The sequence below is a fragment of the Saccopteryx leptura genome, chromosome 2 (genome assembly GCF_036850995.1).
Source record: "Saccopteryx leptura isolate mSacLep1 chromosome 2, mSacLep1_pri_phased_curated, whole genome shotgun sequence".
NCBI lineage: Eukaryota > Metazoa > Chordata > Mammalia > Chiroptera > Emballonuridae > Saccopteryx > Saccopteryx leptura.
The window spans coordinates 210209841-210270788 of record NC_089504.1 but is presented as its reverse complement, the minus strand read 5'-3'; the positions used below and the strand labels follow the sequence as shown (position 1 = coordinate 210270788).

The window sequence follows — 60948 nt, the reverse complement described above, 5'->3', positions numbered from 1 at the left end:
AGAGAATGGAATAGGTAGGTGGGGCATTAACACAAAGGTGGGGAGGGAGAATGAGGGGGCGCTGGAGTGCCATTGCTGAAAACCTTCAGTGGCTTCCAGCAGCTTTTAGAATCAAAGCAGAATATATAGTAGTTCCCCCTTTGTCATAATTTTGCTTTTCATTGTTTCCATTACCCTCAGTCCACTGTGGTCTGAAAGTATTAAATGGACAGTTCCAAGAATAAGCAATTTATAAGTTTTATATTGTGTGCCGCTCTGAGTAGAATGATGAACCTCTCACCATCCTCTGCATACCACCCAGGATGTGAATCATCCCCTGTCCAGAGTATCCAAACTGTATATGCAACTGACTGGTTAGTCACTTAACAGCCGTTGGGGTTATCAGATCGTCTGTCTCAGTAATGCATTGCTTGAGCTCAAGTCATCCTTATTTTACTTAATGATGGCCCCAAAGTGCAAGAATGGTGATGCTGGCAATTCTATATGCCCTAAAGAAGCCATAAGGTGCTTCCTTTACATGAAAAGATATATAAGTATAGGAAAAAAACTCAACAAAAAATATATGGCTTGGTACTATCCAAGGTATCAGCATCCCCTATGGATAAGAGGGGACTACTCTGTATTATGGTTTCTTTCCTTTTTTTCCATTATGCTCCCACAGGGCTTTTGCATATGATGTTTTCTCTTTGCACTTGGATCTTCATTGTCTCTTTTTCCTTTAGTATTATCTAGCATTTATTGAGTATTTACTGTGCTAGGTATATGCTAAATACTTTTCATATTACCTAATTTTGTCCTCATAACAATCATATTAAATAAGGAAATCTATTATTTTCATTTGACAGGTGAAGTCACTGGGGCAGAGGGATTGAGCGAAAGGCCCAGAATCACAAGAGCTTGCGAGTGGCAGAATGAGCCTTTAAATGGTGCCTGCCTGACTTCCAGCCTCAATGTGCTTAGCTGATGTGCACTGCTTCTCTTTTCCTGCCACCTCACCTGGTTAAGGCCGACTCATCTTTCTGTCTCTGCTCAACAGACATTTCTTTAGGAAATGTCAGAAATGTCCCCACTCTTCCCAACAGAACCAAATCCTACTATTACCAGCTTTTGTTAACCCCCTTCCTCTCTGGCATAACTGGCAAGTTACACTCAACTGACCAGTAACCAGCCATAGACTGTGGACTCCAAGCAGGCAGGATCCATCTAATTTTGGGCTCATTCTATTTTCTTTGCCTAACAAAGTGCTTATCATTAGTCAATGTTCAATAAATATTTGGCTACTGGATGAATGTATATAGATCTGTTATCTTTGACAAGGGTATGATTGTTCTTTATGTTTTCTAACTTTATGTCTTAGTTCAAGTTGCCATAACAAAGGTTGGGTGACGTATAAATAATAGCAATTTATTTCTCATAGAGAGGAGGCTAGACGTGTAAGATCAGGTTGCTGGCATGATTGAGTTCCCATGAGTGCCCTCTTCTGGTTGCAGAGAACCAGCTCCTCACTGTATCCTCACAGGGCAGGAAGAGAGTAGCTAGGGCACTAATCTCATTCATGAGGGCTCAACCTTCATGATCTAATAATTCCCCAAATATAATCACACTGAGATTAAGATTTCAACATATGAATTTTGAGGGGACACAAACATTCTGTCTATAACACTCAATGATGTCTTTTTAAAATTAATGATTTTTTAAGCTTAAATATCTCTTTAGGGATATCTCATCACCAAGGCTCTATTTTCATTATCTCCTTTGATTTTTTTTTTTTTTTTTACAGAGACAGAGCAAGAGTCAGAGAGAGGGATAGATAGGGACAGACAGACAGGAACAGAGAGAGATGAGAAGTATCAATCATTAGTTTTTCATTGCGACACCTTAGTTATTCATTGATTGCTTTCTCATATGTGCCTTGACCGTGGGCCTTCAGCAGACTGAGTGACCCCTTGCTCGAGCTGGCGACCTTGGGTCCAAGCTGATGAGCTTTGCTCAAACCAGATGAGTCCACGCTCAAGCTGGCAACCTCGGGGTCTCGAACCTGGGTCCTCCGCATCCCAGTCCGACACTCTATCCACTGTGCCACCACCTGGTCAGGCTCCTTTGATTCTTCATATGAAGGAAATGAGTTACAACGAGGTCCAGTCAATTCCCAGAACAAGACATGATTTCAGCTCTGTGTATATCTAAAGCCTTTACTCTGCAACACGACCATGTAACCACCACTCTTCTAACCATCTTTCTAAGTCAGTCAATCCACTGAACTCATACAACTCAACAACTAAAAAACAAACAATACAATTAAAAAATGGGGAGAGGACCTTTTCCAAGGAAGACATACAGATGACCAATGAATATATGAAAAGACACTTAACATCATTAGTTGTAAGAGAGTGAAAATCAAAACAACAATGAGATACCACCTCACACCTGTTGGAATGACTCTTATCAATAAGACAAGAAACAACAAATGTTGGAGAAAATGTCCTCACAGTGCTGGTAAGAATGTAAATTGGTCTAGCCACTATAGAAAATAGTATAGAGGCCCTGGCTGGTTGGCTTAGCAGTAGAGCGTAGGCGTGGCATGTGGAAGTTCTGGGTTTGATTCCCAGCCAGGGCACACAGGAGAAGCACCCATCTGCTTCTCCACCCCTCCCCCTCTCATTCCTCTCTGTCTCTCTCTTCCCCTCCCGCAGCCAAGGCTCCATTGGAGCAAAGTTGGCCTGGGCACTGAGGATGTATCCATGGCCTCCGCCTCAGGTGCTAGAATGGTTCCAGTTGCAACAGAGCAATGCCCCAGAGGGGCTAAGCATCGCCCCCTGGTGGGCATTCTGGGTGGATCCCAGTTGGGCGTATGTGGGAATCTGTCCCCCCTCAGTCCCTGACTTCTCACTTCGGAAAAATACAAAAATAATAGTATGGAATTTCCTCAAAACATAAGAATAGAGTTACCATATGACCCAACAATCTGTCTTCTGGCTATCTATCCCCCAAATTTGAAAACATTTATTCGTAAAGATATGTGTACCATTATGTTTATTGAAGAATTATTGACAATATCCAAGACATGGAAACAAGTGTACTTTGATGAATGATTGGATAAAGAAGTGGTACATATATACAGTGGAATACCACTCAGCCATTAAAAAGATGAAATATTGTCATTTGCAACAACATGGATGGATCTTGAGAGTATTATAGTGGAATCAGTCAAGTGGAAAAGGAGAAGAATCATATGATTTTACTCATATGTAGGGTATAAAACAGAAAGCAAGAAACAAAACAAACAAACAAAAAACAAACTCATAGATACAACAATATGGTGGTTACTAGAAGGGAAGGGAGGTGAGGGGAAAGTTGAAGAGGGTAGAGGGGTCAAATACATGGTGATGGAAGGAGACTAGACTTCGAGTGGTGAGTGAATAACAATATTGTATTATTACAATCTTGTATACCTAAAATGTAAATAATGTTATTAGATGATGTTATTCCAGCAAATTGAATTTTAAAATAAGACATCTGTGGTGCACATTTTAATATATTTGTATTCTTGTCTGATTATTTCCTCAGGGTAGTTGATGAGTGAAAATGTTGGGCCATTTTTGAAGTTTTCAATTCAAATGGCCAAATCGGCAACAGGAATACTTGAGTCTGGAGCGGTGAATCCTATTCCCCACCTGTTTGCCAAGAGAATATTTCTGCCATTGTGCCAACAAAGAAATACATAATTAAAAACAGTTTCTGCACTTTGGTTAATGTGTCTTGGGATACAGAAAACAAGATGGACTCCATGGTAGCCCTTTTTATTTGGGCCTAGTCCTCAGACATTCTTTTGAAGTACAGAATTCAGTATGTGCTCCCACTGAAAGCAGATAAATAGGAAAACATAGCAAAAACAGGCTTCTTATCATTCATTTGTTGTTTACCATGAATCCTGAACACACTTTTCTCTGATATATCTGCACAAACCTTTAATTTTCTTACAGAATTGAATTTTTCACTTGATCTCAGTCAAAAGGCCAAGAAGCGATTGCATCATCAAATTATTTTTTTATTTTATTTTACTTTATTTATTCATTTTAGTAGAGGAGAGAGAGAGAGAGAGAGAGAGAGAGAGAGAGAGAGAAAGAAAGAGAGAAGGGGGAGGAGCAGGAAGTATCAATTCTTATATGAGCCTTGACCAGACAAACCCAAGGTTTTGAACCAGCAACCTCAGTGTTCCAGGTTGACGCTTTATCCACTATGCCACCACAGGCCAAGCTGTATAATCAAATTCTTAACACTGATGAAATTCTATACCTAGAACAACTTAAAACATTTTTAATGTATTGACATGGTTTCAAATGTATACCTATAATAACTTTTTTAGCATCATCTCAACTGCATTCTTTCATCCTGACCATCTTTGGGAAGGGGTTGGATACCATGAATAAATTTGCTTTACCTTGCTACAGCAAAAATTAGATGGGAGGAACAAGGAGCAGAATAATACCTTTTCACTTCCAAAGACTTAGGAATTCCACTGTGTTCCTGGATCTGTCTCCTTTAAGCCAAGTGATAGTTTTAGAGTTTCTAGAATGTTCCTTTTTAGCCTTGAGGACAAATAGCCAACCGGAAGAGCAAGAGAAGATTCACAACTAGTTTCACAACTGAAAAGAAAATGACAACATTCTGTGCGCCACACAGGCCAAAACTGATGTTTTGTTCTGGAGAAGTCTTTTTTTTCCTTTTTCATATGTTAGCCTTTAAAATCCTCTCAATGTTTCACTAAATTTTAAGGCTTGCTTAGTGATGTATAATATAATATAATATAATATAATATAATATAATATAATATAATATAATATAATATAATATAATATAATATAATATAATATAATATAATATATATATTTCTTTTCTTTCTTTTTTTTTTTTTTTGTGGAAGTGTAATATTATAAAGCCGGCCAAGCTGTGGTTCCCTGAAATGCTAGGAATCCTCCTGGGGACAGAAGTTCAAATGCTCATCTGTTGGCTTGCAGCCAGTGAACACAATCGTGGGGAACGGGGAGACTTTGGAAATGCCTCATAGGGGGATGTTGTTAGCGGCCCTGGTGGAAATGATCATCCTTGTCAGTCCTTCCTGGAATAGGGACTAAACATTCTGGAGTACTAAAAATCAGAAGTGGAGATACATGGGTCATTCTCAAAACAACACTTTTCCCCCTTGGGAACACTCTCAGAGAAGTCACCTCCGGAACATTGGTTTCTAAAATACAAAATGAGCTCAAGTATGTCATTTAAAGGCATTTTCAATGACACAACGAGACTACTCTTCTGGTTAAATCTTCAAGTTCAGAAATGAAAAATAAGCAAATCGTCTAATGACAATACCGTATTGTATCGCTGTCGGAAAGTTGTCAATATAATAAGCAGCGTGTACTCAGGTCAGGTACTGTAGATTTTCTTTTTTCTCCACTGAAAACGCACACACACATTGACTCTCTCTTACAACTCATTTAGGACATACTTAATTTTATCCTAGTCAGTCAAGCATCTTAGAATAGAAAGGGAACTAGGAAGCTAGAAGAAAGAGATGCTTTGCTTATATGGCATTTGAATTGAAGTGTGTGTGTGTGTGTGTGTGTGTGTGTGTGTGTGTGTGTGACAGAGATAGAGAGAGACAGAGAGAGGGACAGATAGGAACAGACAGACAGGAAGGGAGAGAGATGAGACACATCTATTCTTCATTGTGGCACCTTAGTTCATTGATTGCTTTCTCATATGTGTCTTGACCAGGCGGGGGTGGGGGGCTACAGCAGACTGAGTGCCCCTTGCTCAAGCCAGTGACCTTGGGCTCAAGCTGGTGAGCCTTGCTCAAACCAGATGAGCCCGTGCTAAAGCCAGCGACCTCAGGGTTTCAAACCTGGGTCCTCTCGTCCCAGTCCAATGCTCTATCCACTGTGCTACCGTCTGGCCAGGCTGAATTAAAGTTTTAAGGCCACCTGTGTTCTCTTTTTCTTTTTCTTTCTTGTGACCTTCCTCTTAACATCACTTTTCTCTTTTCTACTCCCCTTTCCTTTCTGCATGCAAAATCTTTAATATGTGGACTGCAATTCTTGATTAAGAAAAAGCTACTGGTATATAGCCAAATCTTTCTGCAGCATTTTTCCATGAGGAGAGGTTTGGCTTTTGGACTAACTTGACCAGAGTCTTTGCTAATAGCTTAGAATTAGAGAGAATTTTACTTTCCGTTGTCAAAACCCTTTTGGAAACATCAAAAAACAACATCTCAGCTGGTATCAGGACCAATTCAACAGGGCCAAGTTCTTTCCCCTTGTACCTTGCTGGTAGGGAAAAAGTGATGAGAATAATAATGGAAGCTTTGTGGTATTGAAAATCTCTCCAGTTTTAACCTGAAAAGTTTTAGTTAAGTATAATTCATATTTTTATGTCAGAAAATTTCATTTAAAAAAAAAAGATTCACAGACAAAATAGAGGTTATAAAAATGTCATAATATCTGTAACTTCTATTAAAATACTTTGGGAAATACAGGAGCAAAATGTGGCAAAGGGTTAACCTAGGAGGTGGGTAAATGACATTTGGTATGTTATTTTTTTCTTCTTTTCTGTATGGCTGAAATGTTTCATGTACATTTCAAAATTTCAAATATGTAACAAAGTTAATAAAAAATGAACCTCATTTTCATAAATAAAGAACTAAAATGTATCAAATTAATTTGGTATTCTCTCCCCCATACTAACTTGCTGGCTTTGAAAAACAGTAGAATAGATTAAAAAAAAAACCAACAAAAAACTCTTTACTATGTTACTGGCTCCAAGGGAAATGATCACTATCCAAATATGTTTAATTTTACAGAGGCTTGACTGAGAGTGGGGAGGCCAATTTATTGGGGGAAGAAAAGCAGAACTTTCTCTTTATTGTTTTTATCTTGCTCTTTCTGACTTATTGTAACACTTTTCTGCTTTGGGAGAGAAAAAGAGCAAAGCAAAGAAAAAGATGAGAGGCGAGACAGCCAGACACAACTTCATGGGGATTTCACCTGCTGAGGGGAAGTAAATAAAATAAACCTTTCTCAAAATACAAATAGATAAATGATACCCAGTTCTAAGTTCAAAAAATAATATTGATGACTTTTAAGAAAGAAACCTGTGGACTTGAGAGTAATGGGGTGGGGGACTTAACTGTTTTTAGGGTCTACATATATTTTTCCCATGCACACATTATCTTAGTGTTTCCCAACAGAGGGTGGGATTGGGCATTCTACTGTGCACCTGTGCTTCTCAGACTCTACCAGGCACCTGGATAAACAGAGGAACTTGTTAAAATGCACATTCTGACCCAGTGGGTCTGTGGGGAGGCAGAGTGCCTGCATTTCTAACAGGCTCCCCGATGATTGGTGGTGCTGCCGATCAGAGGACCACAACAAAGAACAAGGCGATAGTCCAAAGTAATTGAATAGTTGCCTCCTTTCCTGCTACTGACAAGAACAAGCTGCAGAAAGAGCAAGCAGCATTTGAGGGAGATTGCTCACCCACATTTTATCATATACATTGGTCACCTCCACATGAAATAGTGAGAAATCACCCAGTCCAAGGAGGTTCAAGGCATGTAGATGCCGCTCCCAATGACAATAACTGACCTTACTGAGTGTGCTTTAGGCTCAAGACAGTGACCATGGGGTCATGTCTATGATCCCACACTCAAGCTGTTGATCTCATGTCCCAGGCAACCACCTAGTTGGGCCTTACCAACACTTGTTAAGTCTGTCTTTTAACTTACAGCCAACCTAATGGGTGTGGGGTAATACCTTATTTGGGTTGGATGTGCATTTCCCTGATGTTTAACAATGTTGAGTATCTTTTCATTGCTTTTCATGCTTGTTGGATATATTTTTCTTTTTTTTGACAGAGACATAGAGAGACAGAGAGGGACAGATAGGGACAGACAGACAGGATGGGAAAGAGATGAGAAGCATCAATTTTTTGCTGTGGCACCTTAGTTGTTCATTGATTGCTTTCTCATATGTGCCTTGACCAGGGGGCTACAGCAGACCTAGTGATGCCTACCTCAAACCAGTGAGCTGGTGAGCCTTGTTTAAACCAGATGAGCCCCCGCTCAAGCAGGTGACCTCAGGGTTTTGAACCTGGGTCATCTGCGTCCCAGTCCAATGCTCTATCCACTATGCCACTGCCTGATCTGGAACTTGTTGGGTATTTGTATGTCTTCTTTCTTCTTTAGAGAAAAGGCTATTCAAATTATTTGGCTGTTTTAAAATTGAACTTTGTCATTTTTGTTATTGTGTTTTTAATGTATTCTGCATACAAGTCTGTGTTAGGTATATGACTTAAAAATTTTTTTCTATTCTATGGGTGCCTTTTGACTTTCTTGATGACTTGCAGCACCAAGATTTATTTGATGTAGTCCAATTTATTTTTTCTTTTGTTACTTGTGCTTATGGAGTCTTATTTAATGAACTACTGCCTAACTCAGGATCAAAAAGATTTGCTCCTGGCCCTGGCCGGTTGGCTCGGCGGTGGAGCGTCGGCCTGGCGTGCAGGAGTCCCGGGTTCGATTCCCGGCCAGGGCGCCAGGAGAAGCGCCCATTTGCTTCTCCACCCCTCCCCCTCTCCTTCCTCTCTGTCTCTCTCTTCCCCTCCCGCAGCCGAGGCTCCATTGGAGTGGAGAGGCTCCATTGGAGCGGAGATGGCCCGGGCGCTGGGGATGGCTCTGTGGCCTCTACCTCAGGCGTTAGAATGGCTCTGAATGCAGCAGAGCGACGCCCCAGAGGGGCAAAACATCACCCCCTGGTGGGCATGCCGGTGGATCCCAGTCGGGTGCATGAGGGAGTCTGTCTGACTGCCTCCCCTTTTCCAGCTTCCGAAAAGTGAAAGAAAGAAAAAAAGATTTGCTCCTATATTTTCTCCTAAGAATTTTTATAGTTTTAGCTCTTACATTTAGTTTTATAATTCATTTGGAGTTAAATTTTGCATATGTTGTGAAGTAGAAGTATAATTTTTGTGTTGATGTCTGGTATGGGAATTATCTCAATAAATAACTCCATTTTTAAAAAAGATTTTATTTATTGATTTTAGAGAGAGAGGAAGAGAGAGAGGAGTGAGATTGTAGTTGCTTCACTTTAGTTGTTCACTGATTGTTTATTGTATGTCTCTCAACCAGGCCAGCCCAGGGCCTCGAACTAGGAACCTCAGAGTTACAGGTTGAAGCTCTAACCATTGCACAACCACAGGTCAGGCAATAACTCCATTCTTTACATGTAGGTATCCAGTTATCCCAACACCATTTATTGAAAAAATTATTCTTTCTTCACTGTGTCATGGCACATTTGTAAAAATCAATTGGCCATAAATGTAAGAGTTTATTTCTGGACTCTTAATTTTTTTTTCTTTTTTTTACAGAGACAGAGAGAGTGTCAGTGAGGGACAGACAGGAAAGGAGAGAGATGAGAAGCATCAGTTCTTTGTTGTGGCATCTTAATTGTTCATTGATTGCTTTCTCATATGTGCCTTGACTGCAGAGCAAGTGACCCCTTGCTAAAGCCAGTGACCTTGGGCTTAAGCTAGCAACCATGGGATCATGTCTATGATCCCATGCTCAAGCCAGGGACCGGCACTCAGGCTGGTGAGCCCATGCCCAAGCTGGATGAGCCTGCGTTCAAGCCTGTGACCTCAGGGTTTTGAACCTCGGTTCTCCATGTCCCAGTCCAATGCTCTATCCACTGTGCCAACACCTGGTCAGGCTGGACTCTTAATTTATTCCATTATTCTATATGTCTCTTCTCATGCCATTACCTCATTGTCTTGATTACTGTAGCTTTGTAGAAAATTTTGAGATCACAACATATGAGTGTTCCAACTTCATTCTTTATTTTTAGGATGGTTTTGCTACTCTGGGTTCCTTGCAAGAATTTTAGGATCAGCTTGTCAATTTCTTTAAAAGTCAGTTGGACTTTCATAGAGAAGATATTACATCTTTGAATCAATTTGCATAATAGTGCCAGCTTAACAGTATTAAGTCATCTGCTCTGTGAAGATAGGATGTCTTTCCATTTATTTAGTTCTTTATTTCAACAAGGCTTTGTAGTTTTCAGTGTATAAGTCTTACACTTCTTTTGCTAAACTTGTAGCTCAATTATTTATTCTTTTTGATGGATTACAAATGAAATATTTTATTTAATCTTATTTTCAGGATTTTCATTGCTAGTATAAGAAACACAGTTGATTTTTGTATACTGACTTTGATTCTTGCAACCTTTGTGTCCTCTTCTATTAGTTCTAATACTTTGGATTTTCTATATACAAGACCACGTTATCTGCAAACAGAAATAGTTTTATTTATTTCTTTCCAATCTACATGATTTTATTTCTTTTTATTGACTGATTGCCCTGGATGTAACCTCCAGTACAATGTTAAATATTAGTGGAGTGAACATTCTTTCTTGTTCTTGATTTAAGTGAAAGTATTCAGTCTTTCACCATCATGTGTATTAGTTGTGCATTTTTATTCATGCCCTTTATCACGTTGAGGAAGTCCCCTTCAATTCTAGTTCATGTTTTTTTATTTTTTGAATTAAAAAAGGGTGTTGGAATTTTTCAGCTGGTTTTTCTGCATCTGTTGAGATTACCATGTCGTTATTTTGTTCTTTATTCTAATACAGTGCAGCAGTTTTTAACCCTTTTCATTTCATGGCACACATAAGTTAATCACTTAAATTCTGTGGCACACCACCTGACCAGGTGGTGGCGCAGTGGATAGAGCGTCAGACTGGGATGCCGAGGACCAAGGCTCGAGACCCTGAGGTCGCCAGCTTGAGCATGGGCTCATCTGGTTTGAGCAAAGCTCACCAGCTTGGACCCAAGGTCGCTGGCTAGAGCAAGGGGTTACTCGGTCTGCTGAAGGCCCGCGGTCAAGGCACATATGAGAAAGCAATCAATAAACAACTAAGGGGTCATAATGCGCAAAGAAAAACTAATGATTGATGCTTCTCATCTCTTCGTTCCTATCTTTGTCTGTCCCTGTCTATCCTTCTCTCTGACTCTTTCTCTGTCTCTGTAAAAAAAAAAAAAAAAAAAAAAAATTCTGTGGCACACCAAACAATGTTACATTTTTGCCAATCTGACAAAAAATAAGTAAATGATTTAATTTATTTACACTGAATGGCTATTGTTGTGTTGGCTGATAATATTATTATTATTTAATTTGACAAGTTAAGGGAAGAGAGGTCATTACCCCTGACTAGTCAGGTATACAGGTTTTAAGAATTTTTGTATCACACCAGTGTGCCTCTTGTGGCACACCATTAATAAATATTTTGTTAATTTTTCCACCTATCTTCTTGTCTTTGTCTGTTTTTTGACATCAAGGTAATTTTGGCCTTATTTAGAGTTGGAAAGTGTTCCTGCTTCTCCTATCTTTTGTAAGAGTTTGTAAAGCATTACTATTCATTCTCCTTCAAATGTTTGGCAGACTTCAACAATAAGGTCATCTGAACCTGGTTTTTTATTTGTGGAAAGTTTTAAAATGACTAATTTTACCTGTTCAATTTTTATGGGCTCATTCAGATTTTTTTGTTTCTTCTTGAGTAGTTTGTCTCTTTCTAGGAATTGGCCCATTTCATCTAAGTTATCTAATTTCTTAGTATATAGTTGCTCATAGTTTTCCTTATAATCCTTTTTATTTCTATAAGGTTGGTAGTAAAGTAGTTTATTTCCTTTCTGATTTTAGTAAGTTATGTATTCTCTTTTTTAGGCCAGTCTACCTAAAAGTTTGTCAGTTTCATTTATCTTTTCAAATCAATAACTTTTGGTTTCATTGATTTTTCTCTTTTATTTTTCTATTCTCTATTTAATTGATCTAATCTTTATTATTTGCTTATGCTAACTTTGGTTTTAGTTTGTTTTTCTTATTCTAGTTCTTTAATGTGTAAAGGTAGCTATTGATTTAAAATATTTTTTAACGTGGGAATTTACAGCTATAAATTTAAGAAGAAATGGGGATTATCTTTGGCCTAAAGAAGATTTAATAATCTAATAGAAACCCAACAGTAGGACTGTATTATAATTTTACTTAGATGCCTTTACTTCGCCTCTAGTTCTGTGACCAGGCAGCATTCAGTATGCACAAGTTAAATTCATAAACTCCAGGAGAACTTCTGCTTTAATAGTGACAAATATTCAGAGTTCATACACTTTTTAATTTTGAAGGCAGATTTATTTGATGACAATTGTGACACATTCTCAAACCTGTCATGTCTAGTAATTCTGCAGTCTGAGAAATTGTTACTGGCATTTGCAAGTATGGCAGAAATTTAATAAACTGTTGCCAAACCATTTGCTTGTTTGAATGCCAAGGTTTCTTTCCCCACATCATGTGCAGTGTCCTGCTGCCAACAGTTATCAAAATACTCCCACAGTTGTCACAGAGGGAACTGTTCAGGGAGTTACCATTTCTTTATACCTGTTGTTCCTATATTTCACAGCCTGGGCACTTATATGTGCAGATTTATCCTAATAACCCAACTAATGTTAGATTGGAGAAGTTAGGTAGTAAATAATGTGTTGAAAAATAAGAATATTTGAGATAGAGCTATAGAGCTATAGATACAGAATGCAGCAAGCATAGAAAAGATGACTTTCATACTTTACTCTCTACATGTTTGCGATGTCTGAACTTTTCCAGAGAGACTGTGGTCTGTGCGACACAAAACGACCAAGAATGTAAAATCAGTTAAGAGAGAAGAAATCTAAAGAAAAGCACTGAGTCTGACTTGTGGTGGCACAGTGAATAAAGCGTCAATCGAGATACTGAGGTTGCAAGATTCAAAACCCTGGTCACGCCTGGTCAAGGCACATATGGAAGTTGATGCTTCCTGCTCCTCCCCCCTTCTCTCTCTCTCTCTTCTCTCTAAAATAAATAAATAAAGTCTTTAAAAAAAAAAAAAACTAAAGAAAAGCATTGGGAATAAGGCTCTTCCCAACTCATTTAGATCAACTCATTCCAACTGAAGATACACAACTGGATTTAGAGATGAAATCTGGCCCTTTGAACCAAAGATTGATAAGAAGTTGAAATGACTGGCCTTGAATTTGAATTTTTTCTGATGACTCCAACAGGTAAATGCCAGCCCACAGTAAAAAATCCTTTGCATATAAGACAAGAAAGGTATTTCTGGGAAAGAAGAAAGAGAGGTGAAATAGAGATTGTGACCTTGGACCACAGTCACACATTCAAAGATGTGTGAAAAGTGTAGTCCTTCACCATTATGGTAATATTTGCCACCATCATCCAGCATGAATATAGAGCTGCTTTTGTCTTGTATGTTAATGGCTTTGATGGGCAGTCAGGCAGCACCTATCAATGTTTCAAATGCATATAACCTTCATAGAACAGTTCCACTGCTGGGAACCCCTTCTGAAGAAATAATTATCAGTGCACAGATTTTAGATAGACAGATGTTTACCACAGGAAAATATTTCAAATATCTTAAGCATATATCAACGAAAGTATGGTTACGTAAACATGGTTGAACCTGTATGAGGTCATGGGGTTACGAAGTAGATTTGGGAACTAACCTAGGCTTGATTCCCTCACCATACTGCATTCCATGAGTTAGTGGATGTGGGTGGCTTTTGGGTGATCAGGACTCAGCCTGTATATTCTCCAGGGAGGTCAAGGTTGGAAGGTGGGGAGAGGAGTGAGGACAGGCAAATCTCATAGCCAAGGGGTAAAGAATAAGACAGGAGAACTCAGGTGTTTAAAGTGGGAAAAAAACCTACCTGACCTCTGGTGGCACAGTGGGTCAAGTGTTGACCTGGCATGCTGAGGTTGCTGGTTCAAAACCCTGGGCTTGCCTGGTCAAGTCACATATGAGAAGCAACTACTATGAACTGATGCTTCCTACTCCTCCCTCTGTCTCTAAAATCAATAAATAAAGTGGGAAAAATGTTACGTATAAAGTGGAGGAAAGTATTTTGTTTCACAAAAAGAGCATTACTTTTCTCATCCCATTCCCAGGAACCATGAAACCCCACTCTATAAGAACTTCAGGGAGCTTGTAAGTGGTCTAAAAGGCTTTCTCGCTGTGAAATAGTGGGGCGGGAGGCTGAAGGAGAAGCTGAAGAATATCTGTCTCTTTTCATCAAAGAACATCCAATATTAACATGTGTTTGAGGGATTAGCATCTTTGAAACCCTGAGCAAATGGGAGGGGAATTCTTGCACTGTTCACAAAACTATGAAATGACGGATTTGGTGTGGCTGCTGCCACATGGGATGATTCAGAGATTTTTTGAGAGCATATGCCAATTTCAGGAGTCCTGGCATTTTCTGCATACCCTGGTGTTTCCAATTATCTCAGATGCTAGCCTAGCATTCTGTATGATCTTGAGCCAAATTCTAGCCTTTATGAAACTCATCTTCTCTACATAGTAAACAGGGCATGGAACACATAATCCCTACTATATATAATCCTTTCAGTTTATGATTTAATTTACAATTTTTCAGACTTACTGAATTATTCACATTTTATTTATTTATTTATTTTGTATTTTTCTGAAGTTGGAAACGGGAGGCAGTCAGACAGACTCCTGCATGCGCCTGACCGGGATCCACCCGGCATGCCCACCAGGGGGCGATGCTCTGCCCATCTGGGGCGTTGTTCTGTTGCATCCAGAGCCATTCTAGCACCTGAGGCAGAGGCCATAGAGCCATCCTCAGCGCCTGGGCAACTTTGCTCCAATGGAGCCTTGGCTGCGGAAGGGGAAGAGAGAGGCAGAGAGGAAGGAAAGGGGGAGGGGTGGAGAAGCAGATGGGCACTTCTCCCGTGTGCCCTGGCTGGGAATAGAATCTGGGACTCCTGCACGCCAGGCCGACGCTCTACCACTGAGCCAACCGGCCAGGGCTGAATTATTCATATTTTAATAAACACTATTTGGCATTTATGAGGGTAAGAAACATAAAAATTGACTTTCTTAACATAATTTACACATACTTTTTTTTGTAAAATGAGACAAACAAACACTATTTGGCATTTATTTATGAAGGTAAGAAACATAAAAATTGACTTTCTTAACATAATTTACACACCTTTTTTTTGTAAAATGAAACAAAATATGCACAAGAAACTATAACTTGCTGATCTGAATCCTTTAGTTCTATCTTTACTGTTGGGAAGGAACTGGTAAGATTTACTTGAGATGTAAGGAGGAAAGGGATGGTTTAAGGAGGTGTGGTAGGAGAAGTGAATTATGTGTACATCTTTATATTTGACTGTGTTTCATTTCACTAGAAACCCAACACACACACACACACACACACACACACTCACACACTCTCACACTCACACTCCACTGCCACTTCAGACCATTAAAGAGCTGGTAAAGAATTATGCTGAAATAAAGGTACCATTTAGCCCCAGGTATCACATACTGATAGAAAGAAAAGCCACGTGCTGCACCTGCTTTTTCCTCTCATTTCTCAAGAGTAGCATGTCCATCCGCACCTGCCAGGCCAGGTAGAAGTGGTGGATGTTGAGCCTGATAAAATTAACACCAGTGTGGTTGTTAGTTTATTTATGCAGGGAATGTAAAATGCATAGCAAGTGTTTCTTTTGTTATTTGATTTCCAAGTTACAGTTCATTTCATGTGCTTTGTAGACCTCCAATTACAGGGAGCATGACTGATCAAGAGCCCCAGTTGCTGAGCTCTGAAATCCATCACCATGTTTGCTCAGGGGCTCCCCTCACCCCCTACTGCTCCCGGCTGAATACTGAGCATGGTGGGACACTAAGGCATGCCTGCTCCTGGGACACTGGGACCCGCTGATGGTGGACTGGGGTTCAAAGACACCCCCCTCCCAGTACATCTTTAGGCTGCATAGGTTGTCAACAATGCCTCCACTCTATCTTCTTTCCTTTTTCCATTTCACGTGGGGTCAACCTTACCCACTCCTTCCCCTTTTCTCTCACAGGTATTTCCCCTGGTAAAACCTTCCATATCTAACTCTGTGTATATATCTGATTTAGCAAAGAGAGGCATCAAGAACTCTCAAGGATACACAAGAAATTAATAAGTATTATCCTGTGGAAGGTTTTGGTAAGGACTTGCGAATGGGGAAGCCTGGGGGAGAAACTTTTCACTGAGTTTCCAAACAAGTATATGTGTAATAATTTGAAAATGCCTAATCAAATATTTGGGTAAAAACACATGAATTTCAGAAAGAAGAAAGCATAGGCTTTGGAGACTGATCTGAGTTGGAGAGTCCCAGCTCATCTTTGTGATCTTGGGAAAATTACTGAGTGGTATTGGATTTTTCCCCTCCCTCCCTCCCTCCCCGCCTCCCTCCTTCCTTCCCTCCCTTCCTCCCTCCCTCCCTCCCTTCCTTCCTCCCTTTCTTCCTTGTTTCTTTCTTCCCCTCCCCTCCTTTCCCCTTCTTTCTCCTTTCTTTTCCTTTCCATTAATTTCAGAAAGAAAAAAGCATAGGCTTTGGAGATTGATCTGAGTTTGAGAGTCCCAGCTCATCTTTGTGATCTTGGGAAAATTACTGAGTGCTATCGGACTTCCCTCCCTTCCCCTCCCCTCCCCTCCCCTCTCCTCCCCCTTCCCTTCCCTTTCCTACCTCCTCCCCTTTTTCTTTCTTTCTTTCTTTCTTTCTTTCTTTCTTTCTTTCTTTCTTTCTTCCTTTCTTTTTTATCAAAACAGATATTTTGGCTTGTGGTGGCACAGTGAATAAAGCATCAACTTGGAATGCTGAGGCTGCTGGTTCAAAGCCCTGGGCTTGCCCAGTCAAGGCATATATTACAAGCAATCAATGAACAACTAAAGTGAAACAACTATGAGTTGATACCTTTTGCTTCCCCCACCCCTGTGAAGTAAATAAATAAAATCTTAAAAAAATAGATATATTAATTTTTACTTTTAAAAATATTTTTTTTTAAAATTAGTTGAAATTCAATATTATATTAGTTACAGGTATACAGCATAGTGGTTAGACATTTGTATAACTTACCAAGTGAGTGACTCCAACACCATATGTCTATACCTATATGACACCATACATAGCCATTACAAAATGTATTATTGAGTATATTCCCTATGCTGTACTTTATATCCCTGTGACTATTTCAAAACTACCACTTTGTATTCCTAAATCCCTTTACCGTTTTTTACCCAGTCCTATACTCCCACTCAACCTGGCAACCAGCAGTTTGTTGTCTGTATGAGTTTGTTTGGTTTATTCACTTAACTTTTTATATTCCACATATTAAGTGAAAGCATATGGTATTTGTCTTTCTCTGTCTGACTTATTTCACTGAGCATTATATCCCTTAGACAGGCATGGCCAACATACGGCCTGCAGGCCAGATCGGGCCTGCATAATGAGTTTATGCAGCCTGCAATTAAATTTTTAATATTCTCCGCTACTTTAAAATCTCAGCTACTTAGAAGTGGAAGTGTCTTTGATTATTGGAAATTGAGATATTTAAGAAGATAGTGATACAAAGAAAAGAATTCCACGTGTGACTAAGCTAGGGTTAACTTCCAATAATTGGTTGAATGGATTCGCGATACTTCTTTATTTTTTTAAAAAATTCCATTATAAAGATTTACAACTTTTGTACTTGTCTGTACTCGATATGAACTGTTTGACGTTTAGCGGGGATGTGAAACCCACATTCGTTTAGGTGGAGTTTGCCAATGCGCTCCCAAGGTTAATGTGAAGCCAGTAGCCATGGCCACCATCACAGCCGCCTGGCCCATGCAGGTTCGCATTAGATCCGGACAGACAGTAATGAAACAATGGAGCCAAGAACTGGTAGGCCATTAGCTTTAATCCTAGCTCGCACCCAGCGGGCAAGAAATACACACAGTTGGAAAACACGTCCCTTTTCATTCAGGGCTCCCAAAGCCACTGACTTATCCAAGTTTCCTAGAATCAAAGGTTCTACCTCACCAGCCTTATTCACCTCTGTTCCCAATCTCCTCTCTGCACAAACTGGCTTCTCCTTCAGCATTCTGCCATCTTGGCTGCTTCTTCTGGCCTCCTCCACGTGGCCTTTCTCTGCTCTGCTCTCTAATGCTAATCTCAGGAACCGAGGGAGCAAGCTCCCAGTCTGCCCCACTTTATAGTGCAGAAATCAAAAGCTTTAATTCAGTATACAAAATAGGGAAGTCTCTAATACAAAGTCACTTATCTGAGGCATGATGGGATTCCTCATGAGAGTGCACCACCCCACATCAAAAAGGGTGGGAAAGGCTTAGTCCTAAATCTAAGCCTTAGGCTATAAGAATCCTGCCTGCTTACAGCCTGTCCCCCACACCCAATACAAACTATAAGCGAGCAAACATATATATTATATTTAAAAACTTATTTGGCCAACAGAAGCTTTAAAGACCTAATGCAGAGCAGTCCTTGCTTTCCCTTCTCTCCGCCACTGAAGCACAAGCCCTGAAGAAGGGCTGCTTCTACAGCTCGGGTTCTGGAGTCACACTGCCGAGCCACAGCTGGCCTGTTGCTGCTGCCCTGACATGCAATGCGAGCACACAAACTTCTGCAGCTGAAAACTACTGTTGTTATTCCCTCAACTTTTTATTTTGAAAAATCTCAGAATAAAGTTGAAAGAGTAGTACAAACACCACCTAGCTTAGCTTCAACAATTGTATGGGTTTTAAGTATTTTTTAAAATTAAATTTTATTTTATTTAAAATTTTTTTAAAATTTATTCATTTTAGAGAAGAGAGAGAGAGAGAGAGAGAGAGAGAGAGAGAGAGAGAAAAGGGGGGGGGGAGGAGCAGGAAGCATCAACTCCCATATGTGCCTTGACTGAGTAAGCCCAGGGTTCTGAACTGGCGACCTCAGCGTTCCAGGTTGACGCTTGATCCACTGTGCCACCACAGGTCAGGCCTTAAGTATTTTTTTAAAGATTTTATTTATTGATTTGAGAGAGAGAGAGAGAGAGAGAGAGAGAGAGAGAGAGAAAGAAGGGAGGGAGGAGGAGCCGGAAGCATCAATTTATAGTAGTTGCTTTTTGTATGTGCCTTGAAGGGCAAGCCCCTGTCTTTGAATGGGCGACCTCAGCGTTCCAAGCTGATGCTTCATCCACTGTGTAACATTCACTTAATTTCTCTTGCTCCTTCTTTCCATACAAAACCCCTAGTTTTGCCAAACCATTTGAGTGTTAACTAATACTCAAGTATGATACTGGACCCCTAAACTGTTAAACATTCTATCCTAAGAATAAGGATTTTCTTCTACCTGACCACACTACCACTATTTTACCCATTAAACATAACATTGAGACGATGATATTCAGCATCCGGTTCATATTCAAATTTCATATATACAATACAGAGTTTTAAATTAAAGCCATCATGTTAGACATTACAAACCGAATATTTTTATCTTGTAAGTGGAAGTTTGTGCCTAATGACCATCTTCGCCCAGTTCCCCTAAAGCAGTTGTCCCCAACCGTTTTTGGGCCACAGACCGGTTTAATGTCAGAAAATACTTTCAGGGACCGGCCTTTAGGGTGGGACAGACAAATGTATCACGTAACCGAGACAAGCGTCAAGAGTATGTCTTACCCTGGCCGGTTGGCTTAGCGGTAGAGCGTCGGCCTGGCGTGCAGGGGACCCGGGTTGATTCCCGGCCAGGGCACATAGGAGAAGCGCCCATTTGCTTCTCCACCCCGCTCCCCTCCTTCCTCTCTGTCTCTCTCTTCCCCTCCCGCAGTCGAGGCTCCATTGGAGAGCAAAGATGACCCGGGCGCTGGGGATGGCTCCTTGGCCTCTGCCCCAGGCACTAGCGTGGCTCTGGTCGCAGCAGAGCGACGCCCGGGAGGGGCAGAGCATCGCCCCCTGGTGGGCAGAGCATCGCCCCTGGTGGGCGTGCCGGGGTGGATCCCCGTCGGGCGCTTGCGGGAGTCTGTCTGACTGTCTCTCCCCGTTTCCAGCTTCAGAAATAAATAAATAAATAAATAAATAAATAAATAAATAAATAAATAAATAGTGTGTCTTAGATGGATGTAACAGAGGGAATCTGGTCATTTAAAAAAAAATAAAACATCGTTCAGACTTAAATATAAATAAAACGGAAAAAATGTAAATTATTTATTCTTTCCCAGCGGACCCATATCGGTCTGCGGCTGGGGGTTGGGGACCACTGCCCTACAGCACTTGTTCCTTAGTTGGTGCTTCCCCCTGGTGGTAGTATATTCCCATTGCAAGTCAAAGAGCAGAGTGGGGAAAAGGCCCTGGGCTGAACACTAATTTACAGGCCTCGAGAAAAGTCATAGCATTAAACAACTTTGAATTTAAAAGCATTTCCACACTTCACCGGTAGGATGCTTACTTCAGTAGCAATAACATCCTGGTATGACAAAGGAATTAGACAGTTGCTCTGCAAATTTTGCAAGGGCATTCATTCATTCATTCATTCCACAAATGTCTATTAAGAGAACAAGAGACAATGCCCCGGAAACTGACATGCTGCAGCGGAACTAAAATCTCACCCTTTCAAAACTCAGAATTAAACCACGAGTTGGAAGATGTCATCGGTGTGGCCAGCTGGGCTGACCACGAAATCAAAAGTAAACGCAAGCTATCTTTCCCCGATTTTTCATCCCAGAAATATCCTTTGCGAGAAGCAAGGGCTTCGCCCAGTCGTCAGGGCTTGAACCCGCTGACCGCGGCGGGCGACGACGTGTGTGACGCCCGGGCTCCAAAAGAAACGCGCGTTTGCTGCAGAGCCCGCGCGTTGGAGGACTGCCCTCCCGAGGGCTCCGCACCTCTTCGTCCTCCGCCGCGCTCCTGCAAGGTGCCCCAGCCTCACATGCCAGACCTCCGGCGACTGCGGGTCAGCTAACCGAGACCCCGCTGCTGATGGCGGCGCGGAGCCCGAGCGCCCGGTCCGGAACGGAACTGTCCCACAGAACCCGGAGCGCGCGCTCAGAGTTTCCGGGGGGAGGAGGACGGAAGCGGACCTGCGCGCGGCGGTACCTGCGGCCCGGGCGGAGGCGATGGCCGCCGGGGTCTGGGCGCTGCGGCTCTGGTGGGCTGCCCCCGTTGGCAAGGCTGGCTGGAGTGAGTATCAGCGGCGGTGGGGACGGGCAGAGAGGCATAGAGGGTGGTGTCTACGCCGACTGGGCCGGAGGCGGGGGCCTGGGTGGAGGAGACTCTTGAAGTCCCGGTGGCGGGGCCCGCCCCTCTGGCTGGGGGGGGGGGGTGGTGGTGGTGGTGCAGACCCCGGGAGGTCGGGGCCGTGCCGCTGCAGGGGCGTGGGGCGCCTCTGGAAAGGAGCCCGTGCCGGCGCAGCACAGCCTTATTTCTCCACTGGAACACTCGTCCTTTCCGCGTTAAGTCCTGTTCTGTGGGGTCTGTGAAGTGAGCTCAGCGCTCCTGGCTCTGGCAGTCGGTGCTTTGCGCGTGGGAGCCCCGCTTTCCCGGAGCTTTGTGGTCGCCCCCACGACCCGAGCACAGCGACGACGTCGCTCACCGTCCTGATGACGGCTCTGTTTTAACTCCACGTTCTGGTTCCTTTCCGCTCCCTATTGTAAGTCAGACTGGATCCGGACAGAGGAAGTTAGTGGGAAACAGAGAATCGGTGCCGAAAGCGCGGAGTTCAAGTCAAGGCGTGGATCGGACCGGTTGGCGTTTTAATGGTTAATGTTAGAAAGTGGTTTAATTTTACCCCCGAGCGCATTTGAACGAATGGCGTTTACCGTTCACGTTGCTTCCCGTACTTTCCGTCTTGTGGGAGTACGGCGATGCGGGAGGAGGGCTGGGTGGGTCGGCGCTGTGTTACTTATTTCTTCGCCATTCACAGTTACTCTGATTTCTACACAGGATGGACAGCAACATCGCCCGCTTCTCGGCTGTCCCCGATCGAACTGATAGACATGCAGAACGATCTCTTTAATAAAGAGAAACACAGACAGCTGTCTCGAACACCCCGAACAGAGAAGATCGAAGTGAAACTCGTTGGGAAAACTGACCCTGGCACTGTGTTTGTGATGAATAAAAACGTTTCAACTCCTTTTAGTTGTGCCATGCGTAAGTAACATCAGGGTGCAGTTTTGACTTTTTACCTAAGCTATGTGGGAGGACTGGTGCAGAGGAGAGAAGATGCTGTAATTGCTCTCTGAGTGTCTCAGAAGTTTTCCTTTATTTGACATCTTGTAGTTCACTGTCGCTTTAGCTCTGAAATTGTTGGCCTTGCAGGGTTGGTACTGTAATGCACAGATTGTGCTGATCTTTGTTTGAATCTGGCCAAATGTAGGGTGCTGTAATTGTTTCTAGTAGAAGGCAGGCCTTAAAACATTGTCACTAGTTTGTCCCTTTTAGACAGCCCTCTGATGTGATGGGAACAGTCACCATGAGGATCTCATTAAAGGGACTATCCTGGCTTCCCATGACCAGCTACTTTGGCTTCTTTCCCTTTCTAGTCCTTATAGCCTAACTTAGATGGTTTATCTGCTTACCACTTGCCTATGTGTGTGTTGTATTTTTGTTTACATTAACATGTATGTGTGGTAAATGTGTGAGTGGAAGTGTGCATAGGATGAATATTATTTGGGGTAAAAACGTTTGCCATGTTCGTATCTTAATGGACAAACTGCACCATGTGTGATTTGGTGTGGAAATGAAAGGAACAGGGCCTATTTATTTTTTCAAATTTATTTATTTGTTTTAAAAAAGATTTTATTTATTGAGTTGAGAGAGAGAGGAGAGAGACAGAGAAAGAGAGGTGGAAGGGGGGAGGAGCAAGAAGTGTCAACTTGAAGTCACTTCTGGCATCTGGCATGTGCCTTGACCAGGCAAGCCTGGGGTTCAAACTGGCAACCTCAGCATTCCAGGTCGACACTTTATCTGCTGCACCATCACAGCTGAAGCTACATTTTTAGTTTTGATCAAATGTTTGTATGGTAGCATTGATAGGACTGGTAATATTTAAATTAAGAAAACCTTCACCCCAAATAGATATACACACACGTTCTCACTCATGTCTATGACTAGCTGCGCTGTTTAAACTTTTGGAAAAACTCAGTATTGATTCCATTTAAGTGACTTTAGTTATTAGCATAAGTTGGCCTACTCTGACATTTGAATTAGTATTAAGATAACTGTTTACTCAGTATTATTACTTTTTGAGCATTTATTGACCCTCTGCTATATGATAGTTGTTAGGATTACAGAGAAGGATGAAAGATGCTCAGGCCCTTCAGGAGCTTCATTCACATCACACAGAGGACGAATGAAGCGCCTGAACCGTACTCAGCATGGTTCTGCCCTGGTCCTTGCTTGTCATTCATACTTTCAGTCATTCAGGAAACTTATGTTGAGTACCTAGTATGTTTCAGGCCTGGTGCTAGACTTCCCCCGTATGCTCATAAGTGAGCAAGAATAGATGTGATTCCAGCCTTTATGGAACTGATGTAGTGGCTGATAATTTAGACCCTGAAGTTTGACCACATTTTTGGGTACCCATGTACTCAAAAACCATCTCATTAGGGGAGTGAGGGCTATGCTTGGGAGCAAGACCCAAAACCTACCTACGACAGGTATTTTATTTATTTATTTATTTATATATATTTTTAGTGCTTGTATATGCGCATGAGAGAGACAGAGAGATGGATAGAGACAGACAGGGACAGACAGGAAGGGAGGGAGATGAGAAGCATCAACTTATAGTTGTGGCACCTTAGTTGTTCATTGTTTGCTTTCTTGTATGTGCCTTGACTGGGGGACTCTAGCCAAGCCAGTGACCGCTTGCTCAAGCCAATGACCTTGGGCTCAAGCCAGCAACCGTGTTCAAACTGGTGAGTTCTCACTCAGCAAGCGACGTCTGCAGCATCCCAGACTGACAACTCTATATCCATTGCACGACCTCTTGGTCAGGCTATATATTTTTCCTTTTTTTTTTGGTTTTTTTTTTTTTTTTTTTTTTTTGCATTTTTCTGAAGCTGGAAACGGGGAGGCAGTCAGACAGACTCCTACATGTGCCTGACCGGGATCCACCGGGCATGCCCACCAGGGGGCGATGCTATGCCCATCTGGGGCGTTGCTCTGTTGGGACCAGAGCCACTCTAGCGCCTGGGGCAGAGGCCAAGGAGCCATCCCCAGCGCCCGGGCCATCTTTGCTCCAATGGAGCCCTGGCTGTGGGAGGGGAAGAGAGAGACAGAGAGGAAGGAGAGGGGGAGGGGTGGAGAAGCAGATGGGCGCCTCTCCTGTGTCCCCTGGCCGGGAATCGAACCCGGGACTTCTGCACGCCAGGCCGACGCTCTACCACTGAGCCAACCGGCCAGGGCCTATATTTTTCCTTTTAAATTGTGTGTGTATATATCCAAGTATATCCATGCTGCTGCTTTCCCAATATTTTAAGTGTAGCTCTTGGAAAATTACTTTTTAATGATTGACAAATTAATTTCAAACTAGACTTAGTCTTTTTTTTTTTTCTTCCATTTTTTTTCTTTTTTTCAGAGACAGAGAGAGGGATAGATAGGGACAGACAGACAGGAACAGAGAGAGATGAGAAGCATCAATCATCAGTTTTTTGTTGCGACATCTTAGTTCATTAATTGCTTTCTTATGTGTCTTGACCGCGGGCCTTCAGCAGACCGAGTAACCCCTTACTTGAGCCAGCGACCTTGGGTCCAAGCTGGTGAGCTTTTTGCTCAAGCCAGATGAGCCCGCGCTCAAGCTGGTGACCTCGGGATCTTGAACCTTGGTCCTCCGCATCCTGGTCCTCCACTCTATCCATTGCACCACTGCCTGGTCAGGCTAGACTTAGTCTTAATGAATGTTGTAAATGGTTTGGATACTTTTATTAATAATCAACAATACATTGGATGTGTTGGGTAGGTATTATTTAATTTATTGGTTATAGAGGTAAAATGTAGTATTTTTATCTCAAAAAAAAAAAAAGCTTGCAGAATCTTGCTTAATGTACTTAAACAGATAGCTTTTCACTTTGAGTTTTGTGAGATTTTGACCTTAAATCTATTTCAAATTCCTAGATTTAAGTGAGTGGTACTGCAGGAAGTCTATTCTGGCTCTTGTGGATGGACAGCCGTGGGACATGTATAAGCCTTTGACCAAGTCCTGTGATATTAAATTTCTTACTTTTAAAGATCCTGATCCAGGCGAAGTTAATAAGGTATTTCTATATTTCATCTATCTCTTCATATTCTCCTTTTTCCTCCTTCACCCCCAGTTTTTTCTTCTCCTTTTTATTAAAATCTATTTTTCTATGGTGTATGAAATGTGCCAATATAGCCAAGGTCAAATGTACCATACAGATTGTGTTTTGCTAGTTAGATTAGGCATTTTCATAGTTCAAATACTACAAATGGCATCTATTTCTCTGGATTTTAGTTTGAGAAAATGATATGGCATGCCTTTCACGTTTATATCTTTGTTCAGCTGCCACTTATTGATCACCCTCCATATTGTGAATGATTTTATTCCCCTGGCTACTGCGGGGATTTAGCCTTTGATCATCTTCTCTGGGTTATTTCAAGAATTTTTTAACGCTCTCTGCCTCCTATCACCCACACACCCCCTTTTTTTAATAGTAAAGTCTTCCTGATTAGTTTTTTAAGAGTTTTATCAAGTGACACTTAGCCCTAAAGAACTTGCTTGCATGGTCACTGTTCGTGTAACTTTAGAGGACCTGTGTGATCTTAGCTCAGCTGGCCTTTGAGCCCTCCCTCCCACTGCATCTTTCTACTTCCTCTGTGCTCTGGCCACACTGGGGACATGGTCACAAATGCTCTATCCTCTTATTAAACTACTTGCTTTTATTGATGCTCTTCCTTTAACTCTGAGTGTTTTCTTTCCTCTTGATTAAAATCTTGTTTCTCTTTTTTAGTTCAATTAAAATGCAGTCTGCTCTGTAGAACATTTTTTTTTTTACATGCTCAATATTTTTATTTTTAAAAATAATTTTATTTTATTTTATTTTTTTTTCATTTTTTTTTTTCTGAAGCTGGAAACGGGGAGAGACAGACAGACTCCCGCATGCGCCCGACCAGGATCCACCCGGCACGCCCACCAGGGGCAACGCTCTGCCCACCAGGGGGCAATGCTCTGCCCCTCCGGGGCGTCGCTCTGCTGCGACCAGAGCCACTCTAGCGCCTGGGGCAGAGGCCAAGGAGCCATCCCCAGCGCCCGGGCCATCTTTGCTCCAATGGAGCCTTGGCTGCGGGAGGGGAAGAGAGAGACAGAGAGGAAGGAGGGGGGGGTGGAGAAGCAAATGGGCGCTTCTCCTGTGTGCCCTGGCCGGGAATCGAACCCGGGTCCCCCGCACGCCAGGCCGACGCTCTACCGCTGAGCCAACCAGCCAGGGCCTAATTTTATTTTTTTAATGGGGCGACATCAATAAATCAGGATACATATATTCAAAGATAACAAGTCCAGGTTATCTTGTCGTTCAATTATGTTGCATACCCATCACCCAAAGTCAGATTGTCCTGTCACCTTCTATCTAGTTTTCTTTGTGCCCCTCCCCCTCCCCCTTTCCCTCTCCCTTTCCCCCCTCCCCCCGTAACCACCACACGCTTATCAATGTCTCTTAGTTTCACTTTTATGTCCCACCTATTTATGGAATAATGCAGTTCCTGGTTTTTTTCTGATTTACTTATTTCACTTCATATAATGTTATCAAGATCCCACCATTTTGCTGCAAATGATCCGATGTCATCATTTCTTATGGCTGAGTAGTATTCCATAGTGTATATGTGCCACATCTTCTTTATCCAGTCATCTATTGACGGGCTTTTTGGTTGTTTCCATGTCCTGGCCACTGTGAACAATGCCGCAGTGAACATGGGGCTCCATGTGTCTTTACAGTATCAATGTTTCTGAGTTTTTGGGGTATATACCCAGTAGAGGGATTGCTGGGTCATAAGGTAGTTCTATTTTCAGTTTTTTGAGGAACCACCATACTTTCTTCCATAATGGTTGTACTAGTTTACATTCCCACCAACAGTGTATGAGGGTTCCTTTTTCTCCACAGCCTCTCCAACATTTGCTATTACCTGTGTAGAACCTTCTTAGTGTCTTCTTGTTGGAATTAATCTCTCTTTTCTCTAGGGCCTCACAATACTTGGCTCATTTCTCTAGATACAATATTTTAATTTAAATTATAGATACAATATCAAATTAAAATTTAATTTTTATTATTTTAATTTTAATTTGGCTTTGAGAAGACTGGGAGATGTCTCTTATGGGACCCCGTCCTTAACTGATGTATAGTAGGCATTGAATAATATTTGTTGAACTGAAATACTTAAATAAGAAAATGACAGATAATAGTATTAGCCAATATTGAATGTCTGTGTGTATCAGACACTATCCTAGGTGATTTATAACTCATTTTATCCCCATAGAAATCCCCTAAAATAGGTGCTATTATCCCTATTTTCCACATAAATAAATTGAGGCAAAGAGAGATTCACCATCTTGGCCAAAGTTAACAAGTTAGGAAGTAGTGGAGCATTTATATCTCTAGAGTTCAGCAACATTGCAAACATTTATGAAGGATAGAGGAAAAAGTACATTTGCCCCTTGTCTTCAAGGCCTGTGTTTATACTTATTTTTAGTGTATATAATGTGGTTGTATAGAGCATGTTCTGGAGCACTCTGTCACATACAGCTGAGGGAGCCCACTTGTGTATCCATATGTGGAGAAGAGCTGACAAAATCAAAGGCCCAGTTATTGCAGTGCTAGTGTGGGGCATAAGGTGGGTAGGTATGTGCAGGACTCGTGTTTCTCTTCATGACTCTGATAAAGTCATTGCATGAATACCCATATCAGGCATGTCTGTGGGTCAAAATGTGGTAGTATGAGAGCCTCATTAATAATGAGGCTGCTTTGCTGTAAATATGTTTGATTTGAGTAATGTACATGATGTTAGGTATAGGATAGGAGTCATAAATAGTTCTTGAAAGTTAAGTCTTCTCTCCATATTTATATATGGTATAGAAAGGTATATATTAATATATTAATTTTACTTTAGCACATGTTTGTTTACTAGTTAACTTTATCCTGGGTTAAAAATAAAGTTACTGCCAGATAATAAAACTATTGGTTGATAAACATTACAGTGTCTTATATCTTGCACAGAAACATTGTTAGCAATATGAAGTTGGTGTTTCATTCTTTCATGGTTTTAGTTTGGTACAGATAATGTCATGGCCTCATAGTCATTACTGCTGTGTGCTGAGGATGGACAGATAATTGAGAAATATTTCTTAAGTTAAAAGTCAACTTAAGCCCTGGCTGGATAGCTCAGTTGGTTAGAGAATCACCCTGAGGCACAGAGGTTGCTGGTTCAATCCTTGGTCAGGGACATACAGGAACAGATTGATGTTCCTCTCTCTCTCTCTCTCTCTCTCTCTTTCTCTTTCCCTTCCTTTCTCTCTAAAACCAATAAAATAAACATGATGTGATGAGGGTTAAAAAAAAGTCAACTTAAATTTTTATGTTCAATAGACTTCAGTGAATCTTAGTGTGTATGTTTGGGTATATTTTATTTTATTAAAAAGTTTATTTTCAATTTATTGAATTTGTTGGGGTGACATTGATTAATAAAATTATATAGTTTCAGGTGTACAATTCTATAATACATCATCTGAATATTGTATGTGTGTTCACCACCCCAAATCAAGTCTCCTTCCATCACCATTTATTGCCCCTTTACCCTCTTCTGCCTCCCCTCATGCATCGTTTACTTTTCTAGGCTTATTGGCGTTCATGTGCCATGATGATGGGCTGTGTGATTGAGAGGGCATTCAAAGATGAATACATGGTCAGTTTGGTCAGAGCTCCAGAAGTTCCTGGTAATGTACACATATCAATATAAATATACTTTTTATAACCTTTGAGTATTTTGCTACCTATTTTTTTTTTTTTTTTACAGGGAGAGAGTCAGAGAGTGGGATAGATAGGGACAGACAGACAGGAATGGAGAGAGATGAGAAGCATCAATTATCAGTTTTTTGTTGCGACACCTTAGTTGTTCATTGATTGTTTTCTCATATGTGCCTTGACCGCGTGCCTTCAGCAGACTGAGTAACCCCTTGCTCGAGTCAGTGACCTTGGGTCCAAGCTGGTGAGCTTTTTGCTCAAACCAGATGAGTCCACGCTCAAGCTGGCGACCTCAGGGTCTTAAACCTGGGTCCTTCCGCATCCCAGTCTGACGCCCTATCCAATGCGCCACCGCCTGGTCAGGCCTTTGGTACCTATTTTTGATGTTGTATAGAGTTCATTTCTAATTTTATGTAGTATAAATTGCCATCATATATACATTCCATTTATTGGGGGTAACAAAATCCATCCTATTTAATTATGGAGGTCAGTAATTAAGGTAATAGAATTAAAAAAGTGTTACTCTTGAACATGAATTTCATGTAATTAAATTGTCTCAGTGTTTATTTCTTACCACTTTAAGCATTTATTTCCAGATCTAATGTGTGGAGGATGAGGAAAGGAAAGTATAGATAGACTCCTGGAGAAAGCCATGCTTGGGTTGAACTGTGTCACCAGAAATGGCCAGGACTCTGGAGAGGGACATCATTTTGGGGAGATGGAAGCATTCACACTTCTTGTAATTTTGCTAAAACTGGAATTTTGTGGCAGTATGTGTAGTAGGATCACATTTGTATTTGAAAAAAAATGTAGAAGTATGTACAACCAAAAGTATTTGAAAAGCCCAATAAATGATAAAATAAGACAACAAAAATAAAGATGTGTAGGAGATGCTAAAAAAAGAAATTCACCATTTCATGTCCATTTAGTCATTTATCTCCTTATTAAATATCTTGTTCTTTTAGAATTTTTATCTCATGACTGTTTGAAATATCTATAGTGGTAATATTTCTGAGACAAATTTGAATGTTTCAATAATGCTGGTGATTTGGGATTAAAATAGGTGAGTTAATTTTTTGGAGGGGGGAAAGTTAGTAGAACTCTGGCGGGCACCTGGGACACTGGTAACATGTTTATAATTTGTAGATTTGGGAGAGTTTGACTTCAATTTATGGTTAAAATATTTAGTTGTTAACAAATTGGTGACTATACTGTAACAAGTTTGACTTTGCTTTATTTCTGCTGAAACATTTGAATTTATTTTAATGTTGGTTTGATTTACAGTAATTGCTGGAGCCTTCTGCTATGATGTTGTTTTGGATAAGAGACTTGATGAGTGGATGCCAACAAAAGTGAGTATGCTCTTTGGAGTATTAATTTTAGAGTCTGTGCTTTTTTTTTGGTAGAATGTTTCCTATGTCAGTACTGTTAAATGGTACTGCATGTTGAGGACATTTAAAGGAATGAATCTATGTATCATCTATCTATCTTGTTTGTCTGTTTCTCCATGTTGTTGCTTTTTCAGTGTTTTTAAGAGAGACATGAATTAAGACACTCACAACAGCATGGTCAGTTGTATGGCAGCTTTATGTTCTTGATCTTTTCTTGAAATGCTTTTTTTCTTGTATTATTCCTTCTATTCCTTAAGATGTTGGTTTTTCCCTGACCTCTGGTGACCGCAGTGGATAAAGCGTTGACCTGGAATGCTGAGGTCGCCAGTTCGAAACCCTGGGCTTGCCTGGTCAAGGCACATATGGGAGTTGGTGCTTCCTGCTCCTTCCTACCTTCTCTCTCTCTCTCTCTCTCTTTCTCTCTACTCTCTAAAATGAATAAATAAATTAAAAAAATAAGATGTTGGTTTTCAAGGTGACCAGAATATAAATAAAATATAGAAGCTTAACTATATTGGCTGATGTGGTTGTAGGGTGCCTGGAGCCTTAAACTTGGATTCCCCAGAGTACAGTTTGAAAACCATTGCCCTAAACCCTTTAGCCTGTTGCTTACTGTGAGAGCCCCTATATGCAGGGGGCACATTGAGTGTAAAGGTAGGGGGTGTTGAGAGGGGGGTGAATTAAAGAATCAGACTTTGACAGAGCAACAAACTAAATAGCAAAAACTAGACTCTTTGTGGATGATCTGCCTTCATAATGCAGGTATCCCTTTTTGGTCTGGAACTTGGGTAGCAGCAAGGCCTGGCTAATAGTGATGATCTATATCAAGTACTCTGTAGGTAAGGGGGTTGCTGATGGCTCTCTAAACTCAAGCCTAGAGACTTAGTTGTGCTTGGGGAGAATAGGCAAATGCCTAATTCTTAATTAAGCAAAACTGTATGCCCTACCCTTGGAAGTCTGGAGATCAGAAAAGGGAAAATGGGAGCCTGTTGTTTGATTAGTTCCACTGTATATGCCTTTTCACTCTTTCTTACCTCTGAAAACAAATGTGTCTTATAGTAATTGAACTCATGATTATAATTGGCAGTGTTTTTTTCTTAGTGGTACATCTTAGATTTAATGAAATATTGTAATTCCTAAAAGCAAGAATTTAAAGCAGATTCATGTTAAATTCTGGCTTTGAAGTTATTTCTTTGATAACTCTACTCATAGTACCTCATATCAAGAGGGAAAGAGGAGAGAAATACGAAAGAAGAGAGACAGAAAGAGAGGTGGAGTGAGACACAAGGAGGAAAGCCAGGGGAGAAATTGGAGCTGTTTCTTCCTATTTCCTGGCTTCGTGTCAGTGTAACTTCTTCTTTTCTAAGTACAGTAGTCCCCCAAATTTAAGACGAGATTATTCCTTTTTGGAGGAATTGAGTAAGGACTCGTAAGATCAAGATTCAACTCTCATTGTCTGTGAAACTTGCTACCTTTTTATCCTTGTTTTAAAGTTAAAACTTTAAAAAAGAAATAAACTAGATAATTGCTGGCACAATGGGACTGGGTGGATGGCTTTGGAAGTAGGGGAGAGTTAAATTCAAGCAATGGCTTTATTAAATCATGAGTGTAGCTTTGTTATGCAGTAAAATATCCCTTCAAGAATGGAGAAGAGTCATCTCATAAAAAATATCTAAAAATAGGAAGTTTATGGTAAGAATTTTATTGCAAAAATTATTTGCCTAATAGTGATTGATCTTTTCTGTATTAGTAATGAATTATAGTATGAAAACCTAATTAAAGATTTTATTAAAAATCTTATAAAATTGATAATGTATATTACTAATCATTTTAATTGTGTAAAAATGATATTTTCATTAAATAGAAGTTTATGATATTGGAAATATAGTATATTTTGGACAGGGCTAATGATGATATTACATTTCCTGATAAAACTTCCTGAATCACATAAACAATTTTTGCCATATGCCTTTAGACAGCTTAATTTTACTCATAGTATAAACTTATTTTTGTATCTTACTATTTACTTAATAGCATTTCTACTTGTCATATCATTTTTGTAAACATTTATAAGGTTTATGATTTGAATGAAATATTAAAATTTCTTTATAGTATTACCTTTGATAATTATTAATACAGGCTGATATCTTAATTATAAGTAAATTACAAATTCTATAGTTTGTAGTGTTGGGAGAAATTGCTAACCCTGTATTTCATGGTCCAAATATTTAATTATTATAAATCAGTAACTTCTTTTCCTAACAAATTTGCTTTGCTTTTGTTTTAGTTGGATTTATAATATTAAACATATAATTTAGCTTATCTGCTTTATGTTGAAATAATTTTAAGTAAATTGTTACAAATGTTAATGCTTTTCGATTTTAAGGAGAATCTACGTTCTTTCACAAAAGATGCTCATGTTTTAATTTATAAAGATCTTCCATTTGAAACTCTGGAAGTTGGTGCAAAAGTGGCATTAGAAATATTTCAACACAGCAAGTAAGTGTTGGTTTCCTTTAAAGCAAGATTAAACCCTTCAAAGTTATATGTAATGAAGAAAATTCAGCTCTTAAGGAAAAAAAGTGAATAAAAGCAAATTTAGTTGGGAGAAAAATTTAAAAATAACAGTTCAGCTTATAATAGATATATCTTATAAAAGTTATATTCTCTGGTTAGTTGATGAAAGCCTCCGTGATCAATACTATGGCATGGCATTTTAATAAGTGACATGCCTCAGCAATATTTCATAAGACATTAGTCAATATGATGTAAAACATGTCTTGTGCTCAACTGAATTTGGAGAGTGGCGGCATAGAAGATTTCATCTGCAGTCTAGGTCCTCTCAAAGTGGATTTAGACAACAGTAATTCTCTAATGTATTAACCTGGGGAACTCTTTTTCTTGAAGCATTTTTTAGCATATCCTGGAACCATTATACTGTACTTAGAAATCAGTAGGAGTCTACTATTTTAACTGAACTAAGAGTACAAATAATACTATAGAATCAAACCACTGCCTGACCAGGCAGTAGCGCAGTGGATAGAGCGTTGGACTGGGATGCGGAAGACCCAGGTTCGAGATCCCGAGGTCGCCAGCTTGAGCGCAGGTTCACCTGGTTTGAGCTAAAGCTCAGCAGCTTGGACCCAAGGTCGCTGGCTCGAGCAAGGGGTAACTCAGTCTGCTGTAGCCCCATGGTCAAGGCACATATGAGAAAACAATCAATGAACAACTAAGGTCTCGCAACAAAATACTGATGATTGATGCTTCTCATCTCTCTCTGTCCCTGTCTATCCCTCTCTCTGACTCTCTCTCTGTCCCTGTAAAAAAAAATATTATTATAAACAAACCACCATTGATTCTATAAGAAATTTTTTAGGGGAAAAAAAAAAGAAAATTCCTTAGATTATCAGAACATATACATGCCAGAATTCTAGGGTCGTGCTGTCTAGTGGAACTATAATGTGAGCAATCTTTAAATTTTCTAGAAATTATATTAAAAAATAAAGTAAAAAAAAGTGAAGTTAGTTTTAATCATAAATTTTATTTAAACAGTATATCTAAAATGTTACTATTTCCACATGAGAAATGGCAGTGATATTTTAGCTTCTCCTCATATTGAGTCTTCAGGATCTGGTGTATATTTTGTGCTAAAGGCACATTTCATTTAGGGCTGATTACACTCAACTGGTACGTAGCCACCATACTGGACAGCACTCCAGACTTTCATGCCATTTGCACTAAGCTTTTCTTTGCCCATACTCAGCTGTCAGTCTAGAAGAGCCTTGTAGGACTTTGGTAACTTAGTTGAATGTGTGGGGAGGGAGGAAGTGGTTTTGAGGTAAGTTTGAGGAGAGAGGAACTTTGGATGATTCATGGTATATCAGTGATTGGGCCTTGGCTTGGCTCCCAATGGACAGGAGCTTCTCTTAGAGGTGACCCAAGAAGTATAAATATTCAAGGGAAGTGTCTCCTTCAGTAATGCTTGTGAGACTCTGGCAGAAGGGGTGTGGTAATAAAGTGGATGTTCTTACGTGAGCTAATGTTTCCCAACCTTCTTACATGCTTATATAATATTTGTTTAGCTCTCTCGTGTGAATAGACAGGGCTTTTGATGGTAAGTGGTAAAGTCATGATTTAAACCTGGGCTATGTGCTTCCATCTTCACTATCTGCTCTACTGACAAAATGGGGTAGATTTGAGAGACATGTAGGTAGAATTGACACGATTTGTTAATGAACTGGATATAGGGAATGTGTTGGGAGAAGCGGGAATTAAGGAAATATCCCAAGTTTTTCACTTGGATACATGGGTGGTTGGAGGTATCACTTACTAAGCTAGGAGAATAAGGACTATGCTCTCTTATTCTTAAGCTAGGAATAAGAACAAGTTTGGTGGTAAAAGAAGGGGTCATTTTTTGTTCACTTTGAGAATTGGGCGTTTAAGGTGCTTGTGGAATAGCCTAGTAGATATCCCAGAGGGTCTTGGCCTGACCAGGCGGTGGCGCAGTGGATAGAGCGTCGAACTGGGATACGGAAGATCCAGGTTCGAGACCCCGAGGTCGCCAGCTTGAGCTCAGGCTCATCTGGTTTGAGCAAGAGCTCACCAGCTTGAGCCCAAGGTCGCTGTCTCCAGCAAGGGGTTACTCGGTCTGCTGAAGGCCCGTGGTCAAGGCACATATGAGAAAGCAATCAATGAACAACTAAGGTGTTGCAATGCACAACAAAAAACTAATGATAGATGCTTCTCATCTCTCCATTCCTGTCTGTCTGTCCCTGTCTATCCCTCTCTCTGACTCTCTGTCTCTGTAAAAAAAAAAAAAAAAAAAAAAAGAGGGTCTTGGGTGTACAGTTTGGGGCTCAGAAGAGGAATGTGGGTTAGAAGTAGAGACATGGAAGATGAAAATGTGTTAAGTGGTAAAGGAAACTGTACCAACCTGGGAGCGAGCCCAGTGAGGAGGCTTACTCAGAGTGCAGAGGGGCTGAGGGCAGAGAAAGAGAGAGAGAGGAGTGGCTGGAGTGTTAGAATAATGAGTATTTGAGAAGTGGAGGCTAGCAGTGGTGTTCAGGAGATGAGGACCCAAGTGTCGTTAGCATAGCACTAAGGAGACGCCTGTGCCTTTGGTGACCGTTTGGTGAGTCATGAGGCCATGGCCAGGTAGAAGGAGGTGGGCCTGAATGGGAGGTGAGGAAGAGGAGGCTCCAAATGTAAACCATTCTTGCAGAAACTGTGGCTGAACAGGAAGAGTAATGGTTTCTGTAAATACTCTTTTGTATATTTATAATTAAAATTTTTCTTCTTTGCTGCTTTTTAGGTATAAAATAGATGTTATAGAAGAGAAGGCATCTCAGAGCCCTGAGAGAATAGTCAGGCTGCACAGGTACGTAAAAATAAATTGGGGCTATACAAATTTATATTAAGGTTTAGCTTTCCTGTTACCTGAATGTAGTATACAACCAAAAAAGGTCAACTTGTGCTTTTTTTTGCTATTATTATCTCATTTTCTATTGCTTTGTTTGTTGTTTTGATATGGTAGTAGTTGGAAGCTTTAAAATATCTTCAGGAACAGTTGTGGTTTCTGTTCCTCATTTTATTGTTGTTTTTATTTCTGCTTTCAAAGGTTGAAAACTATTGTTTAAAAATGTAATTTTTAAGAGAGAATTTTGAATTGAGCAAAAATTCCTTATTATGAATTGCACATGATAATTTATGTGTATAACAGAAATATGAGTTCTGACAAATTAGTTACTGCTAATAATGCATGTGTATAAATTAAACGAATGTGCTTTCTGACAATGGGATGAGAGAAGTAAGAGTGTGTTATACAAAATTGACTTCCTGGTCTGTCACTGTTTACTCAACCTCATATTTTCTTGTTTGGACTTAACTTTTTTCCTCTAGAAAAATGTTCTTCGTTTCTGACACAACCTGTCTTACATACTGCCTTCTAAACTCTGTTATAATGACTTGTAAGGTTGTAGGTTTTATTTTTTTTTTAATTTTTATTTATTGATTTTAAAGAGAGAGAGAGAGACAGGAACATTGATTTGTTTATCCACTTATTTATGCGTTCATTAGTTGATTCCTGTAGGTGCCTTGACTAGGGATCAAACCTGCAACCTTGGCATATTGGAAAAATGCTCCAGATGAGTTAATCAATCAGCCAGGGCTATAGGTTGTCAGTTTTAGACATTGGATCCACTTGAAAGGATGATGTGTTTAGTGATTTTAAAAATATTTATACTTATATCGATGCTAATTTAGGGAAAATTAGAACTTTAATTTTCAGAGTTTTAGTCTTTTCACTTGAGATTTTTATATCATGGCTATACATGATATAATGTATCATGGCTATACATCTCTATTGAGTGTTCTTGATTAGGGACGTAGGAGCAAAGAGAATGAATAGATTTTTCCCCCCAGTGTACTATAAATCATTTGATTTTCAGGTTTTGTTTATTTTTAAAATCAAATCAGGTTTGGTGACTTCATTGATGTGACCGAAGGCCCTCTTATTCCAAGAACAAGTATTTGTTTCCAATATGAAGTGTCAGTGGTTCACAACCTTCAAGCCACACATTCAAGTCTTGTACGGAGATTCCAGGGTATCTCTCTACCAGTTCACTTAAGAGTAAGTAAAGTTAAAGTTTCAGGTTATTCATTTTGGGTGTGGATGTGATTCTGGTCCTGATTTTATACCAATTTGAAGGGCATAACATGTTAATTTTTGTTAAGTTGTATGACACTAATACTTTATAAACCCCAGAAGGATTGGCATGTACATATTTAGTAATTTTACCTTTTATTATGAGTTTTAAGTTTTACCAACTCATTCACTGAAATAATCACTGACTTACCCATAACCCTCAATAACCCCTTCACATGACTTAAAATTGATGTGATCATTATGCACTTTGGAGTTTTGTTTAATTCATTCTGATAATCCTCTGCTACATAAGATTATTAAGGATGGAAAATGATTTGACTTTGGGTGACGGGCACACAACACAATTAACAGTTCAAATGCTATAGAGATATTTACCTGGAACTTATGTACTCTTGTTGATCAGTGTCACCTCATTAAATTGAATTTTCTAGATAAAATAATAAAAAATAAAGGGATGGAAGAAATTAGCTCTATAATTTTACTATTGTGTTTGTTAGTTTTTACTTGTTCTTTAGGGTAATTTGCTAAATCCTTTAGGTTTGCCATTTCAAGGTGAAGATGTCACAGTTGGTTCTTAATGAACCTCTCCTTGTGATTGATTGTGATTTGAAATTGGCTATTTAAGGAAAGAAGCGTAAACTACAGGAAAGCAGGGCAGAGTTTTGCTTCTCATTAAAATGAATGCTTTTTTTTTAATTTGAAGAAAGGCTGCCACTTATTTATTTAATCTTGGGGGGGAAGATAGAGAGATAGATTAAGGCATGTGCCCCAGCTGAGATCTACCTGGCAACCCGCATCTGGGGCCAGTGCTCTGCCCATCTGGGGCCATGCTTGCTACCAAGCTATTTTTAGCACCTGAGGTGAAGTTCCCATGGAGTCATACTCAGTGCCTGGGGCCAACTTGCTTGAACCAGTCAAGCCATGGCTGCAGGAGAGGAAGAGAGAGAGAGAGAAAAGGGGGAGGGGAAGGGTGGAGAAGCAGATGGTTACTTCTCCTATATATCCTGACCAGGAATTGAACCCAGGACTTCCACATGCTGGGCTGATGCTCTCCCACTGAGCCAGCTGGCTATGGTCAAAGGAATGCTTTCTATAATGGTAATGATTAAGAACAAAAGAGGAAGACTAGTATATTAAGGGCTTAATTGTTTTTTCTTAAATGCCCAACAAAGCAGCTGTTCTATATGGTATATTTTTTCTCCTACTCTAACCATGTTTAGTCTCATTAGTAGTATTTATGTATTTGTTTTGTATAAAACCTGTATAAAGACTGAGCCCCTTTTATTTTAACTTTCCTGATTTATTTAATTTATAGTAAATCTTTCTTTTCAAGGCACATTTTACAATATGGGATAAGCTGTTGGAAAGGTCTCGGAAATTGGTAAGTGTTTTTGGCAGCTAATGAGCCTTCTTCTACAAAGAGATATTCATTGACATTAAGCAACAATAACAACAACAACAACGAAAAAGAAAGAAAAGTAGTAATTAGTTGTCTCAGTAGCTAAAACAGTTTTGTGGTTGTTTACTCAGAAATATTTTGGCAAGAAAAAATTGTAGTTTGTAATTCTGTTTTGATTTTGTTTGTTACTATTATGGAAATAATCCTGTAGAACTTGAAGAGAAATAAGAATATTATTATATAGTAATAGTTTTTAGAAGTTATAATGGTATTAATTAGATCTAATGATAATTTTTTTGTATACTTAATGGGCATTTAAAGGATTAAGATTTGTTAGATATATTTTTAAGCTGCCTCGATTGTTGACATTAAATGTACAAATGTCTTGAAAAACAAATTTAAATACTTGTGTTTTTGTAGTGTGTTCTGTCATTAGCATTTAGATTTCATAAGTAGGAATGATATCTTTATTGACCATAACTATCCCAGTTCACTCTTTCATAGGACAAGTGTTCATCTTCCACTGAAATTATCTGGTAGCTGTCCTGTGTAATCCTGCCACATGAACCCTCCTAGTTCCCTGATTTTCCACTCTAGTCAAGCTTGCAGCGAATCAGCACACAGCAAGCTTATTTTCAAGTTTATTTCCCGTTTCCATCCTACTCATTCTTTAATATCTTGCCCAAGTCCCACCTTCTCCATGAAACATTCTCAGAGTAATTGTTTACCAAATATCCATTCATACAGTTTCTGCTTGACTATATATCTCTGCTGTTACCTCCACTGTTGTTTTCTGATTGTTTTTTGTTTGTTTGTTTGTTTTTGTTTTTTTGTATTTTTCTGAAGCTGGAAATGGGGAGAGACAGTCAGACAGACTCCCGCATGCGCCTGACCAGGATCCACCCGGCACGCCCACCAGGGGCAACGCTCTGCCCACCAGGGGGCGATGCTCTGCCCCTCCGGGGCGTCGCTCTGCCGCGACCAGAGCCACTCTAGCGCCTGGGGCAGAGGCCAAGGAGCCATCCCCAGTGCCTGGGCCATCTTTGCTCCAATGGAGCCTTGGCTGCGGGAGGGGAAGAGAGAGACAGAGAGGAAGGAGGGGAGGGGGGGTGGAGAAGCAAATGGGCACTTCTCCTGTGTGCCCTGGCCGGGAATCGAACCCGGGTCCCTCGCATGCCATGCTGACGCTCTACTGCTGAGCCAACCGGCCAGGGCTTCTGATTGTTTTTGCTAGTACATTTACATTCAATTTGTTAACCCATTCAGGGCTTAATATGTATGTGTAACCTCAAGTTTTGAACCCAGCACTTGGCACACAGCCTTTGGCTTACCCAATAAATATTTATTGATTATTTTAATGATGTTTAAACTTAATCTGTATTAATGAATTTGTAGGTAGAATTTATTAGCTATAGTAGTCTCATATAAAGTAATTTTCTTTGATAAGAAAGTATATTTGAATGGATAAAATTACTTTGTCACTTTGATTCATCACAATGATCAAAAGAAATGAGTATGTAAGAAATTAAATGGTTTGGGAAACTCAAGAAGCGTTAATAACTGAATACTTTAAAGCAGGCATCCCCAAACTATGGCCCGCGGCCGCATGTGGCCCCGAGGCCATTTATCCGGCCCCTACCGCACTTCCGGAAGGGGCATCTCTTTCATTGGTGGTCAGTGAGAGGAGCACTATATGTGGTGGCCCTCCAACGGTCTGAGGGACAGTGAACTGGCTTCCTGTGTAAAAAGTTTGGGGACCCCTGCATTAAAGCAAGTAAAAATGCAGAAAAATAGCAGAGACAGTAACCTAGAATATCTAGTAGAAATCAGTGAGCAGCTGTTTTTGAAACATTTATTCTGGTTCAGGTTTCTTCTTCTATTGTCTATTTTGCTTGTCTAAAAATGGTAGGTTGCACATGTGATTCATTGATTCAACCAACATAGACTTATTGAGTGTTTTGTGCCAAGACCTATAGGTATAAAAATGAGTAAAACCTACTTGGTGTCCTCAAGGAAGTTACTTTAATGGGAGAGGCAGACAGTCTGGGTACATGTGGGCCTCTGGCACTCAGAGGTGTAGGACCCAGCCCAAGCTGGGGTGTTGGTTAAGGAAGGTTCCCAGCAATTGGTGTCTCTCAGGCTGGTTTTAAAGAAAGGATAAATGTAGGCCAGGCAGATATTTGCTGGGGGGTGGCTTGCGGGTTATTTCAGCAGAAGCTACTTGTATGGAGGTCTAGAAGGAAGGAGAGTTGGGGGATGTTAGAGGAATCTCAGTATACTGTCCTGTGTAGAGTGGCTGAGGAGTCCATAGAAGTTTGCTGTAAACTGTATGAAGGGCTCATCTTCCATGACGTAGAATTTGCATTCCCCTCCTGAAGGTGATGAGGTAACTAGAGAATTCTAACAAGGAAATGACCTCTTAGGCAGCTATTCCTGTTTAAGAGTTCATTCTGGGGGTGGTGTGGAAGATCGTTGCAGCTTCAGCCAGCACCCTTATTAGGGGGAAAGGAGATGACAAGATGCGAAGTTCAGGTATGACAGTGAGAAGATGCAAAGTTCAGGTATGACAGTGAGAAGGGCTCTGGAAGTTACTTAGGTAGAGTTAGGAGGACTGTTGACTGACTCTGCCAGTAAAAGTACTGTGGATTCTCTAATGCTGGGCATGGGCAGCTGGGTAGGCCCTTCCCTGAAGTAGATAATGCAGGAGATGGAGCAGGTTTGGGGTGATGAGGAATACAGATTAGTCCTGTTTGCTGGATGTGTCTGAGTGACATAGAATAAATATCCAGCAGGTTGTTTCATTCATTTAATGTTTGTTATAAAGATGAAATACCATAGGAATTTATATCAGTTAGCCTGTGGTATAATTGATTTCTTCCTATATTGTTTGGCTTAAAGTTGCAGCACTTATTGATGACCTTAAGTGAGGGCTTACTGTATGAACATACAGATAGATACCTATTATTACTAAACCTGTAATATGCTACGCTCAAAATAGAGTTATATGTCTCAGCAAAATACATTCATTTAACATACTTTGTTGCAGCACTGTTGGTTTTTTTGTGTTTTTTTGGAGAGGGGGTCAGGTATGAAGAGGGAAGGAGGAGAGAGATGAGAAGCATCAACTTGTAGTTATTCACTCTGGTTGTTCATTGATTGCTTTCTTATATGTGCCTTGACCAGGGGGCTCAAAGCTGAATCAGGGACCCCTTAGTTAGGTCAATGACTTTGGGCCCAAGCTAGCGACCTTGAGCATCAAGCTAGAGACCTTTGTGCTCAAGCCAGCAAACTTGGGATCATGTCAGTTACCCTGTGCTCAAGCTAGTAAACCCCTGTGTGAGCTGATGAGCCCCTCTTCAAACCTGCAACCAGTGTCCTCAGTATCCTGGGTCGATGCTGTATCCATATCCACTGCACCACCACCGGTCAGGCTGCTGGTATTTTTCTTACACTAAAGATTCATTTTATAGATGAAAAATAAAGTGACAAACTGGAGAAGTCTAGCTATATGCTTCAGGTTATATTTTTAATGGAATTGTGCTTTACTTGATAGTTTATATTTGGAACTGGCCTTGTAAGTTTTCTTCTCTTTCTACTTAACTTTCTGTGATAATTACTATTGAAGGAGAAAGACAAAGGTCATTTGTAAGAGAAGTACTGTGGGATGATTTTACATGGTGGGTGAAGGATAGAACTAAAAGTGTTTATTAGAAAAGTAAAGCTATTCATGTTTTTACAGGTAACTGAAGATCAAACTAAACCTACAGAGGGCAGTGCATCTACCTAGTAACTTCTTAAAATTTAAACATGTACAGTAAATAATAAAAGTTTTGATGTAATATTTGTGTGTTCTTATAAAGATTAACTATCTTTTTCTCCTTAAGATTTATACTGATGTTTACCTTTTTCTTTTGCTAATGAATAAAACAACTTATGTTTTCACAATAAACATTTCACACAGAAATAACCCTGTCCCTCACACTCCCCAGATGTAACACCGTTTGGCATATTTTCTCTTTTTAGTATTTTTCTACATGTATGAACTTGTATGTACAAATACAAATGTAATCTTTTAAAAACATAAATAGGATCATACTGCCCTGGCTGATGGCTTGGTTGGTCAGAGCATCGTCCTGAAGTCCAGAGGTTGCCTGTTCAGTCCTTGGTCATGGAACAGACAGGAACAAGTCTCTCTCTCTCTCTCTCCCTTCTTCTTGCTCTAAAAATCAATAAAATAAACATTTTTTAAACAAGGAAAAAGCACATTAGTTGTTTATGTTTTTTGTTGTAAAGTGGTACACACGTTCCCCCCAGGCCCATTCGGGAGAGGGTGCCTGAAGCTCTGGCTCACGCAGCTGCAGTCAGGACAGATTTGCACAAGAGCAGAACACATTCTGGTGTGAGTCCTTTATGGTGGCTATTGCTGACTCAAATGACGTAGTATATTAAGCATGAGGTCGGCCTCCCCGCAGCAGTTCCCATACGGGCTAGCAGTTAGGATTCCTGGTTTTCACTCAGGCAGCCCGGTACGACTGTGGGTATGGGAACAGAGTGGTTGTCATTTTTGCTCTCGCTACTAAAACTTTTCAGGCCTTTGCACTGAAACCCAGGAGGCTCTGGGCCCTGTTCTGCATTTTATTGAAGTGTCAGTTTTCATCACATCTTCATTAATTGTCTTCTCCATCAGTAACTCAGTTATATTAGAGACATATACATTAAAATGGGGAAGAAGTGGTGCAGTAAACATCCTTTTGCAAAATGGCAAGTGTTTTGAGTGTAGATAAAGTTGACTGTTTCTTACATTCTGGCCATTTCACATGGGACCTTTTATTCAATCCCCACAACAACCTGCTGAGAAGGTGTTTCCATTTGGTAAACAAAGAAACTAAAAGAGCACAGAACTGGCAAGTACCCAAACGAATCTGAACCCAGGTAATTTCACTCACCTGCTCTTAGGCACCCCTCTGTGCTGCTCGCATGTCAGTACTGATGTTGGAAGGGATTTCTGATAGTGGAGTCATTGGCAAGTGCAACCTGGTTCTAGCCTCTGAAACAGGGGTCCCCAAACTATGGTCCGAGGGCCGCCTGTGGCCCCCTGAGGCCATTTATCGGCCCCCGCCGCACTTCCGGAAGGGGCACCTCTTTCATTAGTGGTCAGTGAGAGGAGCACAGGATGCGGATGTTTGGGGACTCTTGGTCTAGGGGATTTGCAGAAAACGTTAAAGTTTGGGGACCCCTGCTCCAAAAGGTTTGCCAATGACAGTCCCAACAACAGTATTTGAGAGTACTTGTTTTCCCGTGCCTCGGACTGATCAAAATATTTTACAAATATTTTGCCAAAAAATATTTTCCCATTCCAGTCCAAGCACTTGGTTTCCTGGGCTTGGTGCAAAGGTTTCATCTGATGTTTTGTTTCTTACACATGGGTAGGGTCTACTTTTTCCTAGAGTCCATATTTTCCTGTTCCTGATTAACTTTCTTTTTTTTAATTTTGAGTTTTATTGATTAAGCCGGCAGCATACACGGGGGATTCTTCAGACCCAAATTATGCAGCCCCAAGTATATTTCAGAGGCTGGTTATATACCATTTAACTACATACAGGTTGAGGGGGGGGGGCATGACAGCATGACATAATCATTTACAAGACTAACATTTAACAAGATTGACATTTGACAAGATTTACATTAACAAGATTAACATTTGTCTAGGGTAGGGGTTCCCAAACTTTTTACACAGGGGGCAGTTCACTGTCTCTCAGACTGTTGGAGGGCTGGACTATAAAAAAGCTATTGTAAAGCCAGTATCCAAGGCCACCATCACAGCTGCCTGGCCCATGCAGGTTCGTATTGAATTCGGACAGTCGTCAAAGAAACAACAGAGCCAAAAGCTGGTGGGCCATCATCTTTAATTCTAGCTTGCACCCGGCAGGCAAGTAAAAACACACACTGGGCTCCGAAACCCACTCACATTCAGTGCTCACAAAGCTACTGACTTATCCGAGTTTCCTAGAATCAAAGGTTTCTAGCTCACCAGACTTATTCACCTCTGTTCCCCATCTCCTTCCTTCTCCCTGCACAAACTCTGCACAAACTGGCTTCTCACTCAACCCTCCACCATCTTGGCTGCTTCTCCTGGCCTCCTCCACTTGGCCTTTCTCTGCTCTCCTCTCTGCTCTCTCCTCTAATATTAATCTCAGGAACCAAGAGAGCAAGCTCCCGTTCTGCCCCCATTTTATAGTGTAGAAATCAAAACCTTTCAATCCAATATACAAAATAGGGAAGTCTCTAATACAAAGTCACTTATCTGAGTTATGATGGGATTGTACCACCCCACATCAAAAGGGGTGGGAAAGGCTTAGCCCTAAAACCAAGCCCCAGGCTACAAGGATCCTGCCTGCCCACAGCCTGCCCCCAACACACATTAATATCACCTGGGCGACGGCTTCCACATGGGCAGCACCATCTTTAACAAAGTGAGCATAATATATTTTATCTGTCCAACAACTATGAACAAATCCCTATACACACTGCACATATCTTATTTTAAAGTAAAAAAACAAACTGGGAACAAATACAATTATTTAAAATCAAGAACAAGTAAATTTAAATCAACAAACTGACCAGTATTTCAATGGGAACTATGGGCCTGCTTTTGGCTGAGATGGTCAATGTCCGGTTTCATATTTGTCACTGGTAGCCTTAACAAGTGATATGACGCACTTCCGGAGCCATGACGCGTGCATCCCGCATCACTGGAAGTAGTACTGTACGTGAGCGATGCCATGCTTTGTGGTGCCACCACATACAGTACTCCAGGATGCATCCTGTGCTCTCACCACCAATGAAAGAGGTGCCCCTTTTGGAAGTGCAGCGGGGGCCGAATAAATGGCCTCAGGGGGCTGTATGCGGCCCGTGGGCCGCAGTTTGGGGACCCCTGGTCTAGGGGATTTGCAGAAAACGTTAAAACTTTCAAGGTAATACAATCAAAGACATTCACAAATCCTTTCAGTATCTATCTCTCCTCCTATGCCTAGAGGTACATGTTAATCTCAGGATTCCAGGAAGGAGGGAGAGCTAAGATCAGTGTAGGGTGGTATGTAAAATTTATCTCTTATTGAAAGCAAAAGGGAGTTCTTTACATAACCTTAATCCTTTCAGAGAACTTAAAACCAAATGACCCAGTTGTCCTTGTCAGTCAGGAGATTTCCATATCCTTCTCCCTCCATTTTCCAAAGAAAGGACAGGGCAGAAAGCCTGACTTTTCCTCTTTAAAATGGCATTGCCAATACTAAGTTTTACAGTTCTCAGGCACCTTACCACATTCCCCACTGGTTTTATATCCTAAGTCAAATCTTTGACTTAATTTACTGAAAACCATGAGGCTGTTGTGTAGGGATATTAACTTAACACATGTAACAGATATTTAACAAATGGCATTATTAACAATATAGTGCACTAAAGAAACAAATGTTATTGATCAATTTCCTATAAACTAACTGTACAAACCTTTTGCAACTTACATAGAACGAATTGGCTTTTTAAACAATTTACTTTTAGTCAGAACTCTTAATTTTAAAACCTTTAACCTTTAGTGACAATTAAACTGGCTTTTGTTTTACCTTAGTTTTCCTTTTCCCCAAAGTCTAATTAAAAAGGAGTCCTTAGTGAGTTTCTTCATTCTTTAGCCATACATAGACCAATCAGCTTCCGGTTTGTGGTTGGAGTAGGGCATGCCATCTACCTTGGCAGCAGTGGGAGTCAGTCCTGGGTGATGTACTGAATCTCCTGGCAAATGCCGGAAGCGCCTCTTGGACAGTCTTGAACAGTCTGCTGTGTAACCTGTAAATCCTGCAAGTACTTAAGGAAGGGGTGGTTATGTTTCCTTTACAATTTCATTTATGCATTTTATTTGCCCTGAACTTTTTGGGGCCTGTTGGTACAATGTAACTTCAAATTAGCTTCTAATTAATATGGGGTTCCTTTCCTACCAGCTTTGAGACTGTGGACATAAATTCAAGTCCAACATTAGAATGGGCAAGCTAAATCTGGAAAGAATTCTATATAACAATTTTCTAACAACTGTCACTGTGGCCCCACTTCTAGTAGGGAAATCTTTTTATACTTTCTCTCTTTTAAAAAATATTTATTGAATTTAGAGAGAGAGGAGGGGGGGGGAGGGAAACAGATCTGTTCCTGTATGTGCCCTGACCGGGGATTGAGCTGGCAACCTCTGCATCCAGAAGAAGCTCTAAACAATCCAGCTATCTGGCCAGAGAGATTCACTTTCTCATGTCCTAAGAAAAAGTGTTCAAAGGGTGTGCCCTTGCATATCTAAGCTTTGCAACTTACATTTGATCAACTTTTTGGCTAGATACAGTGTAAAGCCAGGAGCCGCCATCAGGGCCATTCACATGCAGGTTCGCATTGGATTCGGACAGTCGGTAAAGAAACAGTGGAGCCAAAAACTGATAGGCCATTTTCTTTAATCCTAGCTTGCACCCGGCGGGCAAGTAAAAACATACACTGGGCTCCGAAACCCACTCACATTCAGTGCTCACAAAGCCACTGAATTATCCGAATTTCCTAGAATCAAAGGTTTCTAGCTCACCAGACTTATTCTCCTCTGTTCCCCATCTCCTTCCTTATCCCAGATACAAACTCTACATAAACCGGCATCTCACTCAGCACTCCGCCATCTTGGCTGCTTCTCCTGGCCTCCTCCTGCTGCTGGCTCTACTCTCTCCGCTCTCTCATGCTAACCTCAGGAAACAAGAGCGCAAGCTCCCGCTCCGTCCCCATTTTATAGTGTAGAAATCCAAACCCTTAATCCAATATACAAAATAGGGAAGTCTCTAATACAAAGTCACTTCTCTGAGGCATGATTGGATTGTACCACCCCACATCAAAACGGGTGGGAAAGGCTTAATCCTAAAACCAAGCCTCAGGCTACAAACACATTAATATCACCTGGGCAACGGTCTCCACGTGGGCAGCTCCACTTTAACAAAGTGAGCATAATACATATTATCTGCCCAACATACAGATTTCTAGATTGAAAAATACTTCTCTTTCAAGTCTTTGAAAGTAACTCAGTGATCTGGCATCTGATATTGTTCATGAGAGTCTGATTTTGTTCCTTTCTAGATAGCCTGTTTTCTGCAATCCTGCCTCCTCCCCACTTCTCATTCTGTCACACACTCATATATGCTGTGGACTCTTTATTTCCTAGCCCCTGAATTCTTTTTTACTATAGTGACAGATTTTTTTGCTTCTCTAGTCCTTCATGTTTCAGGCAGATCTGGCTTCTCCAAGGATGAAGTTGGTGCCGTCATGGGGATTTTGTCAATGCTGGAATTGACAGTCAGTTTTGACAGTTGACTGTTTGCACTCATTCTCCCCAGACAGTTCTTCCACTAGTTTTATAAGAGATCCTGGGAGTGAATACCTGGATTCAGGCTGTTAGGTATTTAGAGAAAGGTAATATGGTGTAGAGGTCAACTGGTTTGTATCCAGACCTTTAACCCCTTTCTTCTTAGCCCCTCTTCTGTCTTTTGCTACCTCTGAGCTCGTTTATGTCCAGCTGGGTGGTCTAGTCCCTTCTTCCGATGGACTCTCCCTCCACATGTGCCTAGTTGGTGACGTTTTCCTCTGTTGCATGAGTCACTTCACTTTCATCTTTTAGAAAGTGGTCAGAATTTCTTGTCTGCTGCTGCTTTCCCTTTCTTTTTTCTTTTCTTTTTTTTTTTTTTTTTTTTTACAGAGACAGAGAGAGAGTCAGAAAGAGGGACAGACAGGGACAGACAGGAACGGAGAGATGAGAAGCATCAATTATTAGTTTTTTGTTGTGCATTGAGACACCTTAGTTGTTCATTGATTGCTTTCTCATATGTGCCCTGACCGTGGGGCTACAGCAGACCGAGTAACCCCTCACTGGAGCCAGTGACCTTGGGTCCAAGCTGGTGAGCTTTTGCTCTAACCTGATGAGCCCGCGCTAAAGCTGGAGACCTTGGGGTCTCAAACCTGGGTCCTCTGCATCCCAGTCCGACACTCTATCCACTGTGCCACCGCCTGGTCAGGCCCTTTCTATTTCTTTGTTGTTTGTGGATTCATGCTTTGAATATTTTTCTTGAAAAAATTATGAAATGTTTTGAGCATACCAAGAAGTCCAGAAAATATTTTAAACTCCTGTTTGAGCGGACATTTATTGTGCTTTTTGGCACCTTGCACTGCCTTAACATCCACTGTCAGTGACTTCTCCCACTATATGCATCTTCATCTCGCCAAGTACAGAGTGAAAACTTAATTCCCTAACCGCTCTTGCTGCTAGGGCTCAGACAGGTATCCAGGTCTCACCAGTGAGACATACCTGTGTGACATTTGGAAGTGACACTGTGAAGAGAAGACAGAGTAGCACACAGGGTCCATGTTGTTGAGGGGGACGCTGACATGTGGCATTCAAGGCAGCAGCGGCAGAGGTTCAATGCCGCGGTGCGGACTGTGGGGCTGTTCCCCTGCAGCAGCTCTGTGGTCTCAGGGCATTTTTCAGAGTTGTGTCACCTAGTCTCTGAGCCTGAGACTTGTTGAGCCAACCATTGATTTTTTGCTTAAATTTGCCAGAGCAGATCCTGTTGTTTGCAACCGAGATTGTTGACATATACCCACTCCCCCAATTTAACCATTGTAAACCTTTCCCCTACTTCAGATCCTTTTGTTTTTAAATAAAAACAAAACAAAACACTACCTATCCATTGAAAGTCTTCTTTCTGTCATTTCCTTGCAAAAGGAAGCACTATCTCTACCCTTCATGATTTGCAATGTATAATATTCTGTGATTTAAAAGTAAATATACTTGGTTTCATAATACACGTCCTTTTGCAATTTGCTTCAATTGCTCAGCGTTGTTTCACATTTAGCATGTTGGTACATGTATACATGTAGAGATGGCTGATACATGCAGGGCTCTATGGTATTCCATTTACCATATACTGTATGATGAATCCCATGATTAATTTATTCTTTTATTGCTAAGCATTAAAGATAGTCTTGACTTTTTAGTATTACAAACAGTACTGCAGAAAATACTGTGTGTGTGTTTCTTTGCACACTTTTTTTTAAAATTTATTCATTTTAGAGAGGAGAGGGAGAGACAGAGAGAGAAGAGAGACAGAGAGAGAGAAGGAGGGAGGAGCTGGAAGCATCAACTCCCATATGTGCCTTGACCAGGCAAGCCCAGGGTTTCGAACCGGCGACCTCAGCATTTCCAGGTCGACGCTTTATCCACTGCGCCACCACAGGTCAGGCTCTTTGCACACTTTTGACAGTTTCTTAGAGTATGCAGAAGAAGCAATGCATTTTCAACTTTACTCAATATTGTTAGTCACTACAATAGTTGTAGCATTTTACTCTCCATCAGCAGTGTGATAGTTCCTGTCTTCCCACTCTCTCCATTTATTATTGTCAGACATTCAAATATTTGATCAGTTGGATATATGTGATCCTAATCTCATTTAACTTAATTTGTTTACAACTGAGCATATAGTGATGATGAGCATCTATCTCTTCATTTGTTTATTATTCAATAAAGTTTCTTCTTCTGTGAGTTGCCTTTGCCCAGTTTTTAAAAATTGGATCTTTGGTAGTTTTATATTGATAAGAACTCTTTATTTATTCAGAAAGTTAAACTTTTTCATTGAAAGTAACATATCTGGTCTGGCTTACCTTTTAACTTTGTTTATGCTGTTTTTAATTTTAAGTGAACAAATTGTCCTTCTTTTCCTTTATGATTTATATGTACATGTTTAAGAAATTTAAGAAAGCCTTTCCTAACTTGAAGTTTTAAAATATTTTTCTCTATTTTAAAATAATACTTAAAGTTTTATTTTTTATATTTAATTGTATAATTTATTTGAAATTTAATTTTGCATGAGCAAGGGGTCTGTGAGTCCTTACCTCCCCCACACAGAGAGTTAGCTATTCTGTACCATTTCCTCCTGTTCTTTTTTTTTAAACTATTTTTTCCTTTTTTTTTTTTAATTTTTATTTTATTTATTCATTTTAGAGAGGAGAGAGAGACAGAGAGAGAGAGAAGGGGGGGAGGAGCTGGAAGCATCAACTCCCATATGTGCCTTGACCAGGCAAGCCCAGGATTTTGAACTGGTGACCTCAGCATTTCCAGGTCGACGCTTTATCCACTGCGCCACCACAGGTCAGGCTCCTCTTGTTCTTAGTGCCTGGCTTCAAATGCCAGATTCCTTCAAATGCCAGATTCCTTCAAATGCCTGGCTTGGCTTATTGGTCCATTTGTCTATCCTTGCACCACCATCACAGTTTTAATTATTATAGTCTAATAACATGTTTTGATTTCTGGTATGGTGAGTCCTTCCTTATTTCCTCAAAATTGTCATTGTTATTGTAAGATCAGTTTGTCAACTTCTGAGGGCTTTGTCTTAAAAATTTTTTTTTTTTATTTAAGATTTTATTTATTCATTTTAGAGAGGAGAGAGAAAGAGAGAGAGAGAAGGGGGGAAGAGCAGGAAATATCAACTTCCATATGTGCTTTGACCAGGGAAGTCAGGGTTTCGAACCAGCAACCTCAGTGTTCCAGGTCGACGCTTTATCCACTGCACCACCACAGTCAGGCAATCTGTTTTTTTTCTGATATGGACACTTCTACATGAAGTTTCTGTAGGTTAATGGTCAATATGTTTTTATTCCTTTCACTTTTCATGTTATTATGTTTTATGTTTTCTCTTTACAGAAGAATCCAGGAATCCTTTCCCCTCCTTAAATCAATTCTCCTACAGAGATTACAGATTTGTGACAATTTTTTTCTTGTAATCGATATTTGCTTGTTATATTTTGAGAGTATTTTTGTCGGTACTATCTGTTCTAGTCAGGGATTTTTGTAACTTGCTGGCAAGTTGTTTCTTTTAATCATTAAATAAGGATCATCTATACCTAATAGTAATCCCTACCTCCCAATCTGGTTTCCTTACTTACTTTTTTCCCTTGTTACATTAAGCTTTTGTTAGTATTTACCTGGTATATGTTTTTCTATTTCTTTCAACTTTTATTAATGTCATTTTGTTTTGAGTTTTTGTTGTTATTGTTTGTTTTGTAAGCAACATAAAACTTATTTTCTGTTTAAATCCAGTCTTGGGATCTTAAGAGATAAGTGTTAATTCATACACACTTTACTGTGATTACCATTTTTTTTCTTTTTTCCATATGTTGGGTTGATTGATTTTCCTTATTTTCTTTTCATTTTTTCCCTGTTTTGGAGGTTACAGATTCTGTTTCTATTCTTTTAGCATATATATTCCATTTATAGGTGTACCATTATTTTACCAGTCTCTGTGGATGGTTTATATTTTACTTTTGCTATGAAAATAATGTTTCACTTAGTAAGCTTGTACATACATGATTCTATACATGTAGATTTGTAATATAAATTCTTATAAGTGATCCTTTTGAATAAAGATGTATGTGTATTTTAAATATTGATAAATATAGATGATATCCTTTTAAAGATAAATTTATTCAGTTAGCAGATTTTAGATTTCGTAGATGGTTAAATTTATTGAAAGGGAAAGTCCTGAGTTTTAAGGGAGGCTCCTACTGCAATGTTGTTTCTAAGGAATTTCAAAGTTGGTTGTTATGTCAAGTCCACCTGTAGAGATTAAAAAAGGACAAATTAGTGACGATAGAGAAATGGTGTCATGAGGGGTGCTCCAGATATCTCCCCCTGAAATTTCAACAAATTCAACAACTAAAGACAGAGACAAAAATCTTAGGAGCATTTGAAATATACACAACCAGACAAAGGTATTATTGGGCGAAAAGGTGACTGAGTATATAATCTACTCTAAAGGAAATAAGACAGAGGACGGAGTATTCTGTTTTCCTCACTGATCTGAGGAAGGGCCACTTTCGTCTGGAACCAAGAGAAATGGAGGATCTGGGGCAGAGGGAAGAAGCTGGGATAGGGTGAATGATCAAGAAGAGGAGAGAGCATGCCGGCTGGGCCTGAGATCGCGGACGTGGGGCTAGCACAGGCAGTAGGCTCCGACGGAGGTTGCTGGTGTGGGTTGCCCGCAGAAGCTGGCACTGGAGCAGCTCTGTGTGATCCCGGATCTGCGATCACAGGCGGTGTGCGAGTGGCTCCACCTGGCGGGGCTCTGGTGTGGGCGTGCACTTGTGGGCAGAAGGGCCGGGCTCAAGATTGTCAGCTGTGGACTTGTGCGTGTGCTATAGCCAGCGTTTCTGTGTGGTCTTGGCTCTCCGACTAACAGCACGGGAAGTGCACAAGGGCGGGGATCCCTAGGCCTGGACCTGTCCAGGCGGGCACCTCTGAGAGCTGATACAGGTCTCAAAGCACATTCCTAAATTTCCAGCACTGACTGAGATCACAGGCGTTATGCACCTAAGTGGGCAGGAACAGACCTCTGTGTGGGGGCTAGGCATTCATATAACCTGCTGCAGGCTATCAAACAGGGCACAAAGGAAAAAAGCCTGTGGAGATTAGATCCACAGAGTGCTGAGGCATACTAGACATGCACGGGGGCCCTTAGAAAGGCACCTGATCTGCAATTGGCTCCCCACTCACAGCACGCTGAGATGTGCTAGACCGGTTTGCCAGCCCTTAGAAAGGTGCCAGACCTACAATCAGCTCCCAGTCCTGCCTGCTTTGGCTGGTGCCTCTGGGTTGGCCCAGCCTTACCCAGAACTGTGCTTTGAGTGGTGCTGGAGGAAGGACCTGGCTGCTCTTAGAGCCTCTTGCTCTGCAAGCAGTAGCTGGGGCAACCTCATAGCTAAGTCCCCAGGCTGCTAGCTCAGGAGGGAGAGATGTGGGGAGAGGCACCTGGAAAACTGAGTCTGCCATTGTCAGAGCCTCCAAGCCCTAACAAGCCCCACCTACCAATGGGACTGAGGTCTAGCCTACATCATTGCCATAGCGACACATCAGAAAATCTCTACTCAAGAGCCCCACAGGGGCAAAACCTGTAGTACAACACCATCTGCAAAAAAAAAAAAAAAAAAGAAACTACCTCTCAAAACCAGGAAAAATTACATTTTTTATAACTTTTCTTTTTTTCTTTTTCTTTTTCCCCCCACTTAGGTCATTTTATCTTCTTTCTATTTTATTCTTTTCTTTTCCTCTTGAACTTCATTATCCATAGTTGTTACATTTTTCATTCTTTTTTTTAATGAGGGTTACATTTCAAAAACCTTAACTTTCTTTTTCTTCCTTTTCTTTTTGTCTCATTCAATCATCATTTATCAACAAATTATTTTATTTTGGATTCATATTTTTCTTTTTGGCATTTTGCATGTTTTTAACTTCAATTTTTATCTCTTTGTCACTTTCCCTCAATTCTGGCTCCCTGTCTCTGTAATTTGTGTTCCACTTATCATAATAAAATTTTCATTTTTTTCACAGTATCTTTTCTATTTTTATTTTATTTTTAAAAATTATGTCTTATTAGTGTTATTGACAATACCACTCTCAAATGCCATTAAGAAAAAAAAAATCTAATATCATGGATACAAAAAACAGAGATGTAGCTCACATAGATGATGAAAAAATCTCTAGAAAAAAATTTCAATTGCTTGAAAACCTTGAAGTTAAATGATAGAGAATTAAAAATTGAAGTCTTAAATATACTTGGGGAAATCCAAGAAAGCACAGAAAGGCAATTTAGAGAGCTCAGAAAACAATTCATTGAACATAAAGAATACATTGCCAAGGAAATAGAAACTATAAAAAGGAACCAAAAAAAGATGAAAAACTCACTACATGAACTGAAAAATGAGGTAACAAGCTTAGCTAATAGAACAGGCCAGATAGAGGAGAGAATTAGTGACATAGAAGACAGACAACTAGAGACACTACAGAGAGAAAAAGAGAGAGACTCATGAATTAAAAAAAATGAGAAAGCCCTACAGGAATTCTCTGAATCCATCAGAAAGAGCAACATAGAATAATGAGTATAGCAGAGGAGAGAGAGAAAATGGAATGGAGAACATATTCAAACAAATAATAGATGAGAACTTCCCAAGCCTGTGGAAAGAATTAGTGCCTCGAATCCAAGAAGCAAACAGATCACAGATTTACCTTAACCCAAACAGACACATCATAATAAAATTATCACAAACCAATGACAAAGAAAAAAATCCTCAAGGTAGCCAGGGAAAAGAAGAATACAACATATAAAGGAAGGCCCATTAGGCTATCATCATATTTCTCAGCAGAAACTCTACAAGCCAGAAGAGAGTGGACCCCAATATTTAAAGTACTGAAAGAGAGGAACTTCCAGCCAAGAATACTATATCCATCAAAGCTATCCTTAAAATATAAAGGGGATATAAGTATATTCACAGATATAGAAAAGATGAGGGAATTTATCACCAGAAAACTCCTACTTCAGGATACTAAAGGGAGTTATCTGACCAGATACAAAGAACAAAATAAAACAAAATTACAAGTAAAAGCTCCAACAAGATCACAATAAAAACAAGATTAATCTGTGACAACAAAAACAAAAAAGGGGAGAGGACAAAGATTAACAGTAGCAAAGGAGGATGGAGTGCAGAAGCACTCATGAGATAATGTATTGCAATTAATGTGATATATATCTTTTTTATTACCTAATGGTAACCACCCCTGAAAAAACCACTACAGAAACACATGGCTTAAAAAAAGAAGAAGCAGAGGAAAGAAGTATGGAATACAACCAAAACAAAACAAACAAAACAAACAAAAACAAATGACAGAAAAACAAAAGAGAAGAACTAAACAAGACACAGAGCTATCAGAAAGCAATATATAAAATGGCAATAGGAAACTCTCAAGTGTCAATAATTACACTAAATGTAAATGGATTGAACTCATCAATAAAAAGACACAGAGTAGCAGAATGGATCAAAAAAGAAAATCCAACTGTATGCTACCTTCAAGAAACACATCTAAGCTACAAGGTAAAAACAAATTCAAAGTAAAAGGTTAAAAAATGATTCTCTAAGCAGATAACATCCAAAGAAAAGCAGGTGTAGCCATATCCATATCTAACAATGCTGACTACAAGACAGCAAAGGTAATCGGAGACAAACATGGTCATTTTATAATGATAAAGGGGACATTGAATTAAGAAGTCATAACAATTCTTAATATATATGCACCAAACCAAGGAGCATCAAAGTATATAAGACATCTACTAACTGATCTAAAAATAAAAACTGACAAAAATACAATCATACTTAGAGACCTCAATACACTGCTGATGACTCTGGATCATTCACCTAAAAAGAAAATCAATAAAGAAATATGGGCCTTAAATGAAACAGTAGAACAATTGGATATGATAGACATCTACAGGACATTTCATCCCCAAATGCCAGAGTATACATTTTTGTTCAGTGTACATGGAACATTCTTAAGAATTGATCATATGTTGGGCTACTAAACTAACATCAAAAATTCAGAAAGATTGACATTAGACCAAGCATATTATCTGACCATAAAGCTTTGAAACTAGAATTTAATTGCAAAAAAGAAATAAAAAACCCCACAAAAATGTGGAAATTAAACAACATATTTCTAAAAAATGAGTGGGTCAAAGAAGAAATAAAAGTAGAAATCAAAAGATACATAAAGACAAACAAAACTGACAATACGACATATCAGAATCTCTGAGATGCAGCAAAAGCAGTAATACAAGGGAAGTTCATATCACTACAGGCTTACATGAACAAATAAGAGAGAGCCCAAGTAAACAACTTAACATCACATTTTAAGGAACTAGAAAAAGAAGAAAGGCAACCCAAAATCAGCTGAAGAAAGGAAATAATAAAAATCAGAGCAGAAATAAATGAAATAGAAAACAGAAAAATTATAGGAAAAAAACAATAAAACAAGGAGCTGGAGCTGGTTCTTTGAAAAGATCAACAAAATTGACAAACCCCTGGCAAGACTCACTAAGGAAAAGAGAGAAAGGACTCATATAAACAAAATCCAAAATGAAAGAGGAGAAATCACCACAGATATCATAGATATACAAAGAATTATTATAGGATACTGTGAAAAACGATATGCCACCAAATTTAACAATCTAGAAGAAATGGATAAATTCCTAGATCAATACAATCTTCCTAGACTGAGTCATGAAAAAGTAGATAGCCTAAACCAGTGGTTGGCAAACTGCAGCTTGTGAGCCAAATGCGGCTCTTTGACCCCTTGAGTGTGGCCAAATTAATAACAATGTACCTACCTATATAGTTTAAGTTTAAAAAATTTGGCTCTCAAAAGAAATTTCAATCATTGTATTGCTGATATTTGGCACTGTTGACTAATGAGTTTGCCGACCATGGGCCTAAATAGATTCATAAGCGGAAGGAAATAGAAACAATTATCAAAAACCTCCCCCCAAAAATAAAAGTACATGGCCAGATGGCTATACTAGTAAATTCTATCAGACATTCAAAGAAGACTTGGTTCCTATTCTACTCAAAGTCTTCCAAAAAATTGAAGAAGAAGCAATAATTCCAAACACATTTTATGAGGCCAACATAACCCTCATACCAAAACCTGGCAAGGACAACACGAAAAAAAGAAAACTATAGACCAATGCTAAAATCCTAAACAAAACACTAGCAAATCGAATACAACAACACATTAAAAAAATAATTCATCATGATCAAGTGGGATTCAACCCAGAATCACAAGGATGGTTCAACATATGTAAAACGGTTAACGTAATATACCATATCAACAAAACAAACAACAAAAACCATATGATCCTATCAATAGATGCAGAAAAAGCACTTGATAAAATACAACATCATTTTATGTTTAAAACATTCAACAAAATGGTATAGAAGAAAAATGTCTCATCATAATAAAGGCTATTTATGACAAACCATCAGCTAACATCATATTAAATGGCAAAACATTGAGGACTTTTCCTCTAAAATCAGGAAGAAGACAAGGCTTCCCACTCTCTCCACTCTTATTCAACGTAGTGCTGGAATGAAAGTTCTAGCCAGAGCAATCAGACAAGAGAAAGAAATAAAAGGCATTCATATTAGTAAAGAAGAGGTAAAGGTTTCACTTTTTGCAGATTATATGATCCAATACATCAAAACCCCCAAAGACTCCACAAAAAGACTATTAGCAACAATAAACCAATACAGTAAGGCCACAGGATTCAAAATTAATATACAGAAGTTTGTAGCCTTCCTATATGCCAACAATGAAACATCAGAAAATGAACTAAAAAAAATAATCCTTTTTACGGTTGCAACAACAACAACAAAAATATCTAGGAATAAACATAACAAAGAATATAATGAAAACTACAAAGCATTGTTAAGGGAAATTGAAAAAGATACAATGAAATGGAAAAATATTTCTTGTTCTTGGATAGGAAGAATAAATATAGTCAAAATGACCACATTATCCAAAGCAATATACAAATTTAATGCAATTCCCATCAATATTCCAAAGTCATTTTTTAAAGGAATGGAACAAAAAATCATCAGGTTTATATAGCCAAAATAATCCTAAGGAAAAAGAATGAAGCTGGGAGCATTACAATACCTGACTTCAAATTATATTATAGAGCCATGATAATCAAAACAGCATGGTATTGGCAGAAAAATAGACACTCAGACCAATGAAACAGAATAGAAAGCCCAGAAGTAAAACCATATACATATGGTTAAATAATCTTTGATAAAGGAGCCCAAAACACACAATGAAGAAAAGAAAGCCTTTTCAATAAATGGAGCTGGGAAAACTGGAGAGCCACGTGGAACAGAATGAAACTCTACTACAGTTTGTTCCCTTGTACCAAAATTAATTCAAAATGGATCAAAGGCCTAAATAAAAGACCCGAAACAATAATTTACATAGAAGAAAACATAGGTACTAAAGTCATGGGCCTTGTTTATAAAGAGCATTTTATGAATTTGACTCCAAAGGCAAAGGAAGTGAAGGCAAAGATAAATGAATGGGACTACTTCAGACTAAGAAGTTTTTGCACAGCAAAAGAAACTGACAACAAAACAGACAGCCAACTAAATGGGAGATGATATTTTCAAACAGTATAGATAAGAGCCTAATATCTAAAATATACAAAGACTCACAAAACTCAACAACAAACAAACAAACAATCCAATAAAAAAAATAGGAAGAGGACATGAACAGACACTTCTCCCAGGAAGAAATACAAATGGCCAATAGATACATGAAAAGATGCTCATCTTCACTAGCTATTAGAGAAATACAAATTAAAACTACAATGAGATTCTACCTCATACCTGTTAGATTAGCTATTATCAACAAGACAGGTAATAACAAGTGCTGGAGAGGCTGTGGAGAAAAAGGAACCCTCATTCACTGTTGGTGGGAATGTAAAGCAGTACAATCATTATGGAAGAAAGTATTATAGTTCCTCAAAAAATTAAAAATAGAGCTACCATATGACCCAGCAATCATTCTACTGGGTATATACCCCCATAACTCAAAAACACTGGTACATAAAGACACATGCAGCCCCATGTTCATTGCAGCATTGTTCACAGTGGCCAAGATAAGGAAACAACCAAAAAGCCCTTCAATAGATGATTGGATAAAGAAGATGTGGTACATATATACTATGGAATACTACTCAGCCATAAGAAATGATGACATCGGATCATTTACAACAACATAGATGGACCTTGATAACATTATACTGAGTAAAATAAGTAAATCAGAAAAAACTAAGAACTGTATGATTCCATACATAGGTTTGACACAAAATTGAGACTCATGGACATGGACAAGAGTGTGGTGGTTACAGGGGGGAGGGGATGGGGGAGAGGAGAAGGGAAGATTGAGAGTGGGTGTTGATAGGGGAGGGGCACAAAGAAAACCAGATAGAAGGTGACAGAGGACAATTTGACTTTGGGTGATGGTTATACAACATAATCAAATGTCAAAATGATCTGAGGATGTTTTCTCTGAATCTATGTACCCTGATTGATCAATGTCACCTTGTTAAAATTAATTGTCTAAATAAAATTAAAAAAGACAAATTTTTATATCTATATATTTTTAAATTATGGAATTTCTTAAAATGAATTTGAAGACTGCCCTTTTGATCTGCAGAATTTAGGAAAAGCCAAGCTGATGCTTGAGCTGTTATGACCCTATTCCAGTGAGCTTGGACAAACAATCCCTGAGGATGGGACATATCATATATGTCTGCCAGGTACAGAGAGTCTCCAGCCTCAGAACAAGCCATGTATCCAAAGTGGAGACTTGGATACATTTTCCCATTCCACTTAAGCAGCCGTGAGCAAGGCCCTGAGCTGACTGAAATACAGAAATGTTTAAAATGATATATCTTTCCTACAGGAACTCATGAGCTAGAAGACAGGAGGACACATACACAAATAATAAATGTGGGGCACTGTGTGAAGCACTTTTATAGGAAAGCTACATGCTGTGCTTTGGGAGAACAGAAGAGAAAGATTGTTTCTGGACGTGACCCTTTTCAGAATTCATTTCTGTGTGCTTGTCATGGGCTAAGGGGTTAGAAATTGTTGAGCTGACAGTTTTTGGGAAGGGTAGGATTTTCCTAAGTGGCAACGGGCTATGGGGATTGGTAAAGCTTTGGCAGCACGGCATGGGAGGGTGAGCTAGGATGGCAGTGATATTTTGTAATTGTTTCATTAGTCAAGGCCCTTTTTGCAAGTCAGGAACTGGCACCCAGTCTCTTCTCACTGCTCTTCTCTAACTGCTGCTCTAGACGGGAGCTTGTAGTTTGGGTTTTGATAGTACATGTTCATTGGCTGTAGCTGGTGTAGAACACAGGGCAGCCAGTGTCAGAGGGGGAATTCAAATCAGGTGAATTTTATTGAGATAGTTAGGATGTTTTTGGTGGGGAGGGATAACAGGACCTGAAATTTAATTGCTCCCATTTCCCAAAGAGGTCAATGACAGGGCATCTCATCACTCGGTTACAGAACCTCACTATGGAGCTAATGGTGTGTAAACTGACATTGGCTTGTCAGGATTCTGCTGAGCACCGTTCCTAGGTGCTGTATCAGCGGTAGTATTGGGTGTAAACCAGTTTCTCAGAGTTGGTTTATGAACCACCTGCATCTGGATCACCTGGTTAGCCCGGTAAAAGGCAGTTTCCTAGCTCCATTACAGAATCAGAATCTCTGGGGGATTCTGCACCTTGATTAGTCTCCAAGGTGAGAATCACTGCCCTACCTCTTCAGTTATATGGAGAACTTTTCAGTCTTTCTTTGCTATAATGAACTTCTACTTACCAAAAATCACCTGTTTGAAACTAGTTTCTGTTTTTACTATTGGACTTGGAATAACAAAGGAGTATTGAGTCAGTAAACATTTGAGTGGAATAAGAATGTGCCAGGTGGTGGATCAGCCCTCAAGGGATCACTTCCTCTGGTATAGTCATTCACGCACCAAGAGAAAGTATGACACAGTGTGTTAAGTGCTTGTGAACTGGGAAATTACTGAGCACTGCGAAGAAGGGTGATTGAAGATATAGTCGACATCATTGGGATGGTATTTGAGAACTCCATCTCAAAAAAATGTCT

At 39.9% G+C, this 60948-nt stretch overlaps 1 protein-coding gene across 1 annotated transcript; it reads left to right on the top strand.

The window, feature by feature from the left end:
• The first annotated feature begins 20728 nt into the window (after positions 1-20728).
• On the top strand, positions 20729-42600 carry MRPL39 (mitochondrial ribosomal protein L39). Its single transcript, XM_066369925.1, has 10 exons — positions 20729-21096; positions 21859-22065; positions 25030-25169; positions 28756-28855; positions 30168-30235; positions 32661-32773; positions 35586-35651; positions 36749-36902; positions 38272-38319; positions 42077-42600. Exons 1-10 carry the CDS (start codon positions 21033-21035, stop codon positions 42122-42124), a joined length of 1008 nt encoding a protein of 335 aa, XP_066226022.1. The 5' UTR covers positions 20729-21032; the 3' UTR covers positions 42125-42600.
• The last annotated feature ends 18348 nt before the right edge of the window (positions 42601-60948 follow it).

Bases quoted from the DNA above. Each gene is read 5' to 3' on its own strand.
- MRPL39 (XM_066369925.1), top strand. From the start codon at position 21,033: ATGGCCGCCGGGGTCTGGGCGCTGCGGCTCTGGTGGGCTGCCCCCGTT. The intron at 22,066-25,029 runs GTAAGTAACATC...TCAAATTCCTAG, and splicing joins TCCTTTTAGTTGTGCCATGC to ATTTAAGTGAGTGGTACTGC. The intron at 38,320-42,076 runs GTAAGTGTTTTT...ATGTTTTTACAG, and splicing joins TGGAAAGGTCTCGGAAATTG to GTAACTGAAGATCAAACTAA.